Genomic DNA, 70,605 nt, shown 5'->3' with positions numbered 1-70,605 from the left:
TGGATATTTCTCGACATTAACCATATCCATTTATGCCTGGGAAACTGCCTGTAGGACATTACAAATCTGACTTTTTCTTATATTAGCAAATAAGTTAGTGATCACCCTCTGTAGTATATACAATATCATCGGCCCATCAAAGAAAAAACGGGGCCTTTTGTCAGCATACATAGTTATTAAGCGACAGTTATTTAGCAGTTAGCACTTAGCACTCACAATTAGCGACAGTTATTTAGGCAATGAACATGTCGACATTTCACTAGGCGCGCCACGTCAGCAACTGAGGGTCCGAACTGAAAAAAAAAAATTTAGGTTAAATTTTAAAAAAGCGACGCCTTAAATATATGAGGCGAGGCGCGCCTCAGTAAATTTGAGGCGTAAGCCTCATAAACTAAACTTATTGCGTATGCTTTGAGGCTTAAATGGACGAAATTGCGCTGAGGCGCGCCTCAAGGTGCGCCTTTTATTGTGCAATTTTAAACGTTGTGCTGCAGGAATTTCATGGGAGCGCAATTAAAGGCTATTTGGGGGTGCAAAACACATACAAAAGGTTGGCAGCAAAATTTTATTAGAAAGGGATGCATAAGGATGTGGAGGAGATGGTGGCTAGGTGTGAGGTATGCAGAGAAATAAGTACATGATTGTGACTCCAGGGGGACTACTTCAAACCTTGACTCTTCCAGATAGAGTGTGGGAAGATGTTATCATAGATTTCATAGATGGGCTACCCCGATCTGAGAGGTTTATAGTGATTTTGGTGGTGGTTGACAGGTTGAGTAAGTATGCTCACTTCATTTTCTTACATCATCCCTACACGACAGTCACATTAGCTACAACATTCATCAGAGAGGTGGTTAGATAAAAGTACTGTGTTCACAGTTATCACTTCTGTTTTTTTGGGACCTATGAGATCAACCTTTCTTTGGTAATGCATTTCTTGTCATAACACAGTTCTTGTTTGTGATTTATTCATGGAATGGAATGTACTTGTGGAGCAACTAATGAGCTACTTAATCACAAACAAGAACTGTGTTATGACAAGAAATCTTTTAGACTTCATTTGAGACGGCTTTTTTATTACTTCTTAAAATAATTTTTTTAAGTATAAAAAATTTCTTTGTTGTATTAAAAAGTTGCTTTAAAAGCATTAAGAAAGCCGTCCCAAACAAAGCCTTAATCTTTATTTTCATAAATTATGGAGTAAAATATTTGGCTTCAACATTACTTTCGTCTCATTCTACTAATTTGTCTAGTTTTGTTGGTGAACAGGTCTTGCTTTCTATCTGCTCACTATTGACTGATCCGAACCCGGATGACCCACTTGTGCCTGAGATTGCTCAGATGTATAAAACCGACAGAGCAAAGTATGAGGCCACTGCTCGCAACTGGACCCAGAAGTATGCCATGGGATGAAACATGCTCCACCTCTTCTTCGTTTGAGACTGTTTGGATATTTAATTTCTTTTTGTTTTCTGGAAAACCATCTGTTCCCTTCCCATCTTTATCTTGGTTCTGGCGCTGTTAATCGAATACCAGGCTTTCATTCACTCCCTCCTGTATACCGGATTTGTTGCTTTCTTAAATTTAAAAATTTGCACAACTTTTTTACTTTCTAATACTTTGCGTTTAGATTAGCTACATTAGGCCTGCTATTTTAATTTCTCGGAATATGTAAGCTTAGCGGTTTGCATCATTAAACTTACGCTTAGCTTTGTCACCAAGCCATCAAAAAGGCCCCCTAACAATTTTAGATTTTTATTACAGCTACCTGTCAGTTAACCATTCGGGTGATTGGTTCATAAATATAGTTTTTTTTTTATTCATTTTTAATTGATGCATTTGTGCCTCACTTTTTGCACGGATCATTTGAAATTTAAGGGATTTGCATACATACATACCACTTTATTTCATGTTATTTACATATTACATATCTACCATCCATAGAACAAAATTGGATGCATGAAGTGAAATATTAAAGTTTATAGGATGATATGAATGGTAGAAATGAATTATAGGAGTGGTAGATTTGATAGTAAAGTTTTTTATGGGTGGTAGACATGTAATATTAATATTTTGAATGTTAGATATGTAAATAACATGAAATAAAGTGGTATGCATGTAAATTTCCCTTGAAATTTTTATGCTTCCATCTTTTGTTAAGCTGCTGTGCTCTATTACTGATACGAGAGGATGGCAGAGCGGTTCTTTAATTATACAAAATCAAATGATATTTTGTAAAGTTTGTTATTGAGTTTCACTGTGTCTCTAAGCCACCTTGCAGCATTATGTACTTGCATCCTATAGTGTTACAACAATTTTTTTTCTCTATCTTTAACCAAAGACTAGAGTGCCATGATGCTCAAGTATATTGTGTCACAATGTTGTATGGTTGTACGAAAAAAATGGGGTCAAAGCCGCCAAATCCAAGCAAGGATAGGTCCCCTTATAACCCCCTAACAAGTTTGACCAACATAATTGGGGCCTAAGTCAACAGTACAACCTAATTAATTGTCACAATAACATTTCTCACATAATTAATATAACGCTTCAGAATTAAATTTAGAAGAATTATCTATTTTATTTTCTTAATTAATCAATTAGAGCTTCTATAAGTCATTAAAATAATAAATATATATTCAATGAAAGCAACTAATAATTACATATCTCAAAATATTGCACAATATTTATTCTCTCAAAATCACTATATAATAGTCATGAAATTAGTATAATCACTAATTGATCACAAGTTTCTAACTATAAAAGAATTAAAAAAAAAATGAAGAGCAAAATCTAAAGAACCTGGCAATCTTTAACAGCATCACTTTTCACAATCTTGACATATTCCCTAACGTGAAATCATTAAAATTTACATAATAAGCTTAAAAAAAAAATCAAAACTATATAACTACTTTTAATACTAGGCAAAAGAATTAATATGTATGTTCAATTCCAGTCAATATCCATCATTACTTAATATGAGTAATAAAAATTTTTAAAATTAATAATAAAATCAAAATGATAAAAAAGTCATCAAATAAGTCATATTAATATTCTATGCTATGTGGTATCAATATTAATATCAATATGATACATATATATATATTAAAATCAATAGTTGCTTGTAGCTTTAAGTGCCTCAACAAAGTGATCCACCTTCTCTTTGGTATTGTGGAAGTAAAGGTTTGCACGAGAACTGGAACTAACAGCCAAATAGCGGTGGAGTGGTTCGGCACAATGATGAACTGATTGAATAGCCACACCATACAGGTAGCACTACTTAAAGTAAATCATTTGCAGGCAAAGAAAATCAATTTGATATCATCAGAGTAACGTGAAATATTAAAAGTAAGTTATCAACAAAAAATATTTCAGATCTACATGAATTTAAAGAGAAAAAAGATCATCATCAAGACAGGGAAGATAGACTGAACTTGAATATCAGAAGCTTCACAGCTGATGATAAAAATTGTTACGTGCATTGAAATATTTACTACTGCTCTAAATAAATGGTGGGAAACTTCTTTATACCCTCAACAAGTTGAGAGATTATTCTGTGCGGATACTTAATCGTTCAGAGGTGAACTAGAGAGGGCCACATCACCCGGTACATAGTGGTACGCAGCACACAGCCGTTGTACACAACAAAAAAGTGATGTGGTGCGCTCTGATTCGACTATGGATGACGTCCAATGTCCGCACAGAATAATTTTCCCAACAAATTAGACATAGATATCTAAGTAAGACACACTGCCCTATCGATTGTCTTGTTAGTGTGAAAGGACCTGATACTTAGTGGTTAAGGTTAAAAAAAAAATTAATATCATAATTGCTCATTATTGAAAATTTTGGTGGTTGTACAAAAAGAAAAAGAAGTAGAGCCAACGTGGAATTTTGTTACAGCCGTAAAACGAGTGGAGGTTGCTGATTACTTGAAGTAGGTAGCGCACTATAAGAGCTAGTGGAATTATAAGAGTTATGTAGCTCATCTTGGTCTGTTGGTTGGGGGCTTTGGCTACTAATCAAGAGGACTTGAGTTCGTAACTTGTATATGTGATGTGTGTGTGAGTTTAATTTAACGGCTCAAATATCCCACAAGAAAAGAATTATAGGAGCTATAGAATTAGTGGAAGGTTGTTGCAACTAAGAGGGTATATTGGAGACTAAGAAATGTATATGAAATTGTAATTATGCTGATAATGCTATATAAATTTGAATGTTGGGAGTTAAAGAAATATTGATATGTATGTTGTAAAAAAATTGAAATGTTAAGATGCATGCATAAAAACAAATTATGAAGGATAAAATAAGGAGTAATTATATTAGAAGATTAGTTGGAGTGACATCTATTAAAAATACAATTGAAAATAACTTTATTAATGATGTTGTATTTAAGAACTAAACTTGATGTTGATGCTATAAAATAAGAATTTGTTATTTTGTGATATTGTGGAAAAAAATCGAAAACTCTTTATTAAAACATGGACCTCTTCATTAAGGATTATTGAAATATTTGTTGGACAATAGTATTTGGAGGCACAACAAGGGGATAAGAGGTTGATGAGCGTAGAGAGATAGAAAAGGGCATGAGTGACACAACGAGAGATGTAGAAAATATGATGTGCGTGTACTTAAAAATATTTGACGGTCAAATAAAAATGAACAAAAACTTTTCATCTCAAATTTTCGTACATCATAAAATAATTAAAATATTTTTCTAAAATTTAATATTTAGTTAAGATCCTTTTCATATATATATACATATATATATATATATATCATAGCCTAAATTTAATATGAATTGACCATAGGATTGTCACAACCCGGCTCGATATGACTTACAATTGCGTAGGTCATACTGTGTCTGATTGTGACAATACTAACCCCAAAATCTAGTTGGAGAAATAATGAAAAAACTTTTAATTTATATAGTACATACAGCCACTATTGAAAGATTATTGAATTTCAAAATAATTTTTAATATATCATCAACAATATATACAATCTAAAGTTTATTTAGAATAATACTTGGCAACAAAGAGAATAACAAAATAAAAGCCAAGCATTAAAAAAAAAAATCAAAACTAACAAAACATTCATACTACACAAATCAGATCCTACTATCCAAACTACTCAGCTCGCTCCGTACCCTTCCTGTGGCCTGACATAAAAACAAAAGCAGGAATGAATTAACACGACTCAGTAGGCTATTATAGCCTAAAATATAAAACAATATCTGAAAGCAAAATAACAAAAAATTGTGCTAAAAAGTACTATACAAAAAAATTGAGATCGAAACTAAAGCAGAAGCTAAAACTTAAAAATCATATCAATATCATCAATCTATATGGTGATTTTACCTCTTAAGTGATTTAATTTTACCTCTATGACCTATAGTTCACCTCGATTTTACACTTTATGAGCATGCTGATTAACCAATCATTGTTGGTGGATTAATTAGTAGGGGACTGTCACCCCCTGACCAAAAATTAGCCCACAATCCTGATTTATTAATCTAAACTTGAGCGAGATAATTGAAATTACCCTATACCTATTTGGAAAGAATTATCTTTTATCTTCTTTTTTTATTCCAGATCCACTAATAATATCCAAATATAGTTAAAACAATGGAATGAACATTCATTTCATATAAACTTCAAAACATATATATTATTCATGGCTATAAAAGAATAAAAAATAAAAAGTAAAATACCAATATCCACTAAATCCAGATTAGCCTCACTCTATTGGATTATGAGCCTTCCCTAAAATCATGCAAACTACATAATGAGTTAACATTCCAATAGATTACCAAAGCCTACAACTATATTTAGTGCATAGAAATAGAAATAATATGAATGAAATCATTCAGACTAGATCAATATGAACATGTGACAATTAATATAAATATTAACATATGTCGAAATAGTGATCTTTGTATAATTTTTTTATCAATATTATTACACTCATCATGTATATGCCAAATTAGACATATGTATATCATAATAGCATCAATTATCCTTGACTCCATCCTGTTCTAGTGTATCACATAAAATGTTATATGAAAGGTTATCATATGAATTAATGTTATTGTGCATATGTTAAATTAATTACTAGTATATATTGATATGATACGGCATCAATGCATCATGTTTGTGTTCCATCAATTATTCATGCAGATTAATATCATAGATTCATATTTATACCATATTATGTATATCAACATGTCTATCATATCTAGTTATGTTTATGTCATGTCGTATCAATATGTATGAACCATGTATCTTGTACTTATATCAGGCTCATCATGTATCTTATTTATGTATCTTGTCATATCATATAATTTATGCATATGTTATGTTATGTCATGTCTAATTATATAGAATCATGTCATAAACACATATCATATCATATTTTGCATGACTGACATATTATTTTTTTTGTATCAATTCCAATAGATCCATTAGAACATGCAAGAATCAGTCCCATCAATCCTAGAGTTAAACAAAAAAGGAATCAGCATTAGAAATCTCATTAAATATAAGTCAGATGTCTTCATATATAAAAAAATAATTGTCACTCTGTCTATTGACGTATTATATCATATCATTAAATTTCCTTATGCTTCATGTCATATCACTTAGGCTTATACCATAAACCATTTTTTTAAGAGAAAGGCCATCAAGCCATCCTCCTAAACAGGATAGCATGTCTCTCGTCATACAAAAATTATTTTTACATACAAAATAAATAAAAATAATAATATAAATTTTCAAAATTATTTTCTATGTATAAATGATCAAATAAAACTTATGTCAATTCCCAGAGCACATTTATTATTGCATTGCTAATGTATTTCATATGGTCATAATAATAAAAAATTAAGTAAATTGGATTTTTAATAGAACTACTGACTTTATGCCTTTATAATTATTAATATTTATTATAGGGACCACTTAAGTTATTGGAAAGTGATCGAGGACATTAAATTAGGACGGTTTAGCAATGCTCGTGAAATTTTATTAATTTAAAAATATTAATAAATGGATAAAAGAAGGTGCAATTAATAATTGCCACTATGGAGAATGAAAGGAAAAGGACGTATAAGCATACACAAAATAGGTGACAGCTATTTTAATTAATAAATTCATATAAATTATTATCAAAATTTTAAAATTAAATTAATTAGATTTTAAATTAATTTTTTTTTTCTGTTTGGGGGACTTACATATAAGATGCGTGTGATTTTTTATAATTAATTTGTCTTAAAATTAAAAAAATAATATATTAATTTATATTCCAACATTGAGTTTTTTTAAAATAATAAATATTGATATGTCGTCAAAAAATTATCTTGATCGAGCATGAATCTTGAGGCAAACATCCGAATTAACTCTGATTTCAGCAAACTTATAGTCCAATTGAATGTCTCAAAAAGAGGAACCCATCGACACCAAATTCGATCAAATCCGATCCCAAATGGATCCAAATCGAGGACCCAAAACACGTTGGAAGGTTCAAATCATAAATTTCATGATTAAATGATATCCAAATGTGACATGCTTATAGTGAAATCGAGCAGCTCGATGGAACAATCCAACAAGCACAAGATCACCAAATTCTGACATCATTAAGATTCTTAAATACTTGATAAACGGTCCATGATAAAGGGAGTTGATATCAGTCGTCCATTCAAAACACTCCCAATACGCTCTTGATTTCTCTTTATTTACTAGCCACGCGACTCCAAAAAACTAAAAATAGACCCACTATTCTTCATTGAGGGAAGGAGGAAGAAAAAGAAAGAAGAGGAGAAGAGCTTTGAGGCTTGAAGAATCCTAAAGCTTCACCCCAGCATCACCGTCGATGGTTCAGCACCACCAAGCCGTCATTACTGAACTTCTGGTTGACCATCATCATCGATCCTCCACTTGGTAGCCACTAACAAGTTACTCCAATCACTGTCACACATCGACTACGGTTTCTCTGACCAGTGTCGCTAGACTATAGTCTTTCCGACCTCTATCGCCCATTGACTACAGTCTCTCTGACCATCATCGCCTAACTATGACCATCAACCCCCGAATACATTCATTTCGACCTTTTTCACCCACCGACTATGATCTCTCCAACCACTATCATCAGACTAATGTTTCTCCGACCACCATCGCTCGACTACGGTCCTTCTAATCTCCATCTCCGGACTACAGTTCTTCTGACCTCTTTCGCACATTGACTACGGTTCCTCCGAACTCCGTTGCCCGTTAACTACGGTCACTCCGACCATCATTACCCGCCTAATACGGTCCCTCCGACCTCCGTCTCTCACCGATTGTAGTCTCTATGACCAACATTGCACGTTGACTATAGTCATGTCGATCAAATGAATAGGTCAACATTGATTCTTCCAATTTTAATCATCTAATGCACTCTATATGATATATATTTGCTACAATGATCCAAAACCTTCCCCTAAAGGAAGGGTTTCATTTGTAATAAAATGCAAACACTAGTAGGTTCATTCAAACTGAGCAGGGCCCCGTGATTTTCTGCCCTTTTCAAAGGTTTCTATGTTAAAAACTTTAGTGTCTCTCATTTATCTGTTTGTGTGTTGGATCTTCGATCAAAACTAAGACGCTAAACTTTATATCCCTCTACCATCGAGAATATTCCAGGACACAGTAATTATCATTATTATTATATGCATGATATTTTTGTTTATAAATACTACATTTATGTGATAGTATTAAATATTTTTAGAAATAATTGGAACAAAATTTGCATAATTTATAATTTGTGATCAAACGATATCAACAATAGATCTAATATATGTGATAAAATATATAATATTGTTCTTCGACTATATATTATTGGAAAAAAGTTGAAAGTTTGGACTTTATATGCCTCATAATATATATTGGAAATTGACCTAATAAATATACTCATTTAATTGTAGAAATATAATTGAAAGTTCATTTTATGCAAAAATACTCTCATTTTATAGAAATAATCAAAACCCTCACGCAACAATACACAAATATTTGAAGTTTTGAACAAGAATATCTTGCTCTTCTTTGCACCTTTTTTTTTATTTCTGATGATATATGAGCACATGTAAGCTATCTGCAATGGCTCTTTTCATGCTATATGTTTAAGGTTAATGATGGTATATGTTTTGTTTTTATGGTTTTAATACATTATTCATGCCGTAATGAAAATGGTCAAACCTAGTTTACAGTTTCAAACATGGTTCAAACATTGTTCTCATTTTTGGTAGGATTCTAACAATATTCAAAGAAGATTATAACAATATTCAAAGAAGGTTCGAACAAAGTTTTAATAAGGTTCCACTATTATTCATTCAAGGTTAATAATGTTTGGACATGGTTGAGACAAGATTCAAACATGGATTAACAATGATCAAAAATAATTTGAGGAAGGTTCAAACAATGCATTATCTTTTTGAAATTGATTCTACAAATTTTGACCATGGTTGGAATAAGTTTCAAATAGGATTTTGATCATGATTCAAACCATATTATTTTATATGCATTATCTTTTTGAAATTGACTCATTTGCATTATTTTATCATGCATAAAGGTGCCCAATTTAATTATATATGTAGAAAGGTTTTACATTACTTCGGTCATATATAGAGTTAAGAGTATGATGGAGAAAATAGTTAAGCAATATAAAGCAAATGATCTCATGGTTAAGGGTCATAGATCCCTCTTTAGTTAGTTCTTCAAATCTCCTGAATCATAGCTGCTAGGAATTTGATCCATTAACTTTATTAAAAATTATTGATGGTGATGAGAATGAGAGATATCTATTATATTTAATATTGGAGGGAAGAATGCATCATTTAGAGATACTAAATTTTCTTTGATGATCAATTGTTAGAAACCTGTCTCCTACTCCCAACAAGGTAAAGAAATCACTCTCCTTCGTGGGTAATGGAGAAACCCTACACCACTTTTCTCCTCAAAAAGTCACTTCTCCTTAGCCTCCTCAACTAGATCCAAGTCTTCCCACCATGACTCACCAGAACTCTTATCACAAGAACCTTTACAATAAATAAAGGAAGGAACGAAGTAGATTTGACTAGGAAATCTTTGGTGAATATTTCACCCACTGTTTTGATCTATCCCAAAAAATCTCTCAAAGTCTCTCTAATCTCTCGCTTAAAACCCTCTTGAAAGTTTCTCTCTAAAAGCTCACACAAGCTCTTAACCTCTCATGTCAAGATTAAAAAAAAAAAAACTCAATCTAAAGCACTCTAGAATTCTTAGGTTTTGATATTTATAGTTAAGGCTCTAAAAAAAATCCTAAATAAGTTGTTTATGACAATTGTTGCCATGATTGTACAGTATGGTCCATAGATTGTACAATATGATTAATATAAGCTCTCTAAAATTTTGAAAATTATTTTTTATTAGATATGACTGAACCATATGGATCATACATTTCAATTAGTTCAATTTTTTTTTTGCTTCAGAGCATAAAATCATCTAGCTTGAACAAATAGCTTACAAAGATCCTCCAAAAAGCTCTTTGTTTGCTCGACATGTATAATATTGATCATATAGTATGAAATATATTCCGATTCGACTTTTTGATTTTATGTCCTAAAATAGGTAAATATTTAAACAAGATGTTTAAATGTTTTTTAGTACAAACATATTCATCTAGTACAAACTGATCAAAATTTGAATTTACCTATTTCTAGAAATTAAAAAAAAATGGAAAGTTTAATTTCAAATAACAAATCATATTGGATGATATCATACAATATGATTTGTTATTTCAAAATTTGATTTTAATTTTTTATTATTTAATATCGCTTGATTTTCTAATTTTCAAAAAATTATCTTAGTAATATTGCATTGTAGGATATATGTTGTACAATATGATTAATTAGAGACCAAGTGCATAATTAACCTTCAATTTTTTTGCCCTCAATGTATTTTCACTCTTTTTTGTGTGTGTTTGATTTTTTAGCACAATTTATTCATTTATATAAGTAAAACTAATTCATTGATCCCCTTAACCGATAATGAAGGGCAATTGTCTATTTTTGGAACTTTTATTTGGTTCGGTGAACGTAAGTAGAGGAACGTCCGGTCGGCACTAAAATCCCTCCAAAAAACTCGGTATTTGCTCGGTATTGCTAGGCATTATTTGGTAATAATGAGGAATACCATTATGTGAAGACCCAATACCGAGTTATACCAAGCTATACCGAGTTATACAAAAAAATACTGAGAAAAACTCGGTATTTTTTTGTATAACTCGGTATTGCTCGGTATAGCTCGGTATAACTCGGTATTGAGTCTTCACATGATGGTATTCCTCGTTATTATTTGGTATTGCTCGGTATTTGCTCGGTATTTCTCGTTTTTTGACACAATTTTAGCTCCGATCGGATGTAGCTCTACATTCGGTCGGAGGACGTAATAATTGTTCCTATTTATGGCACCTTACTCATATAAAGGAGAATATTTTTTTTTTTTTTTTTCTTTTTTATGATTGGTATCTCTATCACATAAGTAGCTGAAAGTTATGCTCAAGCGGTGTCAGCACCTTATCATATATTTCTTCCTCAAGCGGTGCCTATTTATTGCTTGTTTCTCAAAAATTTATACAACAAAAAATAATTTCTTACAACCACATCTGCTAAAATATAATAATTATAAAAGAATTATTATTTAAAAGATAAAAGAGTTAGAATGCTTATAATAATTTACAAAAATATTATTTCACATAATAATTCTCTCACTTCTGATACAGCACCTTAAGCTGGCCATTCATTGGATTTTGAAAGTTATTATTGGCATTAATGTTTCATTTAGGATGGTTTTCTGACTATTTTTTAAAGCAACTTTCTCGTACAAAAATTTCATATTCAATAAATTTGTATGTTAAAAAGTTGTTTTAGAAAGCAATAAAAAAGTCATCCTAAAAGCTTCGGCTTCGTTTGAGACGACTTTTTTATTGCTTCTAAATACATCTTTCTAATTTAAAAATTAAAATTTGTATACTATAAAACTGTTTTAAGAGACCCTAAGAAAGTCGTCCCAAATGAAGTCTTCAGCTTCGTTTGAGACGGCTTTTTTATTGCTTTCTAAAATGGAGTTTTAATACAATTTTTTTTATTTTTGTACTAAAACTCTATTTTAGAAAGCAATGAAAAAACCGTTCTAAACGAAGCCTTCATTTAGAAAAGTTTCTTAATGCTATAATAATTTTTATGACTACTATTTTTTCACTGTTTTTAACAAATTTTAATACTATTAAGCTACTTTTACAACAGCTCTTAAAAAATATTTTTTCCCTACAACAGCATTACATTTAATTTTATAAAAAATTATAGGCATACCAAATGGATCCTAAATTTTGCATTATTTAAAAAATTAAAAAAAGGTAGGCTATGGGCCACAGCTATCACCCAATTCTCCTGCTTTTGGCCAAAGAAGCCAACCAGAAGGGGAGAGAAAGCAAGGAAAGAGAAGGCTTTAATGGATTCTATCACCTTCCATTCTTTTATAAAGATTAAATTGGTCTGCCACTTCTTAGTTAGTTGTTCATACTTTATTCTAATCCTTTCTTCTCTTCATTTTGCTGTGATTCCAGCTTCTGGACGTAAGAACAGGAAAGGGTAGGGTTTGCAGATTTCTACTTCCAAGGTAAAGCCCTTGTTTCCTCTCATTCTCTTCTGGTCAACTCCAAGCTGAAACTAAATAGTTTTCATGAAAATTTAGTAATGAATAGTTCAATTTTCTTTCTCAATTAAGACTTCTTCATCGATAGAGTTTAAACAAATCTGATTTTAGTTTGTTTTCCAAATTCAACAATCCAGTTTACAGTTTAGTTTTGCTTTTTTTCATATTTCTCAACTGTCAGAATCTTTTATAATTATATATTACAATGTCCTCTTTCTTTTGGATTAAAGGATCCTAACTGATGATTATTACAAAATCATTCTATTATTACACCCATTACGCTGTATTTTGGTGCAGATCAGATCAGCAGAAAGAAAATGCAAGGGAATAATAGTTTTGAAGTTAATGTCTTCTTATTGCGATCTTAAGGACCTAAAGCTTGAGGTTTCTAGATTGGGATGGCTGGCACAGTTTCGATCTTCCGGATTGTTAGATGCCCAAAATGTTCCAAGCTTCTCACAGAATTTGCTGATATTCCTGTTTACAAATGTGGTGCTTGTAGTGCAGTGCTCCATGGTAAGTTGATCCTTATTATGCCAACCATTTATCTTTTTTTTCAAGAAAGTTCTTTTTTGGTTGGTTCTCTTCATTTCGTTTGTCAAGCTCAAGAAAGTTAAGCGGGAGTAGATGTAGGCTTTCTTTGGGACAGCTTTTTTGCTGCTTCTTCAAGCAGCTTTTTAATACAAAAATTAAAAATTTTGTACTAAAAAACTGGTTTAAGAAGCAATAAAAAAGCAGTCCCAAACAAAGCCGTAGAGAGAATTGGCAGAGTTGATAATGTTGGAATGAATACAAAATCATCATTAACAACAACAACATTATCATTAGCTTTTTCTCAAACTGTCAAGGGTTGAGCTTAGGATCAGTCAATTTTTATTCATTTCCAACGGGTGTTTTTAGATGTTTTTTATGTTATTTTTAGCATAACTTCTATTTATGTTACTTAGGTCTACCATTTTTTAGTCATTATCCTTTGAGATTTATTTTACACATATGTTTATTGATATTTATTCTAAGTTTTTTGTGCATGTTCAAAACCACTCTATTACATATTGGATGTTACTCGAATCCACAGATTCCCCATCATTTGAACCCTTATCCACAGGTTTCCCATCTTTTGTATAATCCAGCTTACTTATACAATCCCATTTAGCTCACTGATCTAAGACATTATTCTTTTCTTTGGTGTATTATTAAATACAATAAAGATCTAAATTCAATTTTTCAAATCATATTATAGATTTTTATTCTCTAGTTATTCTTGTTTAGAAAAAGATTTATTTGTTGTCTATGAAAAAATCATGGATCACCTCCCCTCTATCTTTAATAAATATAGCTTGCACTCTAGAATTGGCGGAGAATTAAATCAATAAAGTATTTATCTTGTCCTTATGTGGTATTCGAGCAATTTCTTTAGCTCCTCTTTTTTCTCTCATTTTATCACATTCTTCTCTCTCCATGGCTAGTAGCAAACAAAGTACCTACTTTGAGTTGGAATCTAGCATTGATCCATATATACAAAATTTAAAGTGGACAGACCAAACACCTAGTCGATAGAGCCATGATTCTAAATTAAATCTAGACACCTCAACTCTACATCAATAATAAAACTATTGCACTAACTTTTATGAACTTAATCAACCTATGTTAGTTAGTAGATATGTTAGATCTTGTACCACACAACATGTCAACAACTTTGTGTCACATGACAAGTTAGCTCCTACTTATTATTCCCATGTTACATCATTAATAAAAATTAAACTTTCTAACAACATTCATGAAGCTCTTGGACAATCCTATTGGAAGTGTGTTATGTTGGAAAAAATTGGTGACCTTAAAAGCAATGGCACTTGAGAAATCATTGGACTTAAAAGGAAATTGACCACTCGAATATAAGTATATTTTCTCCATTAAATCTAATACTGATAAATGTGTGGATAGATTCAAAACTCGGTTGGTAGAAACTTGTTGATCTAACTTAGCTTAGCTCTCACCTATAAGCCAAGGTTTTAAAAGGCGAAATCGGGAATCGATACGTTTTTTCTAAGCGAAGCGAGGCGAGGCGAGGCATAAGCCTCAAAACGATTAAAATAAATTAATTTAAAATTTTAAATAATGACAAAAAATAACAAAAATAACAATTATTTGTACTACCAATAATAAAATAACATGAATACAAAAATAAACCAGTCTGCCGGGGGTCCAAGTGCTGACACTTCAACTTGAGTTTCATATTTTCATGCAAGATCTTTTCTTTTTGTGCCACTAGTCGTGCTAACAATAGGATATATTTTAACAAATATTTGTACTACCAAATACCAATAATAAAACAACATGAATACAAAAATATACCAGTCTGCCGGGGGTCCAAGGGGGCGCTGCCTCCTAGCAGGGTTTGACCTGTCCGGTCAGGTCGCGGGGTCAAGGGGCTGCCCCCGGAACAAAATTATATTATAAGACTAATTTTGAAATTCTGCTTATTATATATGCTCAATACCGAGCATACCGAGCATGTACCGTTCAGTACCGAGCGTGTACCGTTCAGTACCGAGCGTGTACCGAGCATGTACCGCTCAGTACCGAGTGTGTACCGAGCATGTACTACTCGGTACCGAGCGGTACTGGCTCACCGAGCGTGTCCGGTTCAGTACCGAGCGTGTACTGGCTCGGTACCGAGCGTGTACTGGCTCGGTACCGAGCGTGTACTTGCTCGGTACCGAGCATGTACCGCTAAGTACCGAGCATGTACTTGCTCGGTACCGAGGGGTACTAGCTCAGTACCGAGCATGTACTAAGCGGTACCGAGCATGTATTGAGCGGTACCGAGCATGTACAATCTGATGAAGCGAGACATGAAGCAAATAACGGTACAGGAAGCTGGAGAAGAAGAAGCGAGACATGAAGCAAATGACGGGAAGATTACGGGAAGAAAGAGAAGAAGTAATAAATCGTTACCTTCGATCGCCTCCAGGTATGTTTGAACTCGACCGAACTGTGGTCGTCGAGGTCGACGGAGTTCGCCTTTCAGTTCTCACCCGAAGCAGAAGCATGTATGTTACCTTAATACTCGACTCTTATACGACTCTCACCGCTCGGTCAATATACTTACAAACTCACGCGGTGAGGCGTACGCCTCCATGGAAAAAGGCGTAAGCCTCGCTTGAACGTTCGAGGCTTAAGCCTAAGTTCGCCCGACCTCCGCCTCGATTCGAGGCGCGCCTCGAGGCTTCCGCCTCGAACGCCTTTTTAATCGATGCTATAAGCTAAGTTCATGGTTAAAAAGAGTTTGACTAGTAGTGGAATTGACCAAAGTTTGATTTCCTTTTGTTTCACTCCCAACGATACCCTTACTAAGTTTGTAATGCATCTATAGTCCATTCTCATTTTTAATATGCTCCACTTAGCTATCTAAGACTTCTTTCTCACCTAACCATTCATATTCATTCAACGTAGCCCAATATATAGATCTTTAATATCTACATTCAACCCTCCATTTTTATCTTATAGAACTCTAGAGCTACTTCTCTATTTAATCACTTAGCCTCAAGTCTAAAAGAAATATCCACGCACAAAATTAATATAACGTCATTATAGGGAATTGTGAATTTGATGATTATATTTCAATTTGCACCTCTCTAAGTTCACGGAGACTCAGTCCTCTAAATTTCTGTGCAAGCGCATCAAACGAATGACAAATATAATCTATTACTGTACAAGTAAATTTAACTAAAATAACACACGTAAGAAAGATCATGATTAAGTTCCATTAAACAGATAACAAAAGAAATCTTTTATTCTTTAAATGCAGCTAAAGGTTCTGGTGTGACTAGAAAGAGTGCCACCTCAAGATCTGGCAGTAAATCCAGTAATACTCCGTTGCACAGTTCAGAGCAGCCAGTCCTTCCCTCTTCAAACTTGTGCTCTTTGCCTTCCTCAAATAATGAGAGTATTTTTTATGAAAAAGCACTCTCCATCACTCATGCAGATAGGGATGAAACATCGTCATTTCATCTTAAATGGAAACAAAATGAAAGCCCTGATAAAAATATGAAATTTCTCCATAAAGATGAAGAAAATGGAAACCAGCTGAGACCTGCTCAATTTAGCTTTGATAACTCAAAGTCGCAAGATCAGCTAAAATCATCTTCAACTGCTCTCAATTTTACTTCTACTTTGGGCAATGTTTCAACCGATTTAAAATCACAGACTAATAGAAGGTCATATGCTTATGAGGCTAGCATCTCTTCAATTGATGATGCTTCTGTTGATCATATTCTCAATAAGAATCACTTGATGTCTATGAGAACTTTCAGACTTCAAAGGTTTTCAAAATTAGTCAGTAACATATCAAAGGAAGGAGAAGAAGATAATGTTCAGGGTGAACATGAATTCAATAGAACTCCACTGAAATCAAGAACTAATAGTAATGAAAGCGCAGATGAAGACAATGCTTGTCCAATTAGAAAGCTACAGTTTTTAAGAAACCATCATCCTACATACAAACAACGAGCTTCAGTTGAGTCTCTTCCATTTTCAAGTCGAGTTGAGTTTGAGACGAACCAAACATCTCATTTCAGGGGACCAACATTCATTTCGAATGCATCGAGAACTCGGAAACAAGACCGAATTGAACTATCGAGCAACATGTATGATCTCAGAAATCTTAATATTGGTCATCACCAATGCTCTTCACATCCATCGCCTAGCTCCTGCTGCCGTAGCTCTAAGTGTAGTTGTGCCTGTAATATCCACCAATGCTTTTTAATTGAAGAAGTTGAAAAGTTGAAGATGAAAGACAAAAAGTATCAGACAAGGCGCCAATGCTTGCCAATTTCCAATGGTGCGCCATTTGTGATATGCAGCCAATGCTTTGAACTGCTTCGATTGCCTATGGACTTTTTCATCTCGAAAAAGGGATCAAATAAACTTCAATGTGGCTCTTGTTCAAAAATCCTAGTACTGCAATTTCCTGCTAAGGACTGCTCAATATCAAACAACTTTGCTGCTTCTAAAAGTTGTCCACAAGTGCTTCAATCTTCTCATTCTGCAGGCAATGAATCACTTAAACCAGAAAATTCCTTGCGAGTAAGAAACTGTGAGCAAGAATTACTTCCTCCGCTGCACCAACTCATGGGGTACTTTTCAGCAACTGAGGTGCTATATCAGGTTACTGATGTTGATGAAGGATATGAAAGTTCAGAGCCAGCAATGCCAGATTCTTATAGACGCTATGAAGAAGAAAGGCACAAAAATTTGCCTCTGCGGTATTCAGAAGATGAGGCTTATTTTGATTCTGTAAAAGTTGAAGAGGGAGATTATTCACCAAAGATTTTGAACAAGAGAAAACAATCACATCCACGCAGCATGAAGAGTGGAGTTAAGAGAACTTAGGCCCTGCAAATTTGTGGCAATGCCAGTCTGATATTGGTCAGTCTTTAAAATTCGTGTTGAGTATATATTGTTAATTTCGATATATAGATTTTACTTACATTTAATTGATTTATGATTCATGCATCCAGGATAACCCATGGCCCCTTCCCTTTTGTAGTTATGGAAGTTCTATAACTGCTCTTATATGTTGTAATTTTTTGTTATTACATAAAGTGCCAATTTTTTTTCATTTTGGTGTTTGGATCTTAGGTCAGAAAATGAGTTGCATTGATCTTAGTTATAGAAATGAGTTGTATTGAAATGAGCATTGGTAAATGCTTGTTTTGCAAGAAACTTAGTGAATTCGTTCTCCTATTTGGTTAGGTTGCAACAAGCTTCATTTTCACAACAGGAAACCCCGTTATTATCAGCGGATAGAATACGTCGGTAAAGATAAAATTTCAACGAAAAAATTGCTTTTCCGTCACATTTTCGTTGGATTTCCATATGAAGGTAATTTGCACATCGGTAAAAACTTTCCAACATATAGAATACACCGGAAACCTTTCCAGTGTACTATCCGGCGCACCACTGGCGGAAAAGTAGATGGTAGTTACGTCGCTTCCTCTCACTTATTCTGGCATTAAATACTCTAGAAGTACCAGCGTATTATTACGCCGGTAATTCCGGTGGAACAACCATCGCTACATACGCCGAAAATGAAACGACTGAGAGAACCAGCCTATTGTCCCCCGGAAAGGCCGGCGTATATATATGCCAGAAATCGATACAGAATTCCTTGTATCGTTGACTTCCGCTGTTTTGAGGATAATCCACCTTTTTTTTCTTCCGTTGATTTTCTCACTAGACATTTGCAAGAGGATGTACCTTAGTGTATGCTTTTTTCTGATGTCGTTTCCCTTCTCTTAGCTCGCCTCCATCGCCTCAGCCGAACCTCGCCGCTGTCGAGACCGACCCTACACCCAACGGACTTCGACCTAGTTTGTCGACATTCGCCCCGTCTTCCGCCTCTGTTATTAGGATAATCCATTGTTTTTCTTTTTTCATTTTTTTTTTCATTAGACATTTGCAAGAGGATGTGTCACGACCCGACCCGATCCGGGACGGATCCCGCTCGCACCGGGTCGCGACCGGAACGAAACGGACTGACTTACTGACCAGGATCTGGTTATGGAATTTGGTTCGGAACTGAATCTTCCAAATTATTTAACTCAAACAGACACAGAGCTACTATGAATCATCAAACACAGCGGAACAAAACATCTATATTTTTCTTTTCCTCAAAACAATCATCTACAAATCTAGACATTTTCAAGAGGATGTACCTTGGTGTATGCTTTTTGCTGATGATATTATTCATGTTGATACGACTAGAGAGGAAGTTGGAGTACTAGACCTAGTGAGGGGATTGTGACTTCGGGCGAGCAAGTCGTTAATAAGAGTACATGCTTTAGATATCATCTGTTGTTCATAGTGTTGCAGAGATGAGAATACTCTGGTGGATGAGTGGCTTTACCCTTAGAGATAGGTTCCAAAATGAGCATATACGTGATAAGGTTGGAGTAGCTCTATTTGAAGATAAGATTAGAGAGAGTCGCCTTAGATGGTTTGAGCACATAAAATGGCGATAATTAGAGGAAGAACATACTTAAGCGATTGTGGTTAGAAGGAGAGTAGACGGGGCGATGGAAGTCAGAATGATCATAGTAAAGTTGTCAATCTATGATTGATGGAGGATTGTAAGCCCACAGAGGTTGAAGGACTGTAGTTAAGATGAATTTCTAAAAATTTCATTTATCATGAAAGCGACCTAACTTGATTTTGGAGAGATCACAAAGGTCTAAATATAACTCTAAGACTTTAATTGATATTTGATGTTGACGACCAATGCCAACTATTGTCATCTCCTTACATTATCTAACATTCATTGATCGACTTACGTCTGCCAACAATCTTTATCTGACCATTGTCGTAAAATCATTATAATCCATTAACTATCATTTGATTGTCATCATCTTTATTAGATTTAAATGAGAATTTGACTTTTAATATGACACAATGGAGAAAAAGGATTCATGCAGCCGACCCCAAGTAGTGAGACAAAGGCTTGATGTTGTTGTTGTTGTAGTATCATTCAAGCTTAAATATTAGTGCATAATGAAATATATTAAATCCACATATATAGTGTGACAACCAAACTCAATAGGACCATAGATCAAATTATGTTGAATTTAGATATGCCAGCTCATGATCTAAGTTTTATAGACTTTTAAGATTTTATTTTAAATTACACAGACTACAGATCTTCTAATAAACTTACATTAAGAAGAACAAAACAAACTCATCAATAATTTATTTTTTATTCATCATCCATGTATTTATGAAAAAGTCTACTACCTACAATATATGACTATAAATTAGAACATAGGAAATAAACAAATAATCATGACAGCACAAAAAATACAAAAATACATATACATACTCAAACAGATCAGAATCTAAAACCAAAACTACTCAACCAGTTCCTTCCCTTTCCCTAAATCTAAAATAGAATGCATAATGTATGAGCCAGTGTAGCTCAATATGTCACATCCATAGATCTAAATTTTTGATAATTTATCCATTATGCATTTAATTGAATGTAAAGATAGTTTTTAAGAAATTTATCATACTTAGAATAATATAAATTACAAATAACTGAAGTAAAGCAATCTGCGCACTAAAATAAATAAATAAGTATTTTATATATCATAGCAGAAAGTAACAGATTTCCCATAGGCTCTTAGACCTCCCATCAAAAATAGATATGAAAATTCAGACCCTTAGTCCCTGTGCATTTAGCGCCAAAGCTTTCACCACACATCAGATCTCAAAGCTTGTTACATTCTAGTTTACACAGTGAATATCATAGAAAACTTAATATATATTTTTAAACGACATAAGCTTCAACATTCAAAAATAAGATCCAAATGATATGTATCTAAAAATTCCACTTAATTAGCATGAATTTGCATACATTATTTTATATCAAATTTTTTTTAGAATTAAATTTAGGGTAATGAACTTTGATTTCAACAAACTTATAATTGAACTTAATGACTCAAAAAGATGAACTCAACAACATCAAAGGTGATTCAATCTAAGTCCATATGAATCGAAATTGAGTAATTTATGTATAATTAGAAACTTATAGACATTAATTGAAAGACCAAACTATCTCAAAATATTTCATGCTTATAGTTAAATCAACGGCTCAATGAAATGAATCCAATGAGCCGAAGATCATTTGATTTGAAGGTATTTAATTCATGCACTTAGATGCGGAATAAATAATCTATAACCAAATAATTAATATTGACCAATCAATAATAGTGTTACAAAATTTTGACTACATTTACTAATATATCACTATCAAAAATGTTATAATAGACTCACATTCTTCACATGAAGTTGACCAAAAATATGATATTTCAAAGATCTTAGAGATTTGAAAAACTAGAGATCTATCTGATATTCAATGCCGACGATTACAGCCAACCACCATCTTTACCCTATATCATTGGCGGACCACCATCACTCTATTGTTGTTGCCTGACCAATACCGCTCAGTTATTATAGTTTGTTTCCTGTTATTTAACTAACATCACCCCACTGTAGTTGCTCGATTATAATTGTCTTGTTAACATTGCATGACTATCACTCCCAACCATCATCACCTGACAACCAATGCCTAATTCTCGTCATTTGACTAACATAATCTGATTGTGATCATCATCTCTCTTGTACTTCTCCTACAATCTCTGCTACAACTATATGAGACAAAGCAAGGACTCCTAACTGTGTAATCTCATCTTCTCTAATTATAGGAAAAAAATAGACTTCTAGAACTTCAAGTACATACGCCCCATAATTTTCATTTTCGCAGTCTGTTATATAAAAAACTCTAATATCTCCTACATCATTCTATTTTATCTATATATGTGACAGATCTTCGTATAAAACTAGCTCCATTGATATTTCAGCACACAACAAATATATAAATAGATAAGAATTCAATGATAAAATAAAATATATTTTCATTATTTCAAAGTCCTTCAAACCAAATATACCAAGGGAATATAGGAGGTCATAGTGGCCATCTAGGCAAAAAGCTTAGGGCCATGTGGAAAGCAAATAAGGTTACTGATCAACAAAATTTGTTTAGCTCCAAAGGCCAAGTCAAGCCTGATAGAAGCTTATGATTTGGTCCCACCTTTGCTGACCACCAACCAAATCTCTAAAATAATGGGCTCACACTTAAAAATAAATAAAAAAATACCCCCAATAAATAAAAATAGAAAAAAAAATATTTAAATGTTTTGACCCGAACAAATGGCGAGGGAAGGTTGATGCGTAATAAGACTAAAGAACAGACCATCAAAATTATAAATATTTCAAATTTGCCGGCTGACCATTTCAATGGTGTAGTATGGCAACAGCTCATTCAATTTAATATTTTTTATGCTTGAGCTCGATTTTAAATTCACTTAATTAGAAATATTTTGATTTTGGTTTGACTAGTTTGATTTTAATTAATTATATATAAATATAAATATTATATTGTGTATTAAATATTCAATATTTTATATTAATGCTCATTTAAATTTTAATTTAAAATCAGCTTGAATACATTAAAATAAATCAAAGCAAACTCATATACATTTTGTCTTGAGTGAAGCATGTTGAAAATAATTAAGATTTCATGTTAACTTATCAAAGAAGATTTAGGATTCCTTTGGGACAATTTACTTATTTTTTTCTAAAGTAAATTTTTAGTACACAAATTTTATTGAGCTTAATTTTACGCTCAAAAAAATTTTTGTACTAAAAAATTACTTTAAAAAAACATGAAGAAAGTTGTTCTAAATGAAGCTTTAGTTAGATATTTGCTTGAATCCATTGAATTTGAAAGTTGGGGTTTTCGAGCTTTCACGTTTAAAGAGGTGTTCTTGAGAGAGCTCAATATAGGATGTGAGTAGAAATAAAATCAACCTTCACACTGAGGATCATGACTCTATTCATACTTAAATACATTTAAATTATTTTAGCCTACTCTAAAAAAATAAAATTTTTGGTATCTACATATACTAAATTTCATACAAAAAAATAATGAGATGTCTCAAAATTCAAATAATGACTCATATTTCATTAATTTTAATTTTAATAGATTGAATAATAAGATAATATTTAATTTATAATGATGTGGTGATCGTCGGAAGAACCAGAACTGATTGAAGGGAATTCCCAATAAATTCAAATAGAGTTAATTTTGAGCAAAATTCAAATTTAGTAACGGCCATACATTTTATTAATACTTCACTCAATATTAATAAATGGCAAATATTGACAATACGCATTTTTTTTACTCCATAGCCAATACAATTTGTCCGCTTTTTATTTATTGGTAAAAATAACCGTTACGCATCCACCACGCTTCCATACCGGCTGCCGCGTTCAAACTTCAAAAACCCCAAATTCAAAAGAAAAAATCGGTCTTCTTCCTCCTCTTATCCTGCCAAAGATTAAACAAAATCCTAGCACATCAATGGCATCTCCAGCCACTAGAATCCCTCCATCCATCCCAAAACCCCACCGGAAACCACTCCAACTCAAAAATTTGCCGGCGAACCTCGCCTCCGATGCAATACACCCTAAGAAGTCAAATCTGACGGTCGATGAACGATCCGGAAAGGAGAATCTTGAAATCTCAGTTTGCGGTGAGGAAATGAAGCTTTCCCTGGAGGATGTTTCGCTTGGGGAGGAGTTTGAGGTGGCCAGGCTGAGGACGGAGCGGCTCCTGATGGAGAGGGAGAAGGGGGAAGCAAAGATGAGGGAGATGGACGCAGCGTTCGAAAGGTGGATGAGAGCGGCGGAACGGAGATTGAATGAGCTCTTGATGACAGAGATGGATATCCGGCGAGTGTTCCGTGCTAAAGCGCACCGGGCTTCTTGTTTGGTAAATTCTTTCACGATGCCTTGGTTTTGTTTTCTTTAATTGGAAAATTGTTGCAGGAATGGGTGAATTTATAATGAAATATTGAATCATATTTTAAACAACCGAAGAAGGTGGGGGAAATTGACACTTTAGCAAATTTGGTGATTTATTGGATGAACTTTTCAACATTTTTAGCAGATCACTTTAAGAAAATGATTATTCCGTTCGTTTATTTTGTATGTGAAAATGAAAACATTACTTGTGAGTGATCTGAAGGAGTTTTAAGAGTTCGAAATCAATGTTGATTTTAGCTATATTCAACCAAATGATAGAATCTGAATGATTTTAACATGATTTCTAACTCCAGGCAAGCAAATGAACCCTTCTTACTAATGCTTTTTGTGCTGCTAAATTTCAGAAATCACCAGCGTTTATGTCTCTCAGAGCAAGGGAAGAGAAAAAGAGATGGCAAGCTGCTCAATTCCAGGCAAGTGATCACTTCAATTCTGCCTTTTATTTTATTTTGTTTTATTTCCGTCTTATTTTATGTGGACACATTTCTTTTGCTTATATTATGCCATGAATTATAAAACCCTTGCTTTCATTTTATAGGCATTTAAATTTAGTATTCACATGGTAGTAAAAAGGTTCTTTTCCAATGGAAAATATACTAAAGAAGCGTATTAACCAGAGGAACAAAGAAGAAAAGTAATTTCTTTGCAGAGAAGGGTCATTTGGTTCAATGTCATTTGTGTAATGGAATGTAGATACGGTGGTTCAAATAACAATGATAACTATCAAATGCAGTACTTTTGGTTTAGTGTGATCTTACCTAAATGATATTATATCATTTAAAATGATCAATTTACACCACCGGGTTTAGCTGGATTGGTGGGCGAGCATGGTTGGGAACCCCCCAACTTATGTTCGATTCCTCTCTCATGCAGAGCGACCCTTTAAGTTGGGAGAAAATAACTGTGGGTCCTGCACTTGTGGGGCTAGCTGTTGGTAGGCTTGCCGAGGGATTAGTTACGCTGCCAAGCGTCTCCTAAAAGGGTGGGAGCGGGTAGATACCGGCTTTCTCAAAAAAAAAAAAAAAATGATAACTGTAAAATAGTTATAGTCAGATTTGAGATTTGTGCTATCTTACCGTTTATTTTGACCATTAAATAGATTGGCATTTAAATGTCAAGATGCAGATCATTAGATCAATATCAATGTCATTAAAATAGAATTCAATGTCATTTATGAAATTCTTAACACCAATTATTATTATCATTTTCGTTGACATCTCATTGTGATGGATTCAAGCATGTTTGCTCATATCAAGAAGAATTAAAAAGCCCTTTGAGAGACTTGGATGTTGGATGTTCATATGGATGTATAATTGAGATGGATTGAACTCTCTCATCCAATGGAAGCATTGCACCTGCAACTATTATATATATCTAAAATCATAGGTAAGTTAAAAGTATAGAAACTAAAATCAGTTGTGTAACTAATAAATAATTATGCTTGAACTTTGAAGGTGTTAGTGAGGTAGAAATTTTATTTTTAGGAGTGCAAACCACATCCAAGCAGATCTTCCTAAACTTTTAGGTAACTTTAGTTCAAGGAATTCTAAGATTATACATTTTCTTCCAATTACATGGTTTTTTTTAAAGACTTGATGTTGTTGTTGTTTTAAAATTCAAATCTTCAACATTACAGATTTTCCACAATATCAAGAAAAATTATATTGTAGAAAATGATATTGAATGCCTACAAGTTGCTGTTTTGGTATTTGTAGCAATGATGATTCTTTTTTATGTGAGAAGCTGAAAAAAGCGAAATTTACTTCCTAGGAAATTATATTCAGTGCTTATATGAAAGTTTTTTATGCTGGTATCTGTAGCTGTGATCGCTTGGCAATGATCATTCGGATAAATTAATTTGTGGGGAGTTTAGATGGGAGGAACCGTCTGATCATGTACACTCACATGTCCGGGCTGTTCTTTCTGTTCGGACTCCGCACAGAATAATTTTCTCGCATTCACAGTGCATCAGAAGCAGGAAATCTTACCAAACTGTTTTGTATTTCAGGAAATAGGAAATGCTGTAGGGAAAACGAAATCAGAGTCTGCGGATCCAAGAAAAAGGAATAAATGACCATTTCTATTTTTTTTTGTTTGTTCTCATTTGTCTTGCATTGTTCATGCCCAAATTTGTTATTGTTATACATTGTGGCATCTAATGTAATAAATGTGGAATAGAATTTTATCAAAAGTGTTCAGTTGTTAGGCTATTGATAACGAATGCTTAATGAAGGAGAGTTACTGTAAATTCAGTTCTAGTCTCATGTATATCATAGGTTCTTCAAGGAATGCTACAATCATACCACCCAAAGGCCCCCAAAGAAGCCAACTATGAAATCACTTATATGTGCTTGCATGATTGAAAAGCTACTGTCAGAATGACCGCTTTATAAAATAATCTCCTAACTTTTTTTGACAACTTGAACAATAATTTAAGGCTTCGTTTTAAATAATTTTTTAATACAAAAAATTCTAATTCAAACAACTTTTATACTTAAAAAATATTTTACAAAACAATAAAAAAACTATCCCAAATATAACCTAAAACAACTGGCTAAAATGCGGGACTTTCTAAATCAAAAGCCTAAATGTTCTTTTGATAATAGTATTATGCAAGCCAATATGTCCACATTTTTAAAACACTCCAATTTAATTCCTGATAGCTAGGTCATATTTCAAGTCATTTCGTTAGTAAATTGTCAATTAAGCAAAAAGATAGTATTGTCTATGTTAGGAGCATCAACTTGAAGTGATTGTTGGAGATATGTATATTTTAAAATTCATTTGAAACAACTTTCTAAATCAGCTTTTAGTAAAAAAAAAACTGTTTTATAAAACAGTTTTATCCCAAACAAAATCTAAGTTGTAGAGTATAGCTTTAGCAATGTAGTCATACACAAGGCAAAACCATATAGAACAAGAATGAAATGATGAAACCAGACAGAAAAGCAGATCTTCATTACACCGAACTTTACAACAAGGAATAAACTGAGAAAGAAACTACTTGGCCATTACACATTTACACTATCAACAACTTAATCTGAGGGCGAAAGAAAAAAAAATGCACTCTTTTTAGTTCTTTCCTCACACCCTTTTACTCCCAGAATACCTTTACACATGCAAATATTGTCATTAGTCAGCCTGCTAGATGAAATGAGAAATGGCAAAAGACTACCTTTCGCTTGAATTTAAAGAGAACTGACAAAGCAACGCCCGTTGTGAATCTTCCAAAAGCGAACAAACAACACTGAGATCTATAAAGAGACAATCGCTTAAAAATGAACAGTGATGAGTTAAAAACGTGTTACAGTGAATGACAATAAATGAGTACAGTTCAGTAACTTGCTCACAATTAAACATAGGGTTTAGGCTTGCTCAACAGAACTTCCAGTGATTGTTGCAGTTTACACAAGTAACAAAAGTTGTCATAGGCTCATCAGCACTTCTAGTTTGCAGTTGATAATAGGTGCATTTTCTCTGTCCACACCGACCGCATCTGAACTGATCAGTTGTGGCTTTTGGAGGCCCTCCTCTTTCACATTCAAATAAAGCCTTCTCTTGGATCTGTTTATTTGATGATTTTCTCTCATCACTAGCCATCTCCTCTGCCGTCATACTAACAAGCTTCTCAGGCATTATATGTCCGAGGAGAACCCTGCGGCGAAGATCGGTGTTGTTCGAATCCTTCAAATTAAACATTATCGATCTGTACTTCACCTTCTGGGTGCCATTCGATCGTCCTAGTTTTTCAAACATGGTTGACTCCACCGTTACTGCGACGCGAATTGGGTCACAGGCACTTATGTCATCCACAATGATTCTAACTTCGTCCCTCACATCCTCGCTCGCCTCTGCTAAAACCTTCGAGAAAGCCTCTGCAAGTTGTTCGCGGAGTTTGTCCCTCACAGGATCATTGCATTTGACCAGAGAAGTCAGCTTTGGAGGTCCAGTAGGAATCAAAGGCTTCTTGGAAACTGAGTTCTGTTTATCTTCCTTCAAGAACTTTTCTACCTTGATGGTTTCGACCCTATTTCTTTTCTCAAAAGACACACTCCCCACACTCCCTGATTCATCTTTCCTGGTTTTCTCAATTTTGACAGCATCTATTTTAGAAAACTTTTCAGAGACCAAAAATCTGTCTGAAGGAAGCTTTTCGACCTTCATGCTTTCTGATTTCGAGTGGATGTTGGGCTTAGATGAACCAGAATTTGAAGTCTTGTCAACCTTGGTAGAATCTGATCTCTCAGACTGAGTTTCGGTTTTTGCAAGGTTTGCATCAACGGAGCTGCTACTTTTCTTGCTATCTCTGTTGGTCTCCTCGATAACAACACTCTTCCAGAATTTAAACAAATCAGTAGCAACTGATTGAATCTTAGGCTTAGGATGTTTTGTGAGGCTGCGAATGCGCTTGCCAACCTAGAAAATAATGGCAAGAAGTTCAGAAGATTAAAAAATAAAAATGACTATTTAAGTAGCTATCAGTAGGGAACAAATGACTGAGCAGCTACACAACAGAATAGTTCCAGGGCTTAATTCTCTCCTGTAGGAACCAACCAGGTGGACGAGATTATTTTTCAAATCAGCACAAAATGGAATCGTAAGTATTTGAAAAGCTATTTGGATTGTTGATTTAATAATATGATCCCCAACTTAGTATGGGAAAATGAATCACCGAAAATGGAGTTTTAAGATGGAGACGATACCACAAGCTAAAGCGTTAACGAGTTGCACCACTAGCATTTAAGGGTGTGCAACGCACGGATTGCACGGTTTATAAGATTTTTCTTTTAAAGATCTTGTACTAATATGTAAAGCTTTTCATAAAACTATAACAAATTATAGTATTGAAATTAATTAATAATTAATAAATCATATTTGTATTTTAAATAAATATTAAAAGGGATATTTGACTATCTATATCGCATAATATAGATAATTGGGCAAATCTATCAATTATTTGTTTTTATTGAAGAAACATATCTCAAAGCAACATTCCAATAAATTTACCTCAACCTATATTCACAAACTATTAATTCTGTGTAGAATCTGATTGTGTTGATCAATCGGGTTGTATTGTTGACACAAATCTCAATCGAGCTTGTTGGGGGTTGCAAGGGGTCCTCCCCCTGCTTAGCTTTGAGTGCTCTATGTGATGCATTCAGGTTAAACATCTAGATTGACCTGTTCTAACCTAATTGGACAAAAAATAAATATTTAAACTTTCGAGTTTTGAACCCATTTACATATGTTTGAAAACTGATCTCAAATCTCCAGAACTAGAAAGCCAAAATCTATCCTTGCAAAAAATAATACTAGTATCAGATACTAGCAATGCAAATTTCTTACCCTCTTTAATTAGACCAATCATCAAAGAAGGTTGAATAATCATTTGAGCTAATATACTAGAATCCCGATCGGTAGAAGAAATCTCATATCCCACATCAAACACTCATCGGAAGTTAACTAAACACATGAAACTCTAAAAGATATCCTGCTCAGAGCATATGCTGCAACATTAACCTTATCGAGCTGATACTGAATAGTCAAATCATAGCCTTTAATCAATGCATCATCTCATTAGCCTCAAATTTATATACTTTTGAGTGAATATATACTTCAGACTGATGATTAATGAAAACTTCACACTTGACATTGTATAGAGAGTATCTCCAGATCTTTAAAGTAAAAAACACTGTAGCAAGCTCTAGATCATGCTTCAACTATCTAGAAGAATATGCAATCAGATTTTTGTACTGCATCGAAACACATCTCAAACCTCTCAGAAAAGCATCATTGAATACCTAAAAACCTTCTATACCAGATGGAAGAGCAAAAACTAGAGCAAAAGTCAAACAATATTGCAGTATCTAAAAACTAGCCTCACGCTCCGATGTCCAAATAAAAGCTACTAATTTCTGAGTCAGACTTGTCAGAGGTGCAGATAATCTCATGTACATACATATATATACATATACATATATACATATACATATATACATATACATATATACATATACATATATACATATACATATATACATATACATATATACATATACATATATACATATACATATATACATATACATATATACATATACATATATACATATACCTATCTCGACCTAGGAAAACTCATAGTGAAATCCATGGTTATCTCTTCTCATTTCCACTCTGGAATGAGCGAGCGCTACAAAAAGCCTCCCAATTGTTGATATTCTACTTTTTCTAACTGGTAGGCGTCAAATTTAAAAACAAAATCTACAACACCCTTCTTTAATTCAGGCCACCAAACAGATCTTTCAAATTACTATACATTTTACTGCTTCTTGAGTGAATAATATAGCCTGAATAGTAAGCCTCGTGCAGATACAATTAAAGTTTTAAAATGATGTTTTACACAATTTTTGATAATTTGGAGTTTTAAAATTGTGCATTTTTAATTGATAAAATTTTTTGTTGCCTACCATTATAGAAAATTATGCAATTATGAAACATATATATGATTATGTTTTAATTGCTACAATATAATAAAATATGTGCGTATGTGATTGAATTAGGGGTGTCAATATTTCACACGACCCGAAAACCCGACCCGAAAATTTCGGGTTAGGGTCAACCCGAACCCAAAACGAGTCGGGGTTCGGGTTCAGCATTTCGACCCGTTTCAAAAATCGGGTCAGGTTCGGGTTAACCCTTTGACCCGAAATTGACCCGAAAGTGACCCGATTTTGACCCGAAAACCCGATTTTGACCCGGCAACCTGAGATTGACCCGTTTTTTACCCGAAAAGAGGCGATTGACCCGTTTTTGACCCAAAAATTAGCCATTTTCTTGTTGGAAATGGGTCATTCGGGTCATGTCGGGTTGACCCGGACCCGAAGCGGGTCGGGTTCGGGTCAGGAAAACTGACCCGTTTTTAAAAACGGGTCGGGTTCGGGTTGCCCGAATAGTGTCGGGTCAATTTCGAGTTCGACCCGAACCCGACCCGTGACCCGAAATTGATACCCCTAGATTGAATTATATATGCTGAGAGATATAAGGGGCAAGGATCTTGAGATTTTGCCTGGGATCGAGAATATTCTGGTGCCTATAAGGCATCTTCTAATGGTTATAAAGTCATGTTCTGGTGACAAATATGTTATGTTCTAGCGCTATAAAAACAAAAGAGTCACAAGGGGCCATAATTCTTTTAGATTATGGCTAATTTTTAGATACTTTGATCTAATCTTTATTCGGTATCTATGTACTATATTGTAGATTTAGTATATACATTTTGATAAAATAAAATAAAAAATTGTGGACGAGTTCATTTTCATTACTCTAGATATTTTAGTAGCTTTGTAGTTTGTTGTTTATTTAAAATAAATATTAGAAGAGAATATGAAACATTCCAAAATTAGATCATGATATTTTCTTGACGCAGCTCACACAATAGGAAGCTTGTTGGGTTAGGTTGTGACACTCTGTGCTCAAGAAATTTTTTTTTCATACAACCATAGAGCGCTACGACGTTGTATAGTCTTTTTGGGAACAGACAGACATAGAGAGTTGCGATTAGATGGGCAGATTTCTTTCTTATTTTTTATGTTTAACTTGAAAGATTGTATCCCTTGGGTGGTTCTATATGTATCTCTTTGCCTATTTTGTAGCAGAACAATGCAAGAGTGAAGAGAAACATGAGAAAGAATAGTTTTGTACTATTTCTCCCATAATTTCATAGTAAATTTCATGATGTGATGTGAATCCATGGTTTTCTCCAAATTTCAAAATTTTCCACGTTAAATCCTGTTGATTTTTCTTTGTAGTGCAATTTTTTGTTTCCTACTCATTTCGCTACGTAGTTTTACTTCCCCAACATAGACTACTCATTGAAGTTTATCACAAACAAAAATAATTCAAACTAGTATTAACCTACTTAAAATATTGATTCGAACCTAATTTGAGTCTTGATTTAGACCTTGTTGAAATATTGGTTCAAGCCTTCATCGTTCTTGTTGTTCTTGAACCATCCATCTTTGTCATTCATGCGCCCTTGGTCTAGTTTCATAAATGCCTTCCCACATCAAGCCTGTGCACGAACAAATATTTTCCTTCCCACATCGCCAGTCCACAATGCCCTTCATTGTTCTCATTGTTCTTGAACTATAAATCTTTGCCATTCATGCCCCCTTGGTCCAGTTCCATTAATGTCTTCTCACATCAAGCTTGTGCATGAATAAATATTCTCCTTCGTAGATTGGCGGTCCCACAATGCCTTCACAACCAAGCTCCATCCCAAACAAATCTTCTAACACCGCCAGCTCTTGATGTCTTCCCCAATGTGGTTCATTGTGAACTCCTTCACACATCATCTATCATGTCAATGCCTTCCTTAATGAAGTCCATCGCAAACTATCATTCTCCTTCCCATGCCATAAATCCCATCCACAAACTCATCATCTCCGCACAATGCTAGTCTTCGCAAACTCCTAATCTCCTTCAGGTTCTTACAAATGTTTCATTGTTCATCTCTCAGTGTAGTTGGGGAAGGCATCAACGAAGCAGCCTTGGGAATGCTTTTTTCTTCCTCCCTTGTTGTCATTGGGTAAGCCATCGATGAAAGCAGCTAGGGAATGCTTCATTAATTACTATAACATTCTTGCTACAGCTTCGTTGTTCTCCTATCATCGTCATTGGAGAAGGCATCAATGGAATTAGTAGCGGAATGAAAATAATGGGACCAACTATGTGTGGTAGAGGTTTTCACTAACTTTGTTCGAAATAGGTTTAAAATGCATTCAAACATAAAAATCGAACCACGGATCAAATAAATGTTAATTTATGACAGATTTCAATGGGTCATATGCAAATATAAGAGGGACTAATTTAATCTGAAAGAAACTTTCAGAAATATTTCTCCAAAAGAATAAGTGGTTAGAATATCCCAATTATGTGCATTATGAGGCATAAATAATCAAATTTTCCTATTAAAAATAGTTATAATAACTAATAAATCATATTTAAAATATAATATGTAAAATATATATATTTTTTTATTTTTTTTTTTTATTTTTTTATATAATATGTCAATATTTTTAATAGAAAAATGTCAATGCATGAGTAGCTGTTTCAACGCATGAGAAATTTTAAGAAAAAAATAGTGGTTAAAACCATTCTATTTATTGGAAGTTGTGTTGTCAGAAATGTTATTATTTCAACTGTTTTTTTTTTGTATCAGTTTTTCTACTACCTAGAGGGTTTTATGTAAATTAATAAGATATTCAACTCATCCGGAAGCAGATAAATATACTCAAAGACAAAAGTTCTTTGATGAGCATCCAGGAGCTCCGCTCTTTGATGATCATCCAGGAGCTCCGAATCCTATTCAAGTTGATCTGACAGTTCCTGGAGAAGATGTAGAGATGACTTCAACTGGAGAGCATAAGGAAATATAAGATAGCCGAGAAATGTAAGTGACGTTTTTGGTTTTTTACTGCAATTTCGATGAGTTATGTTCCTAAGAACTTAAATAAAATTACCAAAAAAATAAGTTGAAGAAAGAATAAAGTAAACAAAGCTCAACTCCATGAAAATGAAAAACAAACAGCATAACATTACAGAATTCAGACAAGTTATCACATATTAAACCTCCATGCATATACCAAATTCCCTCATGTCTAAAAACTTCTTCTCATTTGTTTCCTCATAAGGTCATATATTGATTAATAATTATTTTTTCTTCATTTGTTTCCCCATAAGGTCATATGTAGATTAATAATTATTGGAAAACAGCAGTTACCAACCAACCAAAAAAAAAAGAACACATAATGATGGACAAATTCAACAGGTTATTTGGGTAAAAAGGTGGCTATAATCATCTAATGGTCATATGAGGCATCGCTGGCTACTTAATGAAAAATCCTGACAAACATTAAAAATCAATTTATGATAATACGTTTTCAGATTAGTTCTAACATGCAAATAAATTCCTCTGCAAGCTCTCCTACACTGGCCTTCACTGTGGGATTTGACAATTAAACCATCATCAGAGCTTCTAAGAAAAGAAAATTCATGAATAGAACTTTAAAACAATTATAATAGCAACATATCTAAAGTTCCTCAGAAGCCATCCGTTCCAAATTGCTACTAATCCTCGAATAACCAACAAGGAAATGCCAAAATTATGTGCAGGCTAAGGTCCATCACCATCTGCAGTTCCCACTCATGCCTTATTTTCAATGTATTACATTAATAACCTAAGAATGATGCTACAATTGTTGCATATAAGTAGTTTTATAAGTATGGCATGTACCAGAAAAGCCAAACTAGCAAGCCACTGAAAGAACTGGCAGGCAAGCATTATATTCTGATAAATATAAAGGAAAGGCATAAGCTAGTAGGTGAGTGCATCTGAAAAACATGAAATAATTTAAAGATGCCTCACTCTTTCCCCATTTATCCCATCCATGACTGGGCCTCGATGTATACAAAGGAAGAAAATATATGGCCCTTGATAATTTATGAAATATAGAAAAACAGGTAATATTTTTTAGTGAACTAAATGAAAACCTAAAACTTGCAAAAGAAAGAATAATTGCACATCATTATTTTACCAAATCAGAAGCATAGCTTTAAAGAATTCATAGAAAAGGCAATAGCTTATTCACATTGCCAAATCAAACAATAATGGCAAAGGGCAGGATGGGGGGTAATGGTGCAACTTACCTGAGCTTTTTTCACATGAAAATTGAAAATAAATAGAATAATTTTGAACAATCTGAACCAAAGTTCTCACATATAAAACCTCATACCCAAACTTAAGATTGAATTGAAAATAGTTTTATAATTTCTTCCTCAATTTGTTTCCTCTTCAATTCATACATTGAACAATTAATAGAAAAGAGCAGTTCCTCACCAAACAGGGAAGAAGTGCCTTTCCAAGTCAACAACCTATCCTTCAAGTTATATTATGCCAAAACTTCAAGCCAAATAAGCATGTGACGTTTACTGGGGCCTCTTCAATAATGTATAGAACAAGCATGAAGAAATGAAAGGCTTTTTTCTATTTAAAAGACTAATAGTCCAACACTCTGAGTGAAGAGAGGAACAAAAGGATAGGGAAACTCAAAAAGTTATTTGTTTTAATAAAGGTCAATATACTCATCTAATGATCATACGAGGGGTATTTCTAGAGGCTTGATTTAAAAATCCAAACAAAAGCTAGTCGAATCACCTGAAGATCTTATAGTTTATTTGGATAGGTTCTCCTATGATGATGAAATCAAAGCCTCAGCAAGCTTTTCTAAATTGGCATCCCCTGTAGGCTTTGACAATGTCAAGCCCTAACCTTCAAGTCATATTATGCCAAAACTCCAAGCCAAATTTGCATGTGACACTACCTTTTATTTTTTGAAGGAAGCACATATTGCATTAAAAAAAAGGAAATCCACCTACAAAGGTCCTCCTGAAGATTCCTCCTTCAAAATTTTAAGAAATGAAGGAGGAATCTTATTCAACACAATGTCATCCCAAATAAAAGAAGAAGCAATAGCCAAATTAGCACAAAGATGCGCTAACCTATTAGAGCTTCTATCTATACAATTAAAAATAACTAAATTAAATTCTTTGAGAAAAGATACTCTCAAGACTTTGCTCACCTTGCTTCATCGTATCTTGGATGAGCTTCATGATGTTTGCATTGTCTCCTTCAATAATGATTCCCTTATACTCAAGCATCCAATCTTGAAGAACATCTTTGATTGTCTTGATTGCTAGTAGCTCCAATAGCGTATGGAGGGACATTCTAGAAGAAATGAAAGGGTTCTTCTATTTTAAAGACTCATAGTCATGATCCCACTCACCGTGTGAAGCGAGCATATGAAAGGATAGGGAATCTCAACATGTTACTTTGGTCAAATAAAGATCAACATAATCGTTTAATGGTCATAAAATGGATATTTTCATAAGCTTGATTTCAAAATCCAGAGAAAAGCATGTAGGATGACCTGATGATCTTATAGTTTTTTTAGATTAGTTATCCTCCCATGCTGATAAAATAAATGCCTCCGCAAGTTCACCAGAATTGGCATCCCTATGGGCTTAGAAAATTTAATCTTCATAAGTGCTTCAAATTAAAAAAAAATAAATAAAGAGAACAAATTTTACACCATAAACAACAGCAATTTTTTTCTTATTTGTGTCAGCAATCATCTTTCTATGGTACCAATGCAAAGTCAACACTCAAACGCAAATATTGCAAAGCCTAAAATCAAACAATATGAAAACTTTCATAGATACCTTATGTACAACACATTACATTACAACAACAACAACAATCCTTTATCCCACTACACGGGGTCGGCTACATGAATCCTTTTCTCCATAGTGTCCTTTTTCCCATTTTGTCCATATAAATATAATAAAGAAATGTCTTTTTTAATATTTTCTAACCAAGTCTTTTAGGTCTACCTCCATCTTTCTTAATATAGGTGAAATTCAATACATCTACTCTCTTAATCGAATAATTGGAAGGCAGCCATTCTACAACACATATTACATTAATAACCTAAATTTGATGTTATATTCATTGCATGTAACAAATCAGTTCGGTAAATAAATATGGCAAGTACCAGAAAATCCAAACTTGCAAGCCACTAAAAACAACTAGCATGCAAGCAATATATCCTGGAAAAAAAAATTGGAGGCGTGGGGGTGGGGGGTTAATAGATGGCTCACACTTTCCCCAATTATCCCATCCATGAGGTATCCCGAATGATTTCTTAGGCATTAAGGCTGTAGACTTCTTTATATATATATATATATAGATACTGCTTAGAAGTGAATACATGGAACCATAAAGCTTGCAAAATAAAGAATAATCATGCAGCATTACTTAAATAAAGAAGGCACGTATCTCCTAAATAACTCCAAAAACAGGAATGTTGAGACAGAAAATCAATTGCATAAATTATTGTACAACATACTTCAAGTGATGCCAAAGTTATCTAATCAATCAATAATCAAGTAACACATAAATGCTACTCAGTACAAACAATTCCGCACTACTAAAGTCCATCAAGACCCAATATAAGATTTTAATCCCACAAATAAATAACAAATATGCTTTCAATTACAAGAAGAATCAGATCAAACTAATTATTTTCTGTAGAGTGTTATAGGCTGTATTCCAAAGATTTGAAGAGGGTTATCTTTCTCAATAGCATCTAATAACAGCCAGAAAAGAACTAGAGCAAAAGAGAAATCAGAGTTTTAAACAAGCAAGCACTCGTAGGACCTTGGCTGGTAAGCTTCAACTATCCCAACAAGCAGGCATCCAAAGAAAGGATATTTGCATTATATATGGCATGCTTTGCAACAAAGCAAACAGTTACTAACCTAATAATACAGGAGGTATCTAAAGTTCAGCATCAAGAAATACTATGCTAGAAAGATACCTCCTAATCGAAAGAATAAATAAAACAGCATAAACAGGTAGTTCAAAATATCAATTTTTTTCCTTCGAAAGTTAAAATAATACTAATAATATAAAAGATCCACATTAATAGCAAGATAAAGCAAGATGAACGAATGTAATAAAAATAATCCGAACAGCCAACATAAAATAATACGCTGAATAATCAATAAGCACAAAAAATTAAAATCACAATTACACTTATTTCTATCAGAGTCTTCGATCTCCATTTTATTGTATCAACTAATAAAATACACAACAATCTTCATCTACTCGTTACGCCAAGAAAAACATCAAAAAAATCGAAAAAAATAGTTCAATAAGAAGATGAATCTAAGGAGCACCTGCGTATTCACCAGATCCTTGGTGGTGACCGGCATCCTACGCAACCGTTTTAGGGCATCCAAGCAGCGATCCTCTTCCGCCAATCCACCGTCAGCCGCTGCCGCATCCGCAGCCTTCTCAGCAGCTTCGAATGCAGCCAATAGCTCCTTCTCCATCAAGATAAACAGAGCAGAAAAGACTTACGAGCTGATCCAGTTGGAGGAGACGGCGCGAAGGAAAAAAAAAGGCGATGAGATGATAACCCTAGAGCATTGGACTAACCCATATTTAAACCGTGGATAAGCGAGTAGGCGTTAGAATTTTATTTTGTTAGCTCCGGGCAAGTTATTTTTTACAATAATTTTTAAAATTTTATTTTCTCCATAAAAAATTTATTATCGCTTAAATAAAAAAGGGGTTTTTACCTATCAAATACTTAAAACCCCTCTATATACTTATTTAACATCCCAACTTTAATTGTTACTCTTCTACAGCCTAAGAACCCTTGCACTCATCAAATATAGTACAATGTTGCCTCCCATCAAAACAAAAACTCGAAAGTTGTATTTCGCGCGGAAATCCTCTATCTTCGTTGTGACTCGAGCTGCTCTCTCGCATTTGGATTCCCTCATCTTGTCCAGCCCATGCGAACACATCCCAATAGAGTATCTCCCTCTCTCGCATTTGAATACCCTAGTTTTCTCCAGCTCGATCGACATTTCATGCGAATGTCCGAATAGAAGCTCTAGCCCAGTCAACATTTCATGCGAACATCCGAATAGAAGCTCCATTTCGCGAAACCCACGCCGCTCGTCTTCTCTAGCCTGTGCAAACACATCATTACTCCCTCCCATGAGCTCATTCCTTCTCTTTAGGTATTTTCTTTATTCACTATTACATTATGTATTGTTCCCATCAGCTCATATTGCCATTGTTGTCGCTCATATTAGAGAACTTTAATAGAACATGAAAATAGGAAAAAATATTGAGATAATAGAGAATAAGAAAAACTTGTTGACATGATATGGAGTGTTTACATGCTTGTTTATGCTAATTGGATGAAATTTATTTCATTTATAACTATACACGCAAATATGGACTCCAACAATTTGTGCTTAGTCTTCAAGTATAAAGGATATTGGATTGTGGTGAAGGGCCAAATAAAGATTAAATATGTCGGTAGAAGTTTGAAAAATTTGAAGTTTGAGAGAGGTGATATTAATTTTTTATTATTGAACGAACGAACCGAATCACTTTGCCGGTGGCTTAGGGATTATGCTTACGGCCTACACTATCATATTTATGGAACATCGCCTAAATTTTACATGTCAATTAGGATTGATAAGATGTAATAGACATGCTTACATGTTCATGTGATAGTAGTAGAGTGGAGGTGGTGGTTATAGTGAAAGATCTTAAAGAAGATATGGGTCATGCAGATGACATTCAATATGGTGATCTGCATGATTTCAGTGCAAACAATAGGATGAACAATTACATAATAGTAGATGGGTTGTGTGATGGTTTCTTTGCGGCTCAAGTTGCAGAAATACATTCTTTACGTATTGGTTAAGGTTTTAAGGATTCATCAAATTTTAAACAAGTTATTCGTTCTAATGTAATTTTACAAAATTTTGCTATCAAGATTAAAGCTAGTGGCAAAACAAGAGTTATTACTACATGCACATATCGTGAATGTCCATGAAGAATACGTTTTTCATTATGTTCAGATGGTCATTCATTCGAAGTTATAAAATTACATTCGACACATTTATGCTCATGGGTAACAAGAGCTGAAAACAAGCAAGCTACAGCGAGGTGAATTGCTCATGAAATCAATGAAATTTTAAAAATTAATCTGAATATTACACTAAAGGACATAAGTAATAACTTAGAGATCACTTTTGGCTTATCTTTATCATACATGAAAATATAACGTTCAAGAGAATTAACAAGAGAGCAAATATTTGGTTCAATAGATGATAACTACAAATGGGTGCCCATACTAAAGTCGGAATTAATCAATAGGAATCCTGGCTTATATATAATGTACCTATGTGACAGCCAAAACTAATCATTTAAGTGGTTCTTTATCAGTTTTAAGGTTTATATTGATGGGTTTTTTATCGAATGTCGATAATTAATCGACATTAATACTTGTCATCTGAAATCCAAGTAATTAGGTGTACTAATTTCTCGAGTTATTTTGATGGGAACAATGACCTCTTTACTATTGCATTAATCATTACAGAAACTGAATCAAAAAGAAGTTAGAAGTAGTTTTTAATGAATTTATTCCAATCTTTTAGTATTGATGGAGAACATTTAATCTTCATATTAGATTTGGAGAAAGGACTAGGTGAAGCTATTAAGGTTGTCTTTCTTAATGCTGAGTACAGAGTTTGAATGAGACACCTTTGAAAGAACATTAAAAAACTTTTTCATTGTGATGATAGCCACAAATTGCAGAAGTTAGTGTGGACTGCCCAAATTGTTACAACTAACATTAGTTTAATACTAAGGTTGAAGAAATATATTGCATCGGTCTAGATGTTCATTCATACATAAGTTCTTTAACATGTAAGTGGTCGAAAGTAACTTTATCAAAGCATATTAAGAACCACTATAACACAAATAACATGGGAGAATCCTTCAATTCATGGGTAGAGGAGGCAAGGAATAAGCACGTCATGGATCTCATCGACATGATAAAGAGAATGCTGATAGAACAATGTTCTCAACAGAAATTACACTCTATTGCTTGGAAGGGGCCTCTTATTCCATTTGTAGAGGAGTATATTAGAGAAGTTACATCAATAAAAGAACATTTCATTATACACTAGTCTACTTCAACCAAAGCTGAGGATGAAGGGAGTTTTGAGCATCATGAGGTAGACATAGAAAACCAATTGTGTAGCTGTGGGTTTTGGCAGTTATCTGGACTACCATGAGTGCATGGCGCATCATTTGTTGGAACTAAACATCATAATTTGTGACACACATATATTGATGAACATTATTACAGTTATAAGTATGTTATTTTCTTTAATTTAATCTTATGACATTACTTCTGAAGATCATTGATCATGTGCTTGGGTTGAATTAGTTGAAAATTGTTATCAATAAGATTGATTGAAAATAAATGCTATTTACCATATCCCTATCATAAGGAAACAACCATTGAATTGAAATAGATCCACAAGCAGCCAAAAGCCTTCTTAGAAGAATGTCAACTGTATGAAATAAACAGGAGGATGAATACTTCAAATGTTATAACTACTTCAAAAGTCACAACCACAAGCATGCAAAATTCATCTCCAACACCTTTTAATTAATTACAAAATTTGTATAACAACTTCAAATGTTCACAACAAAACTTAACATGTTTACAAAATAGATACCATCTGATTTCAAGTATCCAAATTAAATTTCTTAGTTACATTCTCGGTTAAATTCATTTACAAATATAAGTCTTTGATAGAGAATTAATGGCCACAAGTAAAATTAGGATAACCAATTAGAATTTAATTTGAAGAAACTCATATGTAACTGAAACTGCAACAAGTTGATTAGAATAGACTTCTGCTACATTTAAAATCCTTAAGTGATTCATATCTTCCAGCTCAATATTTTGCTCTTAGAACCACCTAAAAATCTACAATCGTCCTTCGATCTGCTTCGGAGATATCAATAGAACTTTCTTCCATGGTTATTAGCTTTGTAGCAAGTATATATTGAACATTAAAGATTGCAATGATAATAGATTGGGTTGTCCTGATTTCTCATTGATGGTGTCGACTGGCTCAAACTCATGTCACAAATTTAATATTACTATACTTACAAATTAAAGCTCCCATTCAAAAATCCACAAAAAATAAATACCATATAATTTATCAATTTTTTAGAGAAATTTATAAGTGGTCAAAGCCTGATTAAGATCTTGCTTATCAAATTAATCCTCTTCCCATATGACATCTCAACTTGATAAAAATTACAGCATGGGCATCTAAATGGTAATGGTACAGGAAAATGAGATAGTGAACATTAAATGTAAGTAACAGTATATGACATTTTAACATAGAAGAAGAACAACAAACTTAGATACAAAACATAGAGAAGAATATCAAACCTAGACAAAGAAGAACAACAAACCTACATACAAAATATGGAGAAGAACATCAAACCTAGGCAAAGAAGAACAACAAACCTAAATACAAGACATGGATAATAAAATCAAACCTAGGCGATCTATCCGGGAGGGAAGGGAGGCAGATCCAACCTAAATGTGGTTGACGAACAGGAAAATAAGATTATAAAAAGTAGACTAACATACCTGGACGAACAAATCGATGACCGAAGAAGATCCGACTGAGTGAGGAAGAGGCGGTAGCGAAACATACATTTTTAGAATTACAGCTTTCGGGGTTTGGTTTTGACGGGAGGTAACAGAGTGATATATTTGATGAGGGCAAGAGTTTTTAGGTGGTAGAAGAGTAAATACTAAAGTTTTGGTGTTAGATAAGTAAATAGAGAGGTTTTAACTGTTAGGTATGTAAAAATCTAATAAAAAAATTATAGCACTCTTAAAAGTGACAGTTATGATGGACCAATCAATTTTTTTTTTAGTTTTTATTGATTGCAACTAAATCAAATGAGGCAACTACAACAAATTTAGTATTCACCATTTGAGTTAATTTGATTTTGGATATGTTTGGAATATTTTTTTTTTATTTTAAATTTCAATGTAATCATATTTTTATTTGGTTATTATTTTCTCGCTATTTTTTTACTGCTTTTTTAAAAATTTTGAAGTAAAAAGTTATTTTTTTGTAAAAAAAAAAAGCTAAGTTACTTTCCCCCTGATAACTTTATAACCAACTTTATCCATCTCAAGCAAACTCCTAGTCCTAAATCTATCAAATTCATTCAAAATATTAAATTTATTATTATTATTGATATATCATCAAAAAAATATCTTGAACGGGTGGGAATCTTTATGCAAATATAAGTTGGAGGCTTCAAAAATTAAAATCATAACCATTCAAACTCCGATTTTAGCAAGCTTATAGTCAAATTAAAAAGCTCAAGGAGATGAACCTAACGACACCAAATTCGATCCAATTCGAGCTCAATTGGGTTAAAATCAAATGACCAAAACCTATTTGAAAGCTTCAGAGCATTAATTGAATGACTAAATCATATCCAAATGCAACATATTTATAGTTTAATCAAGCGGCTCGACGAGACGAATCCAACGAGCTCAAGATCACCGGATTTTAATATCATTAGGCTCCTAAATGCTCGATAAACAATTCATAATCGAGGGAGTTGATATCGGCCGTCCATCAAAACACTCTCAACTTTCCTTTGATCTTCTCCCTATTTACTAGTCATGTCACTCAAAAAAATTATAAATAGATTCATCAATCTTCACTGAGGGAGAGAGGAGAAAGGAGGAGAATAGGAGAAAATTAAAGAGCTCTCCTACATTTTCCAGCTATCGTCATCGTCGACAACCACCAGTTACTATCACTGGTAACCGCCATCATCACCGACGATCGACATCAAAAACCACCAACATCTCTAGAATACTGTCAAGATTTGACCCTTTTGGTGGGTACAAATATTTGATCTTTCTATTTTCCTCTTCTTTAACAGTAAAGAAAGGAATATTTTTGTATCACTTGCTACATAGTAAATTATGCAACTGAGCTAGGCCCCGTGATTTTCCCTTTCTGGGGTTTTCATGTAAAAAGTTCTCTGGTCCTATCATTTTTATATATTCGTGTTGAATTTTTGTACATTGCTAAGGATGAATTATTCTATGCGGACGTTGAATGCCATCTAAAGCCCAATGAAAATGTACCACGTCATCCCCCTACTCGGTACCGCGGCTCGGTATTGCTCGATATCGAGCTCATTACTGCTCTGTACTGGATGACGTGGCTGCACCTGATTCACCTTTGGACGATAAGTTGCGTCCGATGTCCGCACAGTATAATCTCTCATTGCTAAGATGTAAAATACAATCTCTATCAACTCAAATTTTATAGCACGAAATTATTACTATTATATAACTTTATATGCTAATTAACTGTGTTTGTTTTTTGAGAAAGTATGTCTGAAAGTTTATTCTAGATCAAAATATTTGTGTTTTTTAAAATTGTAAATCATACTCTGTATGAAAAGAAACACAAACTTTCAAACAACAACAATGATCGAACCTCATCTTCCTTGATCTCAGAGGTTGTCAGTGGTAATGCTTCACAGCAATAGTATTTACGTTCAAGTATAAAGTTGTTACACTTTTAGTTATTTATATTTGAATGCATATCAGGGGCGGAACTGTTCATGGCTTAGGGGGGGTGGGGGGGGAAGTTCATCATAAGAAATCACATAATTCTCTCCATCTACCCAGGGGCGGAACTGTTCTCCCCCTTAAAAAAAAAAATTTTTATTAGAGAGGGGCAATTTAGTAACTTGACCCATAAATTTGTTATTTTGCCCCCCCCCCCTTTGCCCTAACCCGCCGATTCCACGAACAAAAAACGACGCCCAGTCACGCTATGGTGGAGAGAGCATTTTCAGCCATGAAAATTATCAAACATCGATTGCGTAGTAGGATGGGTGATGATTGGCTCAACGATTGTCTTGTGCCTTACATTGAAAAAGATGTATTTGATTTGATTTCCAATGAAGATGTTATCCAATATTATCAAAAAATGCAAAATAGATTGATAAAATTGTAATGATTTTCAATTTTCCTATCATAATGGAATACATGATTTCACTTTGAATTATATCATCTTTTTTTTTTTATATTAGTCTATTATACAAAGAAAATTTTGCCCCCCCTAAGATGAAAGGCTGGTTCCGCCCCTGATGCATACATCACCTACAGTTGTAGGTTATAATAAAAAAGAGGTTAAAGGTGAACCCAATATTTAAAAGCATATAAGGTAAAAAACTTATAAAATGAGTTTGGAATCAAAATTTTTTTTGCATACTAAAATATAAATCCTTAAACCCATTAGACATCATATTAATTATTAAAATCATGTTCAAATCTCATTAAATCATTATTGAATAAGGTTCGAACTTTGTTTATACCAAATTCGAATCATATTTGAACATAATTTAAAACTTGCTCGAGCCATACTTGAACAAATTTAAACATAATTTAAAACTTGCTCGAGCCATATTTAAACATATTCAAAACCCATTTAATCCTTGAGCTCATTTTTTCTTGGTTATATGAACAAAGATTCAATTGACATAGATTTTCCTGATAAAAAACTAGACTTGTTAAAGACTTAAGTGAGTTAATCAAAGTTAGAGTTACGTGTACCTGAGAGACTCTATTTACTTAATAGAATATAGTAGAACCTAAGCTAGCTTAACCCAACTTTAGTTCTAGTGGACTCATCATCAAAATTATTTTATCCTTATATATGCTTAACCCTAATAAGCCTTAAAATAATTATGTTCGAGGACACTGAGCTTCACTTAGCTTTAGAGTTAAGGTGGTGTTAGATTGATCTTGACCTTAGGGACTCATAGACCCTAGCTCTAACCTAAGCCCTATGTGACTAAACTCACTTACTCTACCTCCAAAATTTAGCTCATTTTCCCACTAAACCCTCCATTGGACTCAAATAAGCTTAAGAGAACTCCTAAATCTTAGCTTATTGAATGAGCTAACCTAGTTTGACCCAAACCTAATTTAGATAACCTAGGATCTAACTTAACCGTAGATTGAACCTACCCTTTAAACTTGATCTTATAACACCCCAAGATCTAAATTGGAAGAATTATTTATTTTTATCTCTTAATTAATTTGTCAGAGTCATTAAATATCCAATAATTTAAATAATCCAGTGAAAGAAATTATAAATCATATAAATCAAAATCTTTTTATATTCATTCTTTCAAAATATAATTTATAATGTCTAGGTGATCACATTAAACATCAATTTATCTTTTTAAAGCTCTTGATTATAAAAGAAAACTAAAATGCAAAAAATAAAAGGAAACCTGAAAATACTAATTAGCCTCACTCTAGAGGGTCATGATCCCTTCTAAGACCTGAAATTAATAAAAATCACACAATGAGCTTACAAAGCACAACATATTACGAAAACTATATCACTCCATTCAATAAAAATCACACATCAATTTTCAATCTATTGGTCATGTTTTTGGTTATGCTATATTCTTCTATTAAATATCTTGTCTTGTATAGATGTCTCTCAATATGCCATATCAACATGATATATTAATATATTTATCAATTCATTAACTACATAACTATCAATGTGTAACAATATACCTATCATATGTTATATTAGGCTACACCAATCTTAATGCTTATATTAATCTTATACATGCTATCATGTCAATGAATATATATATGAATAGCAAGCTAGGACATCCATCTTGAAAGTAGTTTTTCATCTTTTCATCTATTATCTATTTGGCATATCAATTTATCATTATGTGTTAATCACATTTCTCAATTATTTCAATTCAATATTACTTTAACATATAGCTTTTATTGAATTAATGAATCAATAAAAATCATCACTCTTTTCCCAACAACATAATTAGTCAATCAATTATAAACTAACATATAAAATTACATCACAAATCTTTATTTTAAAATAAGTACATTAGCCCACCTTCTTGTACAAGATATTATCATTTTAATAGCCAACCCATTACTTACAATGTTTAGAACTAGCTTTTTTTTTGCTTTTTAAAATAAATTTTCTGTACAAAAATTTATAGTTCAAAATTTTTTTAAAAAAAATTTGCTTTAAAAAATAATACAAAAATTGTGTCCCAAATGAGGCCTAAAGCAAAAAAGTACAGCAAACTAAATCCAGCTGTTTTAAATTTACATAGTAACTAATTAATTACAAAGCTAAGAAATCTTTTGGTTGTTTTAGATGTGATGATTTATTTTTCCAAATCCGAAGTGAAGGCAAACAAAATTATTATTTTCAAACAAATTTTCTATCTGCATAAAATCAGAAGAATATAACATAATGGCAATCAAAGCATATAAAGTGCACAATTATAATATCATAGAACATATCTTTTGGTTCTATTTCCTGTGATTGAACAATCCTAAGATTAAGGTACAAGAAGACCACTCGCCTGACTGGCTGTCTTAACAGAGGCTAAAATACATGATGGGTTACTTATATATCGACACTCACAGAAAGAATATTACAAATGCGAAAAAAAAAATAATGATACCTTTTCTCCTTAAAGTTTCTTCTACAGATGATTTATATTCCCGAAGAAGATAGCCTTTGAGCACCCAATTTAGCAGGAATTTGTTTTGTGCCTCGACCTCTCCCTGTGGACAAAGGCTTAGCTTTTGTGGTCGGAGGAGGAGCAGCAATGGCCGCCCAGGGATCATCGTCATTGGCTGCAGTAGACTTGGAAGGTTTTGAAGTTGTTTTTGGAGGTGGCGCAGCGATAGAGCCCCAGAGATCCTCATCGGCTGCAGACTTAACATGTAGGGGCTTTGATGTAGATCTCGGTGCAGGTGCAGAAATTGAACCCCATAGATCATCGTCTTCAGGCTTTGCGTTTGTGAATGTGGAGCTGGCTTTGGCATTATTGGGTCGAGATGAATTTTGTGCTGAGAGATGATGAGGAGATCATTGATATAACAAAAATGAATATAAAATTAGGAAGTGGAAGTTAATAAGTAAATTGTCAGTAAATATACGAGAAAATGGTGCTTCATATTGAGCTAACAAGCTAAAACAAATTGTGTCGAATCATAAAATCAAATTGGATTATGGCCTCGTTTGGTTCCCCACGATGTTTTTTTTCGTTCTTAAATAGAGGTATTATAACAGAGAATCAGAATTTTGTTTCTTCTCAGATCGGCAAAAATACGAAGGTGTAGCCAAAAGGTATTTGAAAAAGTCGCGTATACAAACAGTAAAATAATAATTTTTTCACCGATTGAAATCGGAAACGGAGAAATTACGGCCAACCAAACGAGGCCTATTTGTTAGCATAAATGAATAAGCTGGAAATATTAGGTGCCCAAACAGGGCTGATCAGAAGAGAGTTTCACAAGCAACAAGCAAAATTAAACCTGCATTTGATTTGCAGAACTATTTGATCCAGAAATAAGTGTTAATAATGGCCAACAGGAGATCAATGAGCAAATACGGTTTTCTATCTACCAGTCAAAGATTGGAAGGCCAATTTGAACATATTTTAAAAGTAAATAGAGGTCATATAGTGCATCGGAAACTCCAAAACCAAGTGAGTAATAAAGTAAACAAGAAAGACAGGTACATATATACAATCATACCATGCTGCTTTGGTTGAGCAAACGGACGTTTCTGAGCAGCTTGTATGCTTGCAAGATGATTGGGAGGTTTCAGTTCCTCGATTGGCTCCATTTCATCCCACCCTTCTTTATCACTATGGTGATTATCATGAAAAGTCCCATTTTCAAGCTCACCCCATCCATCTGTTGATGTTGGAGAAGAAGGGGTTGGTTGATCAAGAGAGTTGCTGATAGAAGTGGAATGCTCTGTTATGGTATCATGGGCCTCCGCTGTATTCATAACAATGAGAAATCATGAAAATGGATCACTTTTTAAAAAAAATTTGAACAAGAACCGCAAAAAGGAAAAATATCACAAGGATTTCTTAAATTAAAAAAATTTAAATTACCTGATGAAGAATTTGAAGAAATAGAAACTAAAGATGAATTGGCATTGGCAGAGGCAGCTGAAACATGTTCAGAAGCTTTTCCTTTTTGAGTCAAAGAGCTCATAGCCCATCTGCGTTGGATTTCTTGTATGATTTTATTTTGAATCAAAAGTATTCAAGATGTAGACATGTGAGATATACACTAGGTTAACCAACATGCATTAAAAAGAAGTTAAACTGCAAGCCAAAGATGTTAGGTTGCAGTTTTTTTAGTAAAATGGCAATGAGGGGAGAATAAAAATTGAGTTCCTTAAATCCTGTATAAGTAAGAATACCCATAGTTTGCACCATTGGACCATGGGACTCGAATTAGGATAAGGCCATAGACCTTTTCTACCCACCACGAATGATTTCTTCAAGAAAACATTCAGTAAAAACCTCGTCTAGCCAAAGTTTATGCCAGCTGAGAAGAGAATTTACTCACCCAAGCAAACCAGTATTTCCAGTCATTGACAGTACTCCAGAATCGGTAGCTCCGCCAACATCTCCAGTATTTAACTACAAGATGAAATTTATTCTTATAGGATTAATCTGACAAAAAAATACAACCAAGATGATTAACCAATAAAACAAACATTTAAAAATAAAACATTAAGCTAATTCATTGAAGAAATCTAAAAGTACAAGAAAACTTCAACTGTTCAACAGAAAGTAATGATTGTGTTGTAGATTTTCAAACAAACACTAAACTGAACATCAATTAAGCAGTTCAAAATTCATGTTATAACTGCCCTAGCAAAGCGTAACAAGAATCTTTAATAGCATAACGTCCCTATCAGTAAAATGGCAGGATAGTTGTATATAAAAAGTTTAAAGCATAAACACTCTTATAATGACACGATGAAAATGATAATGGCATAACCTAGGTTTCAAATAACGGTTTTGGTTCTGAAGGTTCAAGAATAGCTTCATTTTCGGCGACGATTTACTTGCTCTTAATCAATTGAAGATGAAAAAATAATTCCTAAAATTAGATGGTATAAGATTTTTTAGAAAGCTATTTTGTATGAATTTGATGAATGGTAATATATACATATATATATATATAATTCAAATAACGGTTTTGGTTCTGAAGGTTCAAGAATAGCTTCATTTTCGGCGACGATTTACTTGCTCTTAATCAATTGAAGATGAAAAAATAATTCCTAAAATTAGATGGTATAAGATTTTTTAGAAAGCTATTTTGTATGAATTTGATGAATGGTAATATATACATATATATATATATATATATATATATATATATATATAGATTGAATTATTTACTTTCCTAATTCTTTAAACCAAATTAAGAAGCCTTAAATAACCTCATTAAATCCTCCCCCTCCCTCTATAGCCGTCGGCCCCATCATGGTTCCAATTAGGAATTATTTCCTATTTCCCCCACCTCCTCTATTAGAAACAATTCAAAGCCCCTCATCCCACCTTGACCGAAATTCCCATTGCCCCTTTTTAATTATTTTCTTCTATTTGGAAATATTTCCAAATCTTCACCCCTCTCTCTACCCGCCGTGATGCGGACATCCAACCGTCCATGCCAATCCGAGGAGCTGAAGATCGACGACCGAGATCACTTTGTTTTATTTTCATTTATTAAGTGTATTTTAATTTAGTTTCGCAATTTCCCTTTTTTATCCTCTCGTCTTATGTAAGCCCAAGGGGCAAATGTGTCTTTTAATTTCTCTTAAAGCCTATATATAGAGGCTCATTCTCTTGTATTAGGATGATGATTATGATGAATGAAAATTTCTACTTTTGATCTCTTTGTGAGTTCATATTTTCTTGATCTCTTGGTGAGTTCAACTCTCCTAGATCTCTGTGTGAGTTCTATGGAAAGCCCAAGGTGAGGGCAAACGCAATACCCGTCAATCTTTGGAAGAGTCCGAGGTTCGCGGTTCTTACGATCTCTTTGTGAGTTCGTTAGCTATCTTCATAATAGTTGTATTGTGGATAAAAATCTTATTTTCTCCCTTCATAATAATTGTATTGAAGATGAAAAAAATATTTCCTCCTTTCTTAGTAGGCCAAAATTATTTAGTTTAGGGCTCTATGAGGAGCTCATGAAGATAGCTATAATTTGACAAAAAGAAATAGGGTTTGCGCATGTATGTGCAACTAGAATGACTAAGCATATAATCAGGATAGAGTGTGAAATAGCTTTCAAATGAAACAAGTATATCCTCGTGATGATAAGGAAGATACAACAAGCTTCCTCTTACTTAATTTGACCAAGATTGGTTAAATGACCAACCCCCCAAAATAACTCTAATAACTTGGTCATGAAGGGGGTTACAAACTTCATATTTTGTTTTATTGCTCTAGATTTACCTCTCTTACTATTGAAGCTAAAAGAACTCAAACTAAGGAATGAGATGGTTAGGCTAGGAAGTTACAATATTAATTTCCTTTTACAATTCTCTCCCAAAATGCTGCCTGACGTTGGGTCTTCCTCCCTGTAAAGCTGCAGCCAGAAATTTCCAGCAATTCCTCTTGAATCCCTGTAGCCTGATGCCCCAATATTGCTGTTTTACCCACAGCAAATTGCTGTCCAGCAATTCCTGCTGCATCCTGTGTGCTGTCCAAAGATTCCTGCAGCCATCAAGTGCTGTCCTGCACCCCGGGAGGTCTGAAATTGCTGTTTAAAAGCCTCCAGTAGCCTTATAACAGCTGCCCAAGGTTTATTCAAGCATTGGAGATTGCTGTCCATAATTTTCTAAAGTCAAAGTTGCTGTTTAGACCCCTTGACTTGCTCTTCAAGACATTTAGGATCCAATCCTCTCTCGTTTCACATCAACCACACAATGCAATGCATACTCCCACTTATATAGTGTGATATACTTGCTCAGTACCACAGCTCATGCCCCATCCCACAATGGTCAGATCAACCTGTCCTACAATGACCCTAACCTGTCCTACAATGACCCTGCAAGATCATTATGGCCCAATGAACTTGTGTTGGCATGAATGCCACTAGGCATTGACCTAGACTGGCCAAATTAAGAAAATAGACTCGTGCAACTCAAATTGATCTCGACTAAACTAGTAGCTGATACTATCCATGATTACCATGATATATCCGTATACCAAATTAATGGTCAACTTATTGGAATCCTCATTCTCCATACATTTATGGCCAATTTTGTTTGAGATGTTATATCTATTTTTTATAATTAATTTTCAACAACTCTTACCCAAATTGCCTTAGAGCTACCACCTTTACCTCCCAATCCTACCGCATTCATTTTCTAGTCATCTTATCAGAACATGTTAAATTTAGAGAATTAGAGGGGGAAAAGACTTAATTTAATTACACAAATTTGTCCCTAATTATAGATCTATATAAGATATCATAATCATGGTTTAAAATTGTGCAATATGAGGCTCGCCTTGAGGCCCGCCTTTGCGCAATTCCAGTAAAAAACGCCTCGATGCTTATGCCTCGAGTTTTTTTTTATGAGGCTTGCGCCTCAACTTGGTTGAGGACTGCCTCGCATCACTGGCATGAGGCTTATGCCTCATGCTATATATATTAAAACTTACATAAATCTTGAAGTAAATGCCGACATTGGACTCTATAGGAGAGGAGGAAGGGGAGAGAGCAGTTCATCATAATGATGATTCAAATGAAGAACCCCTTAGTGATGACAGTGCTGATGACTTATGAGTTCTTATGTGATATGTCATTGCTATTTATTTTTAGAAATTTGAATTATATGTTAATGAAAAGAATACTGGGATTTGGGAAAGATAGAATTTTGAGTTGAACTATATTTCATGTTGTCTTATTATTGGGATATTTTGATTTCACTTCATATCTTATATTTTTTTATGTTTTATATTATTCACTCATTAGTATATAAAATTTTTATCATTTTATGTTTACGCAATCTTTTGATTTTGAGGCTTACGCCTCAAAACGCCTTGAGGCTTATGCCTCGCCTCACTAATGAAAAACGCCTCAATACCCGAATACACAATTTTAAACATTGATCATAATAAAGAAACAAATAATTACAAAATAATGCTTTATTGCTCTAATATAATCCTTCCTAAACAAGCCATCTAAATATGGAGGGAGATCAACGTGATCTAGGTGAACCTCCCACGGATTTTTATCTTAGCCATGGGATCAAAATGCCAAGGGATGGCTAGGATTTAATAGGTGAGCCTCCTACATATTCCCATCCTGTAAGAACAGGGTTTTTCCGGTTCAAGTGAGCCAACCCTGAATGAAAACAGACGTGTGGAACGCGCGAAGTAGGCTGGTCAAGTAACCAAACCGCGAGCGCGGGAGCTTCTAGTGGGGTCGAATCGCAAAACCGAGCAATGGATTACGTTTGATTGCGAGAAGTAACAACTCCTCGTGGAGAATAATTGTTTTTTTGCTCACACCTGTGAAATCAAACGAGCAAAATGGATTGAAAGACAGCAGAGAGGAAGAAAAATGAACTTTTCTGATTCACAGGTGGCTTCGTCGTTTGAAGACCACGGAGAGGAAAACAGGGCGAGGTTGAGAGAGAGAAGAGAAGGGAGTCGGCACCTGCGAGCAAGCTGCTGAATGAGGAAGTTACTTACGCGCGAGCTGGGGCATGAACAATTTTTTATATGAGAAGTTCAAGGCATGTTTTGTGAAATTTTATTTTTGAAAATGATGAAAATTTATAAAATAATTAATGTTAATAAATTTTATTTATAAAACTTATGAGCATATCTTTGAGAATAATAAATGAGATTATCGAAAACTTTAATTGAATATGTTATATTAAATACAAGAACAATTAGGTGCTTTAACTAGCAAAATTGGAGAGAAAGAGTGAGAGTGCATGTATTTTAAATTTAATAATAATGACATTTTAATTAGTGAAATATTATCTTATTATGTTAAGAAATAAAATATATTTAAGGAAGAAAATTAAAATGCGAGAAATCAATAATTCATAAGTTTTACATTTAATAATGTCTTTTGTGTAGGTGTTGAATTATCAATTTTTTGTGAGTAAGAGCAGAATTTTAAAACATATGAATCAAGGTGAGTAGTCATGTTTCTATTTTATAGTAATTGTATTGCTTCTAATTGCATTACAAATGATTCATTTTTCACATACCAAATAATATCATGTTGAATTGAAAGATTTGAATTTTATATCATAATAGATGTTATATATCCTATTTCATGATGTTTGTTAATTAAATCAATATAAAATGATATGGCAAAGGTAAATGAAATAGTTTATATAGAATGATTGCATGTGTATGTTGACTGATGGAGCACACCCCCTTATGATACTAGCAGGGGACGCAGTGTACTCATGCACGTAAATGAAAAAATTATAGAAAAAAAGAGTACCTTCATTGGTACTAAATTAGGCGGCGACTCTTGTGATGGTTGTATTACTTATGAGAAAGAAAAAATATACAGATAAAAATATTGTATATGCATAATATTGAAAGTCTTGAAATAAAATGAATCTAAATGGAATTACTTTAAGATGTAAATTGAAATGATCATACACATTGTTCCAATTGACTTGGGTTACTGTAATTTAGAAGCATATTTTGCTCACTGAGTTGTGGGCTTCATTTTAGTTGATTTAACATTTTTAGGTATAATTCAATATAATCAAAATGAGTATAATATGTGAAAATATATATCGTAGACATGACACACTGAATGAAAGGTATTTAATTCAATTTATATCTTCTTTTTTTTGAAGTTTTAATGGCTCTTTCAGTGTATTGGAGATAGATGTAGCAAATGAAAATTTAATCAACCGTCTATTTTTGCCTCGTTAATTTGAGCCTCCGGGCTGAGTTGTGACACATCCTAGTCGTGGGATCAAAATGCTAAGGGACGGCTGTGATTTAATACTACCCCTCAAGCTAGGGAATATAGATTCGTCATTCCCTGCTTGGTAATCAGTCCCAGAAATGTAGAGTTATCGAGTTTGTTGGTAAGAATATATGCAAGCTGGTCTTTTGATGAGACATGGTTGATACATATAAGACCGCTGTCTAATTTCTCTTTATGAAATGTCTGTCCACTTCTATATGCTTGGTCCTATCATGTTGAACCGAATTGTGAGCTATGTTGATTGTTGATTTGTTGTCATAGAATAACTTCATGGGTCCTTCCCACTTGATCCTTGAGTCTTCTAAAATTATCTTGATCCATAGTAGCTCACATATTCCTAAGGCTATAACTCTGTATTCTGCTTCTACACTAGATCTTGCCACCACATTATGTTTCTTGGTTCTCTGTGTAACAAATTTTCCTCCAAGAAATGTGAAGTATCCTGAGGTATATCGTCTATCTACTGGTGATCCTGCGTAATCTGCATCAGTATATACTTCTGGGATTATTCCACACTTTTTAAGAATCTTCAAAACCAAGTTCTAGGTGACTGTTTAGCCCATATAGTCTTTTTTAACCTACACATTTTGTTACCCCCAGATTGTTCCTTGAATCATGGTGGAATCTCCATAAATATTTCATTCTCTAAGTCCCCGTGTAGGAATTCATTTTTGACATCCAAGCGTTCTAGATGCTAGTTATAATTAGCTGCTAGTGAGAGCAGGATCCTCACGATGTTCATCTTGGCCACAAGTGCAAAAGTTTCATGACAGTCAATCCTATACATTTGAGTATACCCTTTCGCCACCAATTTTATCTTATACCTTTTTAGTGTACCATTAGCTTTGTATTTCATAGAAAACACCCATTTACAGCCGACTATTTTTTTCCCTACTGATAGGTTGGTGATCACTCGTGTTGTTCTTCTTTAGGACCTGCATTTCATCTTTCATGACACTTCCAATTTTCAACAGATAAGATAAGGCTTCAGAAATATTATTAGGAATATGAACATCATTTAGTATTAACGAGAAAATTTTTGGGTGAATGCATGGGCGGATGCAGTGTGGGGGCCATGGGGGCAGTGGCCCCCACTGACTTTGGGAATAACATGGCATTAAAAATTTTTCTAAAACATTAAATAAATAAATATTAAGCTGTTATAGTAAGTAGTAACACCTGGGTGAATGTGAGAAAATATGGAAGGATACAAAGTTGGTTGTGGGGTATAAGGGGGATTTTTTTGGTGAACTTGTATTACCTCAATTTCAGGAGACGGATCAAATTCTTGGATATACTCTAGAGCATAATTTGGATTTGTACGCCTTGAATACACTTTTTCAAACCTCATATTATCCATAATAGCTTTGTCCTCAGTTTCTCTGGCTTTGATTTTAGGTTTAGGTGGATTGGTTTGAGGTGGAGCTGAAAGGTCAAGAGGGGAAAGCTCACTTTCTTCATCTTCCTCTCCCCATGAAGATGAGGTTTGGTGAAATAAGATTTTTGTTCATCAAAAGTCAATAGATACAAGAATTTTCTTGGTAGAGGGATGATAACACTTATAACCTTTTTGGGTGCATGAATATCCAACAAAGATACATTTAAGTATGCTTTTGGATCTAATTTTTCTCAATTTGGACTGTGAATGTGAACATAGGCAGTGCACCCAAAGACTCTGAGTGTGAGGTTGTTATGGGTTTGAATTCAGGTTAAAAAGATGATAGAATATCCATTGGAGTTTTTAGTCCCAATATTGTTGAAGGTAGTCAGTTTATGAGATATGTGGCGGTCAGAGCCCTTCCCCCCAGTATGATTTTGGAACATTATGGTGGAATAAAAGTGCACGAGTGGAGGCCAGAAGATGGCCATTTTTTCTTTCTGCAACTCTGTTATGGTGTGGGGTATGAATGCAGTTAGACTCATGAATGATACCTTCCTTTGGAAAGGAGCATAGAGCTTAGTTATAATAATCTTTGGCATTGCCGAAACAAAATTTTCTTATTTTTACCCTTGAATTGATTCTGGATCCCGACATGAAAAATAAGAAGGATAGTGCTCACATCAAATTTATTTTTGAGGAAAAAAATTCAAGAGACTCGAGTGCAGTCATCAATGAAGGATACAAACTATCGGGCCCCTGAGATGTTAGGAATTTTTTAGGGTCTTCAAATATCACAATGAATAAGGTAGGAAGGGGTATGACATCTCTCAATTTTATTTGAAAAAAAAAAACTCATTTATGCTTGGATAACTCACAAGTTTCACAATGAAAAGATCCATTTTTCAACTTATACAAAAAATTTTGATACATATTTTTTAAGAAATCAAAAGATGGATGTCCTAATCTAAAATGATGAAGCCAAATAATATATTTTTTATTAAATAAGGATATCATATAATAACCATTATTGATAATAGTGGATTTATTCAACTCTTTCAGGTAGTACAATCCATCTCTCTCCTTATCAAGTCCAATTTTCTTCCCCGATCCCTAGTCCTGAAATATACAAGTAGGGTTAAAGAAGAAGTTGGCAATTATAATCATTGGTAAGTTTTTGTATAAAGATTAGGTTTGTAGATAATTGAGGTACTGATGGGGACATCAGATCAGCGTGGAAGGTTTATCAGTGACGTGGTCGCCGATCTACGGCCACGATCGAGTCCTTGTATTTCTGAGTCATGATTGTATTTTATTTTATTTATGCATTTTCTTATTTGCTTAGGTGTCGTTATTATTTCCTTTTGTACCCCTTTCATGGGAGTGGTCGCATGTAAGCCCAAAGGGCAAGTTGGTCTTTTATTTTCTATTGGGATTAATTTGAAATTCAAATCCAATCAAATTTGAATTCAAATTATTTCCTAAATTAGCTTTTCTATTTTAGGAAAGTATTTGAATTAGATCTAATTTTGAATTTTAAATTCAAAAGAATTTAAATTAAATATTTCCTAATTTTAAAACCTAAATAAGGAAGCCTCTAATTACTCTCACCAAATCAAACCTTGACCATGCATGCCGCCGGCCACTATGAAGGAAGATTTGGATTTATTTCCTAATCACCACATAAACCTAGTTAGAAACAATTCAAACTATTTCTTTCTATGTGGCCGAATTTTCCAATGCCTTTAATCTCTTTACTTCTTGCCTATTTCAATTTTTTTATTTTGGAAAGAACTCTCCTAACACTTCCTCTCTGCAGCCGCCCAAGCCTTTACCCGTGCTCTCTCTTCTTTCCAAACTCTCTCCCGTCCATTTAAGTCCTCTTGAATTCTCTGCCTAAAACTTTCTTCCAAAGAGTTCTCTCTTCTCATAGGGAAAAGCTGAAATCTTCCCTAAGGTTTCAACTAGAAAATTTGAAATCTTTTCAGATTTTTGGCAAGGTTTGGAGTTGTTTCTTCAGCGCACATTGACGAGAACTTCTTGTCTCCTCGCCTTGGATAAGTTTCAAGAATGCTCACTACCATGGGAGAAATTTCAACCATTCCTCCTTGAATGACATAGGCCATTGACGAATACTTCAAGAGCATCGAGTGGAGGATTTCCACCTCCTCTTAACGACGGTTTTCTCTTTCACTTGCATTTAATTTCTTCTAAATCTAAATTCTCAATTGGTTGATTGTAATCACGAAAGCGCCTTCAATTGCTCTTGCCAAGCCTAGTCATTTGTAGGAACCGAGTGTAATCTTCTATGCATCCTACGTCTCGTTGTTAGATTAGGGATTTAACTTGAAAACTACTATTCTGTATTGCTGCTATTTTCTTAATTATCTTGATAGTTCAAACTCGGAGCATGTGATTTAGCCTACGCAATTGATCCACTCATTTATTTTTGTCGCTTGAAAATTGCTTGTAATTTTGTTCCGAAATTGTTCTAATCTATTAGTTGTGCAATGCCCACATGAATCCATAAGCATGTCATCTAAGTAGTCCTGCATCAGGTACATGGAGCACATTTTTTAGAGTGATGAAGGGAGATAAGGATATGTCTCCTTGGCCTGCTACTATGGTAAGAGAACCATCAGCTATGATGATTTTCTTATCATTCGGGTAAGGAGTGTAGTTGATGAAGTGAGTAGTAGAGTGTGTTATGTTATATGTGGCTCCTGAGTCAATGATCCATACTCCTTTCAAATGATTTCTAGAGACAATCCAATAGATATAAGAAATTTACCTAAAAGTACAAGTTAAGAAGATGCAAGTGAATTTTCAAGTGATACCAAGAATTGTTTTAGCATATAAATATCTTCTTCGTTGAGCTCTTTGAAACTGGATTGTGTTTCTGGGTTGGGTTGGCTTGTTGTTGCGTTAGCTTGTGATGTTCTCTTTTGTCTACTTCTTTGATTCCACTCATTACTTGGAGGCTTTCCTTATAACTTCCAACATATCACATTTGTGTGTCTTGATTTCTTACAATAGCTGCACCAAATAAAGTCTTTGTCTTAAGGTTTTGAAAAATCCTTACCTCTTTCCTTCTATGATGCCTTTGGCTATCACCATTGCTGAACCTTCAACAATCTTTGGTTCTAGCATAACATCATGTCAGCTTTCCTCATCACCAATAAGAGAAATGGTCTCATTTAGTGACAATCTCTCTTTGCCAAGAATATAAACTCTAACTTAGTCAAACTCTGTATTTAATCCTGCAAGAAAGTCATACACTTTATATTTCTCAATAAAGCTTTTTAGGATAGCCGCATCTTCTGAACACTTATTCTCTATGCATCTGTAGTGATCAAATTCTTGTCACAAGCTTCGAAGGAGAGTGGTATATTCAGTCACGGTCTTGCTTCCTTGTTTTGTGCTTCCCACCTTGACTTTAATTTTGAAGATTTGTGCAGCATCCCAAGCTTTTGAGAAGGTTTTCCTGGCGGCATCCCATATGTCTTTTGTAGTAGATAGGAACATGAAAGTATCGCTAATTTCTGGAGTCATGGAATTCCACAACCATAACATAATCATAGAGTTTGCTTCATTCTATGCCCAAAAATTAGGATCTTCTTTTGGTCCTACCCCAAGGACGTAATTCATCTTTCCTTTTCCTTTCAAATAGGTCTTCACAAATTGAGACCACTTCAAATAATTCTTCCCATTTAAGCGATAGGAAGGTTGCATATTTTGGAGATCTCCTCTTCTTTGGCGCATTGTAGAGTTCTCCAATTAATCAAAGCTTTGGGAGGAATTTGCTTCAGACATAGTGGCGGCAAAGGACAACGATGAAGGCTATATCAAGCAGGGCAACAATAAAGGCTGTGTTGATTATAGATACAACTATAAGGGAAGGCCGGCAATGAAGGCATAACAGTGCAAAAATTCAGAATTCTAGAAACTGCAATGAAGGTTTTGATACCATGTTAAATTTAGAGAATTGGAGTGAAAAAAGACTTAATTTTATTGCACAAACTTGTCCCTATTTATAGATCTATACAAGATATCTTAATAAAAAAATAATAATTACATAATAATGCTTTATTGCTCTAATATAATCCTTCCTAAATCATCCATCTAAATATGGAAGGAGATCAGCGTGATCCAGGTGAACCTCCCACGAATTTCCATCTTAGCCATGAGATCAAAATGCCAAGGGACGGCTAGGATTTAATAGGTGAGCCACCCACGGATTCTCATCCTAGCCGTGGGATTAAAATGCCAAGGGACTGCTGGGGTTTAACAGAACATCTTCCAAGTTATGTTGACCATGCTCAAACAACTGAATTCTATTTTCCACCACATTATCTTCAAAAGCTGCTACTCCACAATCAGTCATTTAATCATTTTCTCAACTATCCTTTCTAGTTTTACCATATATCAATTTGAACGTTCTCATTTCTACAAACCAAACTTGGCTATCTATAATTTTTTTTATCACTTAAAATTTGGATCCATCTAATATAGCCAGTCCACTAATTAAACAGGAAACTGATAAAATAATTCCAAAATGCCTAAAAATGAAATAAAAATTTTTGTAAAGGAGTAACCAAATAGTTCTGAAATCAGTGAAATCAGTCATTCAGTATAGATTTTTAAGATGATGGGCATAACAATAGGATATGAACCTTAATTGTAAAAGTTTGCAAACAACACCAAGCTCAATAGTAGAGGAAACAAACAACAACAAGCTCAAGCCTATCCATTGTAATCACATCTAGCAAAACAACTTCAGAAATAAGTTACCTTTTCATGGTTCTGCTTTGCTATTTGCAAAAATTGATCGACAGCCTGAAATGTCTTTGATCTCACGTCACTAAGAAAACAGGCAAATAGAAGAACGCTATATCAGAAATTTAACTAGCAAAAAGCTCAATATTCCACAAGTAATAACTATACTGCATCCCGGAAAAAAATTTGCATACGAATGTACAAACATTCATATAAAACTAGCCAACAAGACTAATCAAGATTTTTTATTTATAGAACATGATATTAAAAGCAGTATGATGCAGATCTCTTTGGGCCTATAAGGCACACAAAACATGCAAAGACAAAAAAATTTTGCAGTTAGAAACTCTTAATTTTAAGTTTTTAACAAATATCTGTTCCTTTTATTAAAAACCAAAAATACATAGAAATCCAACGCAGATGACAATGTAATAGTTTTCTAGGAGAAACAATGCATAGAAGTTCATATCAACAAAACATTCTAATAATTGACAACCATACACTCATTTGAACCTCAGATTAGATCTAAAATGGATAAGTCTAGTTGCACGTACAAACCAATAAGATGATTTAGAGGGAATAAATAAAGTAGAAGAAAAAAATACACCAAATCAAGGCTTTTACTTGCACAAGGCAATGACTTCTCCTCAGGAAATCTTCAAGGAGTAGACTCTTGGAAGTAGAAGGGATGTCACATCTAATTAGAACTAAATTCAAAATCAAAATAGAACTTCTTAAAAACAAACCAAAGATCCCTTACAATAAAACTTCCTCCTATAATTTCCCTATTTAAGAAAATTACGAAAAAAAAAAAGATCAACCCCTTAGAGATGGAATCATCACAACAAAAACTCAGTAAATTTTCTTCCTGCTACAAATTTCGACAACTTGTGATTCATAACCATAGATCTCACTGGGTTGCAGGTTGTGATCCATCAAATACCCACAAAGTCTGCTGAAATTGCCATTTTGACCGAATGCCCATAGATCTCATTGAAGGTCAAAAGATTCACACCCCATTGGAAAGCCACAAGTCAACAAAGTTGCGGATGATCATTGAAGTAATGTGAAGGTCTGGTCTCCAAAATTTCGTGTCTTGGCCTCTTTGCATATTAAGGAGAATGTTAATGAATTAAGTTCTAGGTCAAATTTTTAGAAGATACATTAGAATAGAGAGATAAGACACAAACCAGAGATTTCATCCTCATTACCCGTGGACTTTAAGATCTAAGTTCAGGCTTCCGCAAGCCCCTATATAGTTAATTACCCTTTCATTAATGAGAGAGCACTTTCAATTAAAGCTAGTCATTAGATAAGCATTTAGTATCCAATGTTTAGTAGAACAATTTTACCATGTAGGATTTGACATTCACCACCTTATACTTAAAGCAGATGGTGGGGAGAATGATGATGAACCCAATCAAAATCTCATGATTACATCATCCCGAGTTGTCGTGATTCCTAATCTGCTTAGACAGAGGAAGTAGTTGACTCAACCTGACCAAAGGATCCATGTGAACAATCATATGTTGCTTCGTCTAAGAGTACCTTATAGACTTGAGATGAGTGTTTGTCTATAGAGAAAAATTGAAGTTAACCTAGTCAACCTTAGCTAATATAAGGTTTTATGCTCTATCAAGTATACCATATGATTCATTACTCACGGGTGTTAGCCATTGAGAAACATACGAACTCTAGCTGTGACTGTAAAATAATGGTGCCTATCTTGGCAAAATAACACAGTCAGTGGGACTCGGTCATAATTGTTAACTTGTACCACCCATGAATGAATCTTAATGATATTCTTGATTGAACATTCACTTTTGTGAACTGAAGTTATTCTCAAGGTCATTGCCCTCGTCAAATGGTTGCGAAGGTTGGATGAATTTGCATTAAGTTTTAGATGATTAATTTTACTATAAATATTTAAATTTTGATTGATACTTAATTTTTAAAAAAATTATGGGACTTTAAGCCTCAAATGATTAACTTTGAAATTTGGAGGGTAATTTTAAAAAAATTGTATTTTGATGATAGAGTCCCCTCTAGTTGAGATTTTGTATTGATGCAGCCATTGTCGAGATGATGTCGAAGTTACTTTAAATATATTTATATTCATCAAGGTTTGGAGGCATTTTAATAAGGTAGGGTCCCCTCGGATAGATATTCATTAACAACAAAGCCATCATCGTAGATTTGAATAATTTTATACTATTATCCAAACCTTATCAACTCTGTATACCCGTCAACAGAGGAACGAGTTTGATATCAGCTTTATGAATTATTACCGAGCCTTGAATACAAGAGTTAGTATTTTTATAATGAATTTCCATCGAAGAGGGCTTTGAATGCCTAATGTGAATGTAAAATAATATCTCTTCATGAATTTCATGATTTTTAATTTGTTTATTAATTAAAGTCTTGTCAACTTTAGTTCTTTTAAGGAAGAGGATAGGACTTGAGATTTAAATTAACATTACACTATGTAGAATTCTTGAACCTTAGATTTAGGAGTTAGAAGTATCAATCGAAGCACATAGGGGTGATTAATTTAAAAAGAGAATTTTAATTTAACTTATTTTTAATCTTGCGCAATATTCTCTAACTTCTGTGCTTACATGATTAGTATACTTGTCAGAGCGCATTCAAGGATTAAAATTTCTTTTTAAATGATGTATTTATACAATGTACTTGCACCCTTTTCTGTGTGCTCATGCGATGCACTTACATGTATTTCAATGCATTTACAAAATAAATTTGCAAGCAGTCAAGTAATGCACTTTTCAATGTACTCATGTGATGCACTTTCATGCATTTCAGTGCATTTGCATAGCGTATTCATATGCTTTCAACTTATTTGTGCACTTTTGGATGCTCTCACATGATAAACTTACATGCATTTCAATGTATTTGCATATGTATTCGTATGTTTTTTAATATACATTAATTTTTTTATTTCAAAATAATGGCATGCTTTTCGATACAATTTCTCTCTTTTTTAAGATTGCGTTGCACTTCTTGAGGTGGTAGCATGCTTCACGGAGTTGTTGCATGCTTCTTGATGAATTACATGTTTTTAAATGCAATGACATGATTCTTGAATCTATTGCTTGTTTTTCAAGGCGGCACGCTTACGTTTAGAAATTGCAACCTGATGCATGCGAGATTTTAGATTATTTATATTTAATTATTTACATGATCTTTGCCATTGAAATGCACATAATGTTTCATTTTAATGTTCAAATTACATCTTATGTCTGCTTGCATGTTTGTGTTGTGAGTTCAGTGGCATACATCGAAGGCAATTATGAATCTTTTCCATATTTTTCATTTTGTAAAATTCCATTTTTACATGATTATAGAAATTGTGAGTTCAGTTGTCATCAGAAAGTTTTGTTCATGATCGCAGATGAGCTGCCCTGTTCATTATAAGTCCCATGCTTGTATTTAATTTGCGTTCAAGTGTTTTTTATTTTGTAAAATTTATTTAAAAATATCATTTTAAGTCCAATTCCTTATTTGTTTACTTAATTTAAATTTTAACAACCTCCCAGCAATTTTAGTGGCATCATTTGGAGGAGAGGGGGGGGGGGGTGCTAAGTTTGCACATAAAAAAAAAAGCAAGTATGATGAGCGTCTTACGACAATCCGGCAAGGGTATTCTACCCCACTACGCAAAGAAAGCCGTGTACAGGTTTTCGGGTATCTGTTTGAAATAATTTAAAATTTATTATTATTATTTCATCATTTTTAATTTTATTTTAAGTCCTCTATTTCATCTTAAACTTCGACATCAATATGAAGTCTTTCTTGCATAAGGGGTGTCATCGGGTATACTGGACTAGCCCAGTAGGCTAAAACAAGGCGTATATAGTTGATGTCGTGAGACAACATATTCAAGGTCTTTTATCCCACTGTGCCAGGCGCATATGGGGCGAGAGAGAGAGAGAGAGAGAGAGAGAGAGAGAGAGAGAAAGCGAGAGAGATAATAGGATAGAGATTTTTTTGCTCACTATTTCCTGAGAGGGGAGGGAGATTTGTTGAGAGAGAAAGTAGAAAGAGCCCTCATTTTATTTAGAGTGATAGTGAATAAGTGTTTTGGAAAGAGAGAGAGAATATTACTAATCTTGGAGAGAGAAAGGGAGAGTGCTAGAGTGAGAAGGAGGAGGCTTGTGGAGGTTTGTATGAATGTGTGGTGGTCAACGGGTTAGTTGTTTGAGAGAATAATAGCAAGTGTCTAGCTGATGAGCTGGACAGCAAGAGGCCAACAATAGTAGGATTGCAAATATTGGTGTGGTGTAGGGATAGGTTTGTAGGCACCAGTTTAAAAAGTTTGGAAGAGTAGAAGGTATCTAGATTGGAGCTCATTGGTGTTGGGCTGGCGTTTCGTCTGAGAAGGGGAGAGTGGTAGCTTAGGTGAGCTACAACTTTGTGTTTGAACGAAGGAAGAGTGAATAAAGGGAGAAGGTTGTGTTAGTGTATATGAGAATGAGTAGGAAGGAGGGTGTATTCGGTTGGACAGTTTTACGAGTAGATGGGTCAATGTTCAGATGAGAGAAGACGAAGAACAAGTGGCGATTGGCTGGCGGTTCAATTTGCGTGGGAGGTGGTATAGTTTGGGAGAGGTAGGAACAAAAGTGTAATAAGCGGTTGTTTTAGATCAGTTCAATCGAACCAGTCTCTTTTTTTTTTTTCTCAATGCAACGATCGAGTGAAAGAAGTAGTGAGCGAGCGGCACAAGCACATAGTGTCAGGGACAATAACGAGTAGACATATGTGACTCCTTGCGAGGGATAAGTGATTTCATTCAGTCCATTGAAGCCAAAGGAGAGGAAGAGAAGAAATTTGGAGGAGAGAGAGATATTGTGAAAGAGAAAAGTTGGAGGAGAGTTGTTTACTGTTGATGTTTGTCAAAAGATCTATGCTCGATGAGAGGAAGAAGAAGAAGAAAGGAGTTTGTAAGTCTCCATTCCAATGACAAGGAAAGTGAAGAAATTCAAATGGTGATAATCCCAACTCGAAGAGAAGGAAAATTAATTGAGGTAATTAATTTTAAATTAAGGATATTTAATTTCAATCATTTTAGAGATTAAAAATAGATATAATTGTAATTATGGCTTGACAAATTAGAAATATTCAGTTTTATTTTAATGATATCCGATGCAGTTGAAGTTGTCTTTAACAACATCTAATTCATTTGACATTACTTTGATGACATTTGACTACTTCAAAATCTGGTCTAACAATATTAATGCAAATAAATGTTGTTTTGAAACAATAAAGAAATTTAATTATCGAGTTGAGCCAAAATATCGCAATCAAGCTAAGGTTCTCAGAGAAAAGTTAGGTAAGAGTAAAATATATTAATGCAGATTTAATATTAATTAAGATATGGTTCTAAAATAGTTATGTGGATTTACATAATTGTGTTCTTGATTTTAGATGATACACTAAGGAGGGTTATATAAGAACTGATGAAATTTGGAAGGGTTCCAACACACAAAAATATGAATGGGTTATTATATTTATTTTATAACAAATAATATTTTTTTTATAGTTTCAATGCAATTATTTGATATTATATCAGCCTGTACACTTGTTAAATTTTAAAATATCTATTATGCATTAAATTAAGGAAAAATAGACAATCAAAGCTACAATATGATATATATAAATGTGAAAATTATTTATGTAGATTAATATGTATATGCAAAAGATAATGCAATGATTAAAATGAGTTCTAACATCTAAATGAAAGTATTGAAATGAAAAACATATATGGACGTAAATATAGGAGTTCACCTATTATGATATTGGTTGGAATGTAACATACCAGTGCATAATAAATGAAAAAATAAATGAAAAATAAAAATAGAAATAAAAATGATTATATTTTCATTGGTATAAAATTTAGATGTTGCTCCTGTAATAAATGAACTCTTAAAAGAGTAAAATTTATAAGAACATTTTATCAATCAAGAAACTACGGTATTCACATCTATGTTAAATATTATATGTATATCAAATGAAAAGTTTGATAAATGAGTATGACTATTTATATGCATGCCTTCTTGTTATACTATAAATTGAATTAACCATTGAGTTTATTATAGAATACACAAATTATTAGATTGAAATTTTCAGGTAAATCTCATGTTGATCAAAAAGTTGATCGAGAAGGTTTCATATACAAAAGAAGATGATCAACTGAGAATATGTAAGAACTAATTTATAGTATTTATATATTGGAAATTATTTTGATGGCCCTGCAATTATATTTGGATATTTAGTTTATTAAGTATTGTTATTAAAACAGCTGGGATATCCATCTGACCATCTATTCATGCTTCATTAACTTGAGCTTCTGGGTTGGGTTGTGACAGGAAGGCAGTTGATGGCATTTTGGGTTAACTGAATTGTAGGACCGCTGGCATGTAGGATGCGTAAGTGGGTTGGATGTACAAGAGAGGGTGGAGACCAGGCTGAGCGAGTTGTTGTGCATGGGATTCAGAGAGGAGAAGGGGGGTTGCATAGCTTGAATGGTTTAGCTACTATGGGAGGAGCATAAGGAGTTGGGGTGCTGATTGTTAGAGGAGATCTAGGAAGAAGGAAAAATAGAGGAAGCTATGAGTGTGAGAATTAGAGGAAGAAAATCGAGTGGATTGTAGATTATGATATGGTTCTCTTTTTTTTTTTAATTAAAGTTGGCAGCTTGGGAAGAGATTTGGCCAATAAAGAATTTTCTTATATATATATATATATATAGATATGTATATAACTAAATAAAAAATAAAAATAATAAAAAGATATAAGTAGTCCTCTCACATAATTTTTTGTTATTCATGCATCTCGATTTGCTTGTCACCTCGTGTGCAGGTAATTAAGCATCTCAACTTGTACAATAACTCATACAATATGGGTGTCCTTTCTAGCTGATTTCGATGCTTCGGAAGCAACAACAAAGTCTGCTTCACGAACGGACAATGGTCTGGCAACATCGCATTTGCAGACCATTATTTTCAACCGACTTCATTTAGGTTGAACGCAATCTATTCTTCTTGGATAAATTCAACGTCCTGAATGTGCCAAAGCAGTTCGTTTAACAAACAAATGACGCTTGACTAGCTATGTGCAACATGAAGCATTTTGATTTCACTGCATGCGATGTCACATCAGTTGATTGCTGACCATGCATTGGAAGTTGCTACATGTATAATGTATAATCGTTCGAACACCATTCTTATCATTTGCACTTGAACTAATTGTTGGATGTATATTGAGGTCAATAGAAGGCAACAAGTGGCCTTTTGTCAGTACTACATGGATGTAAATGTAATCAGGAAGGTAAGACAAAAGAGTCTCAAGCTGCATAAATCACATTTGAACAAAAACTAGATGGAAGGAGAAAAAAGACAAGGATCAGTTGCAAGGGGAGGAAGACATGGAGAGGAGGCCCGCATCAATCCCATGGTCTATTAGGTGCAACAGTCAGCAACAAAAACAACATCAAGCCTTTATCTCATTATGTGGGATCAACTACATGAATTCTTTTTCTCCATTGCGTCCTATTAATAGTTAAATTCTCATTTAAATATAATAAAAAATGATCATTTCTAATACTTTCTAACCAAGTTTTTTAAGTCTACCTCTACCTTTCTTAACATAGGTTGGATCTAATACATCTACTCTCCTAATAGGGTCATCGAAAGACCAACATTTATGCAACCAAACCATCTTCCATTGGAGCTACCCCAACCTTTTCGTGTATATACTCATTTCGCATTCTATCTCTAACTGTAAAATCACTCATCCATCTGAGCATCCCCATCTCGACAACATTCAACTTAATTTTATGCTTTTCTTTTAATTTTTAACATTATGAGCCATAAAGCATCGCAAGTCTCACCATCATCTTATAAAGTTTTCCCTTAAGTTTGAGGGTTACTTTTCCATCACACAACATGCCCAATGCATTCCTCCACTTCGATCATCCAACTTAAATTCTACTAATAATATCTCCATCTATTCCACTATCGCTTTGAACAATATACCTGAGATATCTAAAACGTGTGCCCTTTTTAATGACTTGATCACCCAATGTCACAACCCCACAACTAGATCTATAACTACTAAAATTTCACTCCATGCATTTGGTCTTTAAGATCTACTCAAACAAAAATCTTTAGACTTTAAAATTCACCACCAAAATTCAAGTTTTCTTTCAACTCCCTCTCTAGTCTTATCAATAAGAAGAATATCATGAGCAAAAAATATACACCAAGGTTCCTCTTGCAAATGTCTAGTAAGACATCCATGACTAAAGCAAAAAGATATAGGCTTAAAGATGAACCTTGATGTAATCCAACTGAAATTAAAAAATACTTGTAAAACCACCTTATGTTTGAACACAAGTAACAACTCTTTTATGCATATCCTTAATGACTTGAATAAAAACATTATTAACTCATTTCTTTTCTAAAACTCTCTAGAGCACTTCTCTTGGAACTTTATCATATGTTTTCTTCAAATCAATACACCTTGTACGAAGATCCTCCTTAGTCTCTCAATACTTCTCCATCAAACTCTCAAAAAATGTATAGCTTCCATCGTAAACCTACCTAGAATGAATCCAAACAAGTACCACGTCGTAACCTATGCTCAAGAACTTTCTCTCATAATTTTAATGTATGACACATCAACTTAATTCCACTATAACTCACACACTCTTGCATATCACCTTTACTCTTAAAAGTAGGAATCAACACACTTCTCCACTCATCTGACATCATTTTAGTCTTCAAAGTAATATTAAAAAGTTTAATAAGCCAAGATATTCATTGATTTCCTAAGCATTTTCACACCTCAATTGGAATATTATCAGGTCCCAATGCTTTTTCAAACTTCATTTTCTTTAAAGCCTGTTCAACTTTAGTTTTACTGATACGATAATAAAAATAAAAATCTCCAACAAAGTTGCCATGTCTCCATCCAACCATCTGCATTTTCATTTAGGAAGCTAAAGTCACTAAAGAAAATCTCTTCTTCATAAAATAAAACATGTCATCCTAACAAAACAATACTAGCAGCCACAATACTAGCAGCCACAACATGTCATAGGAACTGCCATTTTCTCAACTTGATTGAACAAGCAATACAGAAAGCAGTCATAGTGTTCCTTTCCACGGCCCATTCTGGGTCTTTCAGAAGTGCATCATCAGTCGTTTAGTAAATAGAAGAGAGAGAACACAAGGCATTGCGAAATTTATTGTAAGCTTAAAAGTGTATATGGTTGATAGTCTTATAGAATTTAGAGCTAATGTAGTCATGAACATAGGCCAAAAACTGTAGCGGTTGGCTGCAAAGAGCTACATTAGAGTTTCATTATACTAGTATAAAATAAAATCAGATTACAGGGAAAATAATATTAATGATTCGCACCATTGAATCCAAAACTTTCAACAATTGCATAAGAAATTAAGTGGTATTATGCAATGCTAACACGCTGCATGAAAGATTATATTACTTCACAATTTTTAAAAAATATAGAGGATCAGCATGCAGGAAAAAATAAAAAGGAATTAACACAAACATATCTCGCAAGAGATTTTAGGCATAAATGTTAAGTAGATTCAACTTACGGATCCGGATCAATGGTAAGTACAACAACATTGGGTAAGATACGAGTTGCAATCTCTGTCATATCGTAATATGCACTTGTGGCACATAAAGCCATTATTCCTGCCACAGCCCATTTATAGTTAATGCCAACCCACAAGAGGAAACATTACAAATGAAATATAAAGAAAGCAAGTTTATCCAGAGATAAAAAAAGATCCACATTTGTGTAACATGCCTGCTGCACGAGCTGGAGAGAAACCATCACGCAAAGCACGTGCAGTAAATGCATTTATTAATA

The 70,605-nt window shown here is 33.8% G+C and overlaps 5 protein-coding genes across 11 annotated transcripts in view; 3 read left to right on the top strand and 2 right to left on the bottom strand.

The window, feature by feature from the left end:
• The window catches only part of LOC110104561 (ubiquitin-conjugating enzyme E2 8-like), a 54,739-nt gene extending 53,123 nt beyond the window's left edge, over positions 1–1,616 (top strand). For all 3 annotated transcript variants that reach the window (XM_020833718.2, XM_028695541.1, XM_020833719.2), the window contains one exon: positions 1,270–1,616. In XM_020833718.2, the coding sequence (XP_020689377.1) occupies positions 1,270–1,413 (144 nt within the window). In that variant the 3' untranslated portion in view covers positions 1,414–1,616. The remainder of the gene's footprint in view (positions 1–1,269) is intronic.
• Positions 1,617–12,413: 10,797 nt separating this feature from the next.
• LOC110104573 (protein ENHANCED DISEASE RESISTANCE 4) lies at positions 12,414–18,339 on the top strand. 2 transcript variants are annotated; one of them, XM_020833744.2, is made up of 3 exons: positions 12,414–12,683; positions 13,022–13,235; positions 16,528–18,339. In XM_020833744.2, exons 2-3 carry the CDS (start codon positions 13,118–13,120, stop codon positions 18,108–18,110), a joined length of 1,701 nt encoding a protein of 566 aa, XP_020689403.1. In that variant the 5' UTR covers positions 12,414–12,683; positions 13,022–13,117; the 3' UTR covers positions 18,111–18,339. The 2 variants fall into 2 exon arrangements, with proteins under 2 accessions (XP_020689403.1, XP_020689402.1); XM_020833743.2 differs by having other exon boundaries at positions 13,017–13,235.
• A 5,249-nt stretch (positions 18,340–23,588) lies between these two features.
• LOC110104571 lies at positions 23,589–26,406 on the top strand. The gene is made up of 3 exons (XM_020833739.2): positions 23,589–24,105; positions 24,503–24,571; positions 26,167–26,406. The coding sequence occupies exons 1-3, from the start codon at positions 23,695–23,697 to the stop codon at positions 26,230–26,232; spliced, it is 546 nt and encodes a 181-aa protein (XP_020689398.1). The 5' UTR covers positions 23,589–23,694; the 3' UTR covers positions 26,233–26,406.
• A 671-nt stretch (positions 26,407–27,077) lies between these two features.
• On the bottom strand, positions 27,078–38,227 carry LOC110104560 (transcription elongation factor TFIIS). Of its 3 annotated transcripts, none has more exons than XM_028695540.1 (3): positions 37,956–38,227; positions 27,509–28,574; positions 27,078–27,429 (listed from the first exon to the last, which is right to left on the bottom strand). In XM_028695540.1, the coding sequence occupies exons 1-2, from the start codon at positions 38,109–38,111 to the stop codon at positions 27,534–27,536; spliced, it is 1,197 nt and encodes a 398-aa protein (XP_028551373.1). In that variant the 5' UTR covers positions 38,112–38,227; the 3' UTR covers positions 27,078–27,429; positions 27,509–27,533. The 3 variants fall into 3 exon arrangements, with proteins under 3 accessions (XP_028551373.1, XP_020689376.1, XP_020689375.1); XM_020833717.2 differs by having other exon boundaries at positions 27,078–27,412; XM_020833716.1 differs by having other exon boundaries at positions 27,087–28,574.
• An 8,748-nt stretch (positions 38,228–46,975) lies between these two features.
• LOC110104575 (probable inactive serine/threonine-protein kinase scy1) overlaps positions 46,976–70,605 on the bottom strand; it is a 55,433-nt gene continuing 31,803 nt past the window's right edge. For both annotated transcript variants that reach the window (XM_020833747.2, XM_020833748.2), the window contains 7 exons: positions 70,543–70,605; positions 70,328–70,427; positions 60,705–60,774; positions 49,109–49,182; positions 48,646–48,755; positions 48,278–48,526; positions 46,976–47,587 (listed from right to left, as the gene is read on the bottom strand). The exon at positions 70,543–70,605 is cut by the window's right edge and continues 13 nt beyond it. In XM_020833747.2, the coding sequence (XP_020689406.1) occupies positions 47,229–47,587; positions 48,278–48,526; positions 48,646–48,755; positions 49,109–49,182; positions 60,705–60,774; positions 70,328–70,427; positions 70,543–70,605 (1,025 nt within the window). In that variant the 3' untranslated portion in view covers positions 46,976–47,228. The remainder of the gene's footprint in view (positions 47,588–48,277; positions 48,527–48,645; positions 48,756–49,108; positions 49,183–60,704; positions 60,775–70,327; positions 70,428–70,542) is intronic.

The sequence above is a fragment of the Dendrobium catenatum genome, unplaced genomic scaffold (assembly GCF_001605985.2).
Source record: "Dendrobium catenatum unplaced genomic scaffold, ASM160598v2 fragScaff_scaffold_655, whole genome shotgun sequence".
NCBI classification, from domain to species: Eukaryota; Viridiplantae; Streptophyta; class Magnoliopsida; order Asparagales; family Orchidaceae; genus Dendrobium; species Dendrobium catenatum.
Note: the sequence above shows the minus strand (reverse complement) of the source record. Positions and strands in the feature narration are given on the sequence as shown.

What these genes read in the sequence shown, in the direction of transcription:
- LOC110104573 (XM_020833744.2), top strand. Translation starts at nt 13,118, where the DNA reads ATGGCTGGCACAGTTTCGATCTTCCGGATTGTTAGATGCCCAAAATGT. An exon ending in TTGTAGTGCAGTGCTCCATG is followed by an intron (nt 13,236 to 16,527) that starts GTAAGTTGATCC and finishes CTTTAAATGCAG; the next exon opens with CTAAAGGTTCTGGTGTGACT.
- LOC110104571 (XM_020833739.2), top strand. Translation starts at nt 23,695, where the DNA reads ATGGCATCTCCAGCCACTAGAATCCCTCCATCCATCCCAAAACCCCAC. An exon ending in CGCACCGGGCTTCTTGTTTG is followed by an intron (nt 24,106 to 24,502) that starts GTAAATTCTTTC and finishes GCTAAATTTCAG; the next exon opens with AAATCACCAGCGTTTATGTC. An exon ending in GGCAAGCTGCTCAATTCCAG is followed by an intron (nt 24,572 to 26,166) that starts GCAAGTGATCAC and finishes TTTGTATTTCAG; the next exon opens with GAAATAGGAAATGCTGTAGG.
- LOC110104560 (XM_028695540.1), bottom strand. Translation starts at nt 38,111, where the DNA reads ATGGAGAAGGAGCTATTGGCTGCATTCGAAGCTGCTGAGAAGGCTGCG. An exon ending in AGGATCTGGTGAATACGCAG is followed by an intron (nt 28,575 to 37,955) that starts GTGCTCCTTAGA and finishes ATTATTTTCTAG; the next exon opens with GTTGGCAAGCGCATTCGCAG.